This window comes from Pararge aegeria, chromosome 13, assembly GCF_905163445.1.
Source record: "Pararge aegeria chromosome 13, ilParAegt1.1, whole genome shotgun sequence".
Lineage (NCBI taxonomy): Eukaryota > Metazoa > Arthropoda > Insecta > Lepidoptera > Nymphalidae > Pararge > Pararge aegeria.
Window position 1 is genome coordinate 1,438,860 of NC_053192.1, and position 72,089 is coordinate 1,510,948.

Genomic DNA, 72,089 nt, shown 5'->3' on the forward strand with positions numbered 1-72,089 from the left:
GTAGTAATTTATTCGGGTAGATTGCTTATATTTTGAATGTAAAATAGTTAAACCTTATGTTAATTATTTTAAGAACTTTTCAAATAATTTTTAATTTAAATTGTTGAGGTCGGTATTAATTAATTTATTCCAATCTTATATTTAACATAGTTAACAGAATATTTTTAAGTACTGGTAAAAATAATTAAAAGTGTCTCCTAAATAATATTATAAATGGCACTTACCTTGTCTGCCGGCTGGAACATTTAACGCAGTTCAACAAAAACAATCAACAAAACATCAACAAAGTCACTGCGAGTCAATGTCCGGTAGTGGAGCACGGCATATAAACAAACTTACAAACAAAACTTAACCCGAGTGTTGACAAAATATTCACAAATTGAGACTAGGACGCACGGGTAGAGGAATTCCGAATTGGGAGGTGCAGTGTCCAATGAAATGGAGCGCGCGGCGAGTGGCCAATCCGTCACGCGCGCGTACGGCCACACACGTGAGGAACTTTGCGAACTTCCGCCAAACTTTCCCGAACCGTAGCCGCGCGCTACGCCGAACTCGACCGGTATGCGACAGAACCTAATAATTTTATCGTTAAAAATTTAATTGCCGCTTATTATTATTATTTATTTTAATTCGTTTTCTTTTTTTCGGAAGCGTCCACCCGTCCGGTCGGGTCCGGCCGGTCTGCAATATTAACACGAGCCGCGTCCACCTTTTGTAATGAAACGTTCACACATGCTTCCGCATTACCGTCCCGATGCCATCAATAATGAAGCCGGGCGGGAAAAAACAAAACGGGGCACCTCTCCCGTCGAGGCGCCCGCCGACACTACAGCCTCCTCGTCAAAGATCAGAATTGCATATCTGGGTTGCGTTAATGAGCGGGGGGGGTGGGTCGGTGGGGGGTCGAAAAAGTGGCACCGCTCGCGCGCGAATATAAATTCATCGCCAAAAAATCATTACGCGGGGGGTGGTATTACTGCTCTCGCTGCGCGAGTTCGTTCCTATAGTTTTTAAATCGGGCGCTCACTCGACGGCTCGGCGCCGCCGCGTTCGGCCGCACCTCTGCACCCCCGCGGGCCCGGCGCCGCACTAACCCAAACTATCTCGATCACGCATGCACTCCAAACTTCTTTTCAGCGCACATGTCCCTCACACGCCTCTCGCAAGACGCACACGTCTACGACACCAACTCCGAATGCACTTCTCGTAGCCGCTCCGATGAAATGCGAAATAATAAAAACACTACTTACTTTAGAAAAAAAGTTGTTTAGTTATTGTGAATTCGTCTTTTCAGCGACGATCACAATCAATTTGTGCGGAGGAAGGTACACTTCCGTGCAGGAGGCGCGCTCACTTGCGCGTGTGTGCGTGGGCAAATTAAATCTAATACAAAATTGCGTTTTATGTTCACGCATATGTGCGTGTGCGTGGGGCACAATGCGAACTCGCGTCGAGTACACTCGGCCTCATTATTCTATATTAGGCCTACTTATCTATTAATTAAAGTTTTTAGAATTCCTAAGATAACCAAAAAAATCTGTTGCCGATGGCAACAACGCGCGCCTAGCGATTAAGCGTTCCGTTATGTTGCAGTACAGAAAACCTAACCTAACCTAACAGGTTAGCCCGCTACCGTCTTAGACTGCATCTCTAACCACCAGATGAGATTGTAGTCAAGGGCTAAGTTGAAGTAAAAAAACAACCTTATTTTAACATAAAAGAAAAACAATGCTTGCTTAGGAAATTCCTTAACTAGATAATACATGACCTGACTTGTGTCCAGGCTTAAATTCTTGTACTCAACAGCTTGTAGAAGGGGAAGTAAAGGGGTCAGAGCACACGAAAGGTTACCGTGGACCAAATAAGGGTTGTCATAGAAGCACCACTGAACGAAAAGCAACCAAATAACTGCTACTAGTTCAGTCTGTTAAGAAGAATGAGAAGAATTGGTATCAATAAACTTAGCCGGTTGCTTACGCCCTCGTAGCTAAAGTACTTAAGTCAATTGTGAAGAAAAAAAAATCGATAGTTGAAAAAGTGATTAAAGTAGGCACGTCTTAATAATAATTGACTTCACAACTTCACCTTAATGTCGTTCTTTTAACGTGCCATGCAATAATGCATAAAAAATAAAAACATAATTATTGTTTGTATTATACAATAGAATAACTTATATTATTAACGATAAACTATATACTGTAGTAAAACATAGTACTAAAACTATATATATATATATATGTATATATATATATATATATATATATATATGTATATATATATAGGTAGTTGCGTGGGAAAGCTTCTGGATATGCGTCTACGCACGTAGTCGACGTACGTAGGCCTCTACGATCCGTTGAAATCGAAAGTGACTCAAAATGCAAGCTGAATATAAGTTACTTTATTTACCTTTCGATAACTTAAACTGTATCTTAATGATGTTCAATTATTGAAGTAATCTCGTAATTTTAAATACTTACTTTAATGTATTTTGAAAACAACGTTCGTTCTAAGTTTTTCGCTTGCTTGCTTGCTTGATCACTTGCGTTAACGGTGAAGGGAAAATGCGAAGATACCTACATTTCTAATAGTTCTCTACAATATACATTTTTGTCAACTTAGCCCAATATAACTTGACTTAAAGTCACTAAACAGTAATTAAATCAATTTATTTATTAACCAAGTAGTTCGTAATAGTTGTGTGTTTTTCAAACTAGATCAAAATTATATTGATCTAATCGTATCCTTCATATCAGTTTATAGACGTTATAATATTGTATTCCTTATGAATCTGGAATGGCTCTTGTAAGTACGCTAAAAATTGTATACGAAAATATGACTTCAAAAACTTTGCATAAAATTATTAATTCTGTCTTTGTGGTAGTCGGTAGAAATTTCAACAAAAAGAAGACATCATGCTATTATTATAATAATGCAAAAGTTTCCTTTTTGTTTTCTTCTTCTTCTTATAATTTCTGTTCATAAATAAAGGAAGAGCTAGAGAGTTCCGTAGGCTACTTTTTATTCCGGAAAAATATGTTGACTTATGCAAATGAAGTCCCAAATGCTAGTCTTAAATGGTTTTGAATTAAACAATTATTAAATTAACTTACATTTCGATGAAATTTTTTAAAAAAGTTGACATCAACGAAAATATAATGGAATTATGAATTTCGTTGAAAATCTTATCGAAATCAAAACTTGCCTACAAGCTAATTAATAATTAATTAACGATTACCTTCCTCGGCGGTGCACTAAAAGCTCTAGTCCACAAGAGACAATACCTCAACTACACATTAGCATAATGCGATCGACTGTACTTTAAAAACCCACACAAACTTAATGTTAAAAATGAATTACCAACACAGACTCCCTGCCTCCCTGCTACACTCATTTTCATTTCGATGTTTTTGGGTTTTTGCGCAGATGGGGGTGCCCTACCCCGCGGGGGGGGACCCACCCTCGCCCTATGAAAATAGGATATATTTTTATGTTTTATTTGCCGGAAGCTCGCAGCTTAGTTGCATGTTTATTAGAAGTTTTTATTAGTAGAAACAATACGGAGGTTATTTTGTACATTTTTTTCGTTTTGCCCGGGTACATTCGCCGTTGGATGATTTGCGATGACAGCCGTATCGGTTGAGTCACGGAATGTTTGTTTTTGATTAGGATTTCAGTTGTAGCATATCCGGGTTACGAGCGACTCGAAAAATTATAATAGCGACAATAGACTTTTGGAAGTTGTAGAGCTTTTTATGACAGCTCTTCCGGGGAAGTACTACCACCATGGTTATTTCTGAGGCTAAGCAGCATTGTTGCAATGCTGTGTTCCGGTGTGAAGGGCGTGGTTGCCGGTGTAATTACAGGCACATAAGGGCGCGATTGGAACCCTCGTAGCTTTAGTTTTAAGTTTACGATTGTAGTTATCGCCATCACTACTCACTGTTATGTACACATTTTGTATATAATAACACATCAAAAGTGCCATCTATGTGCCTATTTGAATAAAGAAATATTTGACTTTGACTAAGGCTTAACGCCAACGCCTCAGTTTGACGGACACAGGGCGGCACGTTCTAGGACGTGTTTCTGTTATTCTCTGTTTACAGGCAACTGTTTCCGACTTACCATCAGTCGGATCGACTGCTTGGTCCCTCATTATAACTATAAAAAGAAGTATATGACAATGTATCACCCTCTACCTACTTTTTCTCACTATTGGGCTGGCCTCCTGTCTCGTAGAGAGGATATCAAAGCTTTTGATCTTTCTAGCAATTCATTTAAGATGTTACTGTATTTGTAATCGTGCTCTAAAGAATACGAATTAGTGATAATGATTTAGACAATCTAACCATATGTCAATTTTTATATTTTTAAATCATATATCACCGTACAATCGTCGGATGTATTATTTGGGTCATATACGAGAATACTTAAAGGTCAAAAACTTACTCCATATGTGGTTTGACTTCTGTCTAGCTTATAATTAGGGCTTTGGGGTAGTATCAATAAGGGAAGAATGTGGATAAAACCAATTTCCTAACTCCTAAATATTTCGTGCGGGAAGTTTTTTTGGCAGAAGGCACGATATTTAACAATGTCTGGCCCGACTCAGGAATCGATCCCGGGTCCTAAAGTACAACGAGTCAGTAAAATATAGATTACTTTTTTGTTATTGTACTAAGCCTGGAATTGCACCAGGTGGCAAGTAATGATGAAGTTAGAGCGTAGCGGGCTAACTTGTTGGGGCAGTTATATTGAACGCAAGAAACTCAAAAATTCAAAATTCAAAATTAATTTATAAGCACATTACACGTAGTCCTAGTTTATAAGCACATTTGAAACGTCAAGTCAGTCGGCAGAGTGAATCCAGACTCTTTTCCATATTCTACAGTTTGTAATCTTTAAATTTTCTATCTTGATGTGAGCGGAGCAGCTTCCATGCAGCCTTGTGTGCTGCTGTTAAGAAACTAATTAATCGCATAGTAAACACGATTTGTTAAATGTGTTTTAACACATTGTTAATACTTATGCATTTGTGGGTTCTCAATTACCATGGGAATCATATTATAAAATTATATACTCAATCCCAAAGATATGCAGATGTCACTAACTTATGTCCATTTCGAGAAAGACGATTGGCTATTTATATCGACTTTTCGTTTATAAAGAGTAATGTTTTTTCTTAGAAATACTATAAAGTTTTAAATATATTGTTAAGCTACAGTAAGTATACCTATTTCTTAAAATCACTGAGGGATTTGCGTGATTTAAGTTCAAATATTGACCGTGCAACTCTTTTTTGCAACGCTAAATCGCTTGGCAAAACGTCTAAACCGGTAGGGTGGTCACAAGACAGAAGCGTTCCACCAGACCAGACCCGAGAAAATGGGTCCACCGCGCTTGCAATCACACCTGATGATAAGTTATAATGCAGCTGAAGGTGGAGGCCTCTTGCTTAGAAAATGCTAATTCACTCTAGATTTAAGAACCAATACCTATTATAGGTGACTGGGGAAACAAAAGTCTGACAAACATTCCAGATATTTGTGGTGCGTACTAAAAACGAGGAAGCAGAGCTTTCTGAACGTTCATAGGATGTAGACTAGGTAATTGTGCAGATCACAGGTTCTTCAACTTATTTTTCTCGTAGACCACTATAAATTTACAATGTCCGGTGGACCTACGTTGTAACATTTCAAACAGACATCTTACAACGTATTCTCAAACCCGAAATTCTTACGTAAATTGTGGTCAATAATTTTTTAACAAATTCATTAATTAACATTCATCATAAATATCATATCAACCAATTACGGACCCACTATAGGGCACGGGTCTCCTTCCAAACTGAGGTTAAGACCTTAGTCCACCACGCTGCCCAGCGAATTTGTGGACTCCACACGCCTTTGAGAACATTATGGAGAACTCTTAGGCAGCCAGGTTTCCTCACGATGTTTTCCTTGACCGTTGAAGCAAGTGATATTTTAGTTGCTTCGCACATAACTTAGAAAAGTTAATGGTGCGTGCTGGGATTCGAACTGGGCCCCCGAAAGTGGCTTCGAAGTCCTAACCGCTGGGCCACCTCTGACCGAGTTTGACGGCCGAGTGGCGCAGTGGGCAGCGACCCTGAGTCCAAGGCCGTGGGTTCGATTCCCACAACCGGAAAATGTTAGTGTGATGAACATGAATGTTTTTCAGTGTCTGGGTGTTTATCTGTATATTATAAGTATTTTTGTATATTATTCATAAAAATATTGTCACCTTAGTGCCCATAACACAAGCTACGCTTACTTTGGGGCTAGATGGCGATGTGTGTGTGTCGTAGTATATTTATTTATTATATTTATTATTAGATTAAGTTAGATCAATCGTAGTCTCGGAGAACCGATGGACGTTTGGGTCCTGAGGTGGCAAATCCGCAAGCGCGTAGTGCATAGAACATGGTTGGTAGACCCCCACGAGCTCGACAGACGACAAAAAGGAACTCGCAGGAAGTCTCTAGATACAAGCGGCATAAAACGGTTGCGAGTAAACACGTAAGTCATGTGGCTAATAATATGAATCAGTAGATTGTTTGTTTTGTGGATTAATAAAAATAAATGAAAAAGTCTTTGTAAACTACACGAGCCGACTGGACATGAGTACAAACAATCGGCTTACACAGACAAGTTTTAAAGATCTGTCTGGGAAAAATAAATAAAAATAAATAAATGTGAGATTGCAATTATCTATGGGGGGTAGTGGGGAGTGGCCTCGTTAGTCTAGTTAGCATATTCGACTACGGTTCAACAGGTCCTGGGTTTGAATCCCGGGTCGGATCAAAAAGTAATCAATTGTTGCAGATGTTGAGTTTTTCTGTTTCCCGACCGCCCGTTGTTTCAACGTTTTCGTCTCACCAATAGATCTCCAGGAATATACTCTTCAAAAAGTAAATATTTTTCTGAATCTCTCAGAGTACCTATATATATACTGTATATATACTGTACCTGTATATATATTTTTTTATGAAGTATGTATATTTTTGTATTTTATGTTTATTATTCAATTATTACTTTGTGTATACCCTGACCCTTCTTCTCAACTTCATGTGTTCAATTTAATTTCGTAGGTTGGCTGGTAGAGATCGCTTTTAAGCGATAAGGCCGCCTATTGTACCTTTTATCCTTTATTTTTTATTTGGTGTACAATAAAGTGTATTTTCATTCCATTTTCATTTCATTCATTCATATTTATTTAAAATACGAATCGCGAAATCTTGGTGCCTTTCCACGTTAAACGTTATACTATATCTACATGTCCCATATATGTACATGTCCAGCATGCAAGCTATCTCTGGGCCAAATTTCATCAGCATCAGTGCCTAGCGGTAGTAGCCTTGTGGACTTCAGCATCACTTTCGGAGGGCCGAGTTCGAATCCCAGCAACGCACCTTTAACTTTTCTAAGTTATGTGTTATTTAAGCAATCAAAATATCACTTGCGTCAACGGTAATAGTAAACATCGTGTATAAAACCTGCATGCCTGGGAGTTCTCCATAATATTCTCAAAGGCGTCTAAAGTCCACCAACTGGGGCAGCGTGGTGGAATAAGGCTTAATCTCATTGTGAGAGACCCTTGCCCAGCAATTAGCCGGTAATTAGTAGATACTGGAGGGTTGAGCCGAATATAGGTAACAAACAAACACATAAACGAACAGATACAATTACACATTATATAATAAAATATTAGTATGAATATGAATATAGAGTTACCATAAATAAATACTGTGAGAGCTGAAATCGATCACTCGATCGCTTGACTTCAAAGCAAAGTTTGTGTAACGCCATTCACGTCAAAGGCTTTCGTTCGAGTAATTCGCTGTTACTCAATTAACATGAATTATGATTTAAACAGTGTTCATTAAGAAACTATATGATATTTTGTACTCGCATTTCGATGTAATACATTTTATAATTTTATTGTTAGCTATTTTACCAGCGAATTTCAGGACTGTGTTTAGAAGTTATTAAAGTAATTTTATCTATATATATAAAAGGCAAAGGTGACTGACTCACTGACTGACTGACTGACTGACTGACTGATCTATCAACACACAGCTTTAACCACTTGACGGATCTGACTAAAATTTTGCACACAGAGAGTTATTACAACGTAGGCACCCGCTTAGAAAGGATTTTTGAAAATTTCAACCCTGAGAGGGTTAAATGGGGGATGAAACTTTGTATAAAATTACATCCATGAAAAATAGACATTTTTTTAAACCTTTGTAGTTAAAATTTACCAAATCAAAAATTGAACTTAACGTGAGCGAAGCCGCGGGCGAAAGCTAGTTTCCTTGGCGGCACGACCCTGTCGGTAGGGTGGAAACTAGGTACGGCCGAAGCCTTCCACCAGACGAAAAGTTAAATATAGACTATATTTTAATCAGGCTATCCCCATTTCAAATGTATCATGACGTGAAGGAACAAAAAATATTCACATTCTAAATATTGATAAGACTTTATGTTATTTTTTTTTTATTCCACTACAAGTTAGACCTTGACTGCAATCTCACCTGCTGGTAATTGAAGATGCAACCTCAGATGGTAGAGGTCTAACATGTTAGGAGTATAACCGTTATGTTAAACCTATACCCCAAAATCTGATTCTACGCGACATATAGATATATAGACCTATATTACAATCTAAGGGAAAAAAAATAATCTTAAGAGCGCATTTAAAAATAGACTCTTTAACTGATTGCGAACTATTTCGTCACTAACCCCCGACGAAAAAAACCCGAAGGGGTACTATAAGTTTAACGTGTCTGTTTGTGTGTATGTCTGTCTGTGGGATTGCATTTCCCGGACGGATACACTGATTTTGTTATAAATCTGCAGTGTTCTTAGCTAAGTTTGATAAAAATCGCTCGAAGATGGCAGCCACCACCAAATAATTATATTTTTTTCACAACTCGCTCAATATGGGTATCAAATGGAAGGAGTTGACTAGTAATAAATAAATACTACGACAAAACACACATTGCCATCTTGCCTCATAGTATTATGGGTACTATTAATATTTTCATGAATTATACACATAAATACTTATAATATACAGATAAACGACACGCTGCACGAGTCGCGAAGCTAAAGTGGCAATGGGCCGAGCACATAGTTCGGAGAAAAGATGGACGTTGGGGTCCCAAGGTGCTGGAATGGCAGCCCCGAACTTGTAAGTGCAGCGTTGTTCGGCCCCCAACTAGTTGGACACACGACATTAAGCGCGTCGCAGGTAGACGCTGGATCCAAGCGGCTCAGAACCGTGGAACTTGGAACTCCCTACAAAAGACCTATGTCCAGCAGTGGACGTCTATCGGTTGATGTGATGATGATGATGAGGATGATACAGATAAACACCCAGATTTGGGATCCAGTTCCAGATCCAGATCCAGATCCAGTTTTGGGAATCGAACCCACGGCCTTGGACTCAGCTTTCCACTGCGCCAATCGGCCGTCAAATAATGTACACTAAAACAAGACTTAGTAAAGACTTAATATTCACAATTCACTAGTCGTTTCAGACAATGGTCTTCTCTCGAAAAACTGAGACCAACATCTTAGGAAGCTTGGTTGTTGGATCAAGGGTCGGATACAGAAGGCAGTAGTCCTTGAATCGGCGCGTATTGTGAGGAGGTTCCTCCTCTTTTTTTATAAATTTTTAATAGTGTTGTTTTCATTACAAATAAGCATTGATAAGAATTTAAAAAATAAATGATAGTAAATAGGCACAGAGTATTGATATACGGGCTTCCCTTTCGGGGGTTCCAAGTTCGATTCCAAGCACGCACCTCTAACTTTTGTATGTTTATTTTAAGCAATTAAATATCACTAGCTTTAGTGGTGAAAGAGATCATCGTGAGGAAACCTAGATGCCTGAGAGTTCTCCATAATATTGTCAAAGGCGTGTGATGTCCACTTATCTGCACTTCACCGGCGTGGTGGACTAAACTCTTCTCATTCGGAAGGAGACCCGTGCTCGTTAGTGGTCCGGTGACATTTCCTGATCTTTCTTCACGCCCTTACTTCCTACTGGCAGAAGTTCACACGGCATGCGGTTTTCCCCGTTCAATATTGCGCCTCACTATCGACAGTGCGAAGTGATCATGGCTTATGTCACGATTCAGCGCAACACATCACACAACAACAACACAAAAGTAGCTTGTAAACTACGAGTATGTCAATATATATAGTATGACAGAGATTGGTATGATGTTTTTATTTCCTTCCATAAAGTAGCACGAACGTATGACTTTGTTAAAATTACAATAAAGTCTTAATTACAATAAAGACTAAATACTATCATTTTTTGACATAAACTTATACATCCCTATCCCTACAAATATTATAAATGTCAATGCAAGTTTGTTTGTTACGCTTTTATGCAAAAACTTCTTAACCGATCCTCATGAAACTTTGTACACATATTCTTGGAAGTGTTAGAAGTAATATAGGATACTTTTTATCCCGACATTAGCTCCGTTCCTTTGGGAGAGGGGATGAAAATGTTTGACGATTTTACACCATAACTCCGACAAATTATAACCGACTTAAATAATTATTTTTGTACTGGAGAGGTTATAATATGTGTTTAATTTTGCCCAACATTTGTGTAGATCTGAATGTGGTTAGAGGACAGAACTCCTCAGCGGACAGCAGCAAACAACTCATTTAAGGCTTAGCGATACTGAAAAATTTAATTTTTTTTAGAACTACAACTTTTTCTGCGTTTGATTTTGTTCTTTGAATGCCACATCAAAAAACAAAATCAAATGCAGACGAAGTCGCGGGCAACAGCTAGTTAGTTTATATCTAAGAATTAGGTCCAATGACTTATCTTAGGTGTTCAAAATATGGGAGATACTTTGTGTAATCTTAAGATAATGATAAAACAAATTTTCGTTATTAGGAATTAGTGGTTAAACTTAGTACCAAAATAGTTTTTGGCCTGAACCGGGAATCGAACACTAAACCTCCCGACGCCTAGTCTCCAAAATGCCAACCAACAGAACCATGAGTTGATTAAAAAAACAAAGATTACTATATATTTGAAAAAAAAAAAACTGGATTAATTTTAAATGCAAGAACTTCCTTATTGTTGTAAAAAATGGCTTAACCCTTGCTATATCCGTAATGAGTGTACCGCGGGCGGGGGGAGGGCGGGCAGGGCGGCCGCGTCCTCGGTGGGCATAATAAATTCATTTGCTAGTTTTTCCAATAATTCCCCCGATTGGTGGAAAAATGCGCTGCTTTTCATATTGAATTGGCCGGCCATCGTTTTATCTCTTTTTATCGCGGGGGCGAGAGACGCTTGTATATATTTATTGGGCCATATATTAAATTTGACGACACTTTATTTATTTTTATGCAAAAAAAAAATATATTATGTTTATTTAAATCTAATGAATAAATTTAAACATCGTCATCATATAAACTCATTATCAGAACACTATAGGAGACGGGTCTTTTCCCGAAATGACAATGGTTTTGGCTTATGCCCGTTTTCACTAAACCTAGAAGAAACGATTAAATCAGATGCCTAATCATTTGGGTGATGCATAGAGGAATAAACCTCCCTGGCGCAACGGTGAATTTAAGTAGGAGGTTAAGGGTTCGATTCCCGACAGGGGAAATTTGGGAATTTATAATTTCTGATTATTTTCTGGTCTGGTCCGGTGGGGGCTTGGCCGTGGCTAATTTCCACCCTACCGATAAAGACGTGCCGCTTAGCGATTTAGTGTTCCGGCGCGATGTCGCGTGTAAACCGATTAGGGGTATGACTACCATACTCCATAACAGGTTAGCCCGCTACCATCGTAGACTGCATCATCACTTACCACAAAGTGAGATTGCATTCAAGGGCTAACCTGTAGTAGAATAAAAAAACGTTTTACCAACTCTTACATAATGACTAAAGACGTTAGGCACCATCTAAAGCGACGACACCGATTCGACGGTGCGTAATGTTGAGGGAACTCGTAAACTGATACTTGACAGATCAAAGAAACTTTTTTTTTAATAATAAGACGACAAATGAAACATAAAATAATACAAACACAAATACCACACCTTGTGGCAAGAACCATATACCAGATAGGATGCCTAGTGAAAACGATTGGTGAAAGGTAAATGTATGCTTAGGAATCTTCTAAGACTAGACCTAATTTATAAGCACTTTTGAAACGTAAAGTCAGTCTGTTACTCATCAGTACCTAAGTAATACCCAAATTACTCATCAGTTTTACTCTCCTGCGTACTTTAGCCCGCCAATCCTCTATTTAACAGCCCGGTGATTACTTACTGAGGCATTGTGTGTTCTTGTTAGTTAAAACAGGCATTCATTATTTTATCGAAACTGGGACCTCCAATTATAAGACCACTGCGCCAAGTGGATCGCCTACGTAATAATATATTACATAATGAATTTATATTTCCCTTCTGTCTCTTCCGGTTAAATTATGCGTTATCTGACAGCGTAAGAGGTTTAATTAGTGCATTGACGATTCAGAAGTTATTAACTTAAACAGTTACTGATTGTTCATAAATAAATTTCTATGTAAAACTTACCTTTTGACAACGTTCACGTTCTCGCAAAATCTGAAACAAAAAACATCTTATAAGTATTAATCGTAATATAATTGATTTCAATACTTCTAAAACTTGTTAATGTTGTCTAAAAAATAAAAATCTTATCAAATTAGTGTGTTGTCATCGGTTCACGATATATCTACAAAGTTTGAACGAAGTCACACCGCTTGAAGAGCGTCAAAAACTAGTCCAAAGGAGTCGGTTACAAACATACATACGCGAAGCAGTAATATAAAGCGTGTAACAATAAAATTTTCTTGCTTCATATATAATTAAAGATATAGGCATATATTTTATTAAATATTTTTAATCAAAACAACCTACTGGTCCCCTTTGAGAACTTTATGAAGACCATTCTACAAGTCTCAGCTCAAGCATAAAGACGTTTTCTTAATAATAATTTATTTCATAAATTTAAAATGCATAACATATAAACATATAAACATTCTCAGAACCGATAGGAGTTGAACCTGCAGCTCTCTGGCAATCACGACCTGACCGCTTTGGCCGTTAAGCTTCGAGTACGTCTCTCCAAAGTCAAGATAGTGGTCAAAGCGCTCGGGCCGCGATTTCCAGAGAGACGCAGTTTCAAATCAACTTAGCTAAATGTTATATAGTCTCGATAAATGGGCTATCCAACACTGAAAGAAATTTTGTAGTTTCTGTGATCATTTCTTTCAAGTAAACAAACAAACTCTTCAGCTTTATGTATTAGTATAAGATTACTGTGGCTCCAATAACAATAAATGTTAACAGACAGTTAATCGTACCTATTATAGAGAATAACAGCTAATGAATAAACCGCATCTAATAGAGGTAACGTTCGACTTTTTTTTCTTCAATCTGTTAGTAAGATCCCATAATCCTGTTGTAGAATGTTAGTTAAGAGTTAATAATTAAAAAATAATGACTTCTTAAACGACATATTCTTGGCGTCCGATTCTACATCAATTTAATTGCCCAGAAGTAGGGCGCTTTTGCCAAATCACTTCTGCTTTGAAGAGCTGGAATTTGTCTGTACCCACAAAGCAATGTAAATGTATAAAAGTTTCATTTTAATCAACCTGATAAACTTCATGGTATACTTATAAGAAAGGTATAGAATCACCGGGATGTTAAATAGTGGATTGGCGGGCTAAAGTACGCAGGAGAGTAAAACTGATGAGTAATTTGGGACTTTACGTTTCAAAAGTGCTTATAAATTAGGCCTACTTGAATTAAATGAATTTTGATTTTTTTTTAAATTCAAATTACGTCCACAACTTAAATACGGGTATTTTTTCACTACAAGTTAGCCCTTAACTTCAATCTCACCTAATGGTAAGTGATGATGCAATCTAGGATGGTAACAAACTAATCTCTTAGTGGTATAGCAGTTATATTAAACCAATTCATCCAATCGGTTTCTAAGCTACATCGTCCTGGAACGCTAGATCGCATGTTTTTAGCAGTAGGGTGGTAAATAACAGACCAGACCAGCGAAAATTCAGAAACTATAAATTTCCAAGCTGCCGGGAATCAAACCCGAGCCTCCCACTTAAAACCACAGCGCTCATCGCTACCCCAGGAAGGTCGTCAAAATCCAATGAAAGAGCCAAACTAGTAGAATAATGTACATTTTATACTATTTATTATAAGTATATAGTGAATAGTGTACATTATTCTACTAGTATATACCTTTTTATTTTTTCTAATTTATTATTGCACTTTTAGAAGGAAGACAGGGGCACAATATAAATATTCACAAATACGTAGCATTTACAATAGAAAAACAAGTGTAAATTTTGTTTGTCGTATTTTCAACGGTATGTAATTGAAACAGTTTAAAGCTAAGCCAGTTCAAGATTGTTATGGATTAAAAGTATATTATTTAACATATTAAAAAAAACATTTTAGTACAAAAAAACTTTTATTAGTTGTTTATTTAATTCTACCTATTTAAAGATGTATTACGTAGCGTGGGCAACGCTTGGTCCACTCGTCGAATAATACTTTGAAATGGCTTTATGTGATATAACATAAAGCTCAAATTCCAATGCTTTAATTTGAGTCGAGTCGGTTATTAATTACAGACGCAGTTGCGGGCAGCATCTAGTCAAAATAGATAATACATTATACCATCTGAGTTGAAACAGTTGTTGTTTCTAATAAAATAACGTCTTATATTATTAAGAGACTGTATGTTTGAACAAGTGTTGTAATACCTATTTGTATTAAACTATTATAAAACTGTATTATGTACACTGTTTTGTATGTAGGATTACCTCGGTGTCTTTGACTAGGAATGCAATATGTGCTGAAAAGTTGGTACATATATATATATCAAACTAAAAAAATATATTTCCAATTCAAAATTCATTTATTGCAAGTAGGTGCTTATATCAGATAAGCACTTTTAAAGCGTCAAATATATAAATATAAATAAAATTTGGGATTTCTATACAATTGAATCAATTAAAGCACCGGAATGCAGTCTTTGACAATTGAAAGTGTACCCTGTCAAAACTTTTTGTGAAAAACTAAAATGTTGACTACAGCTAACTTCAGGGTGTCTGTTTTTTGTGACGGTGTGGTCGCGCATCGTAAAAATGAACACTTATCATTTTTCCCTAAAAGAAGTAATAGTTCAATATAGACACAAGAAGAGAAAACTTAAAAGTAGGATACAAAGGGCGGCCTTATCGCTTAGTAGCGATCTCTTCCAGGCAACCTTAGGATTAGGAAAACCAAGACAAACCTGGTGGGGTGTATTATTGTTACATACATACTTACGAATAATTACACGCTAGTACTTATTTAGTTTATTAATCTGTATCAACGTAAACTGCCATACCATATCCATTCTATATACACCATATCGTTTTACATCTTCATTTACTATGACAGTAGAATGAAGGTTAAGAGCTAATTTTCCATAATTTTTTATAAAGATGGAAGAATTTTAACTAAAGATGGTTTTATCCAACTCATTTGATATGTCCCTACTGAAGTCCTTGGTCCACCAATCTGCACTGGGCCAGCGTGGTGGACACCAGCCTTGACCATCTTTGGTGGGAGGAAACCCGTGCCTTCTTGTCGGCCAATAATATTATGGGTAATGGATTGATATGATGTCCTTGGCCAGAGATACAAAATGAATAGCCAGTTAATTATACGTCCCACTGTGCTCGGATTTCTTAACCCAAATAAACAGAAATAATAGCTAATAATTCGACTTCCGCGTATGTCCCACTCAAATGATCTTATTAAGGGAAATAATTCCACTCTTCCCGGTGTATTTTTCCATTGATCGTGCTTCCCCTAAGCATCTATACATTTTCTTATTCTTAGTTGGCAGTTGCACACATTAGCGTGCGCGTGTGTGTGTAACCCCCTAAATTATTTCGACATATGCAAATTTGTACTCACCTACAGATGTTGGCAAAGATTATGCGACGTAGAGTGCCTATTGTGATTATTTCTACCTATTCGACCGCGTTAAAGATTTCTATAGAATGGTACAACAGTCGACTTAAAAGAAATGGTCATAAATTAGTGTCATCTGTACATCGTCTGCGAAAGGTACAGCAGCAATTTGCGGGATTACGCCTTTATACGCCTAAATACGCCTAAATACGCATATGCCTTAATACGCCTTTATAATATGATTCCTAAGGTAATTTTGGACCTACCAATGCATAAGTTTAATGAATATGTTAAAACACATTCATAACGGCGAGGTTTATATTCAATTGATGAATTTCTTAACAACAAGGTTGCTTGGAAGCATTCGGCTCCATTATTTCTTCATTCTTTCATCTCTCATCAGATATAAAAATGAATGTTATAATATAAAATCTAAATAGTAGATGTTGGAAAAGAGCAACTGCTAAGTTTCTTGCCGGCTTCTTCTCGGTAGAATTTGCCTTCCGAACCGGTGGTAGGGTCACTGCAACCAGACAGACTTGAGCTTTAAAATTGCTTTTATAAGGCCTACTTAAAATAAATGAATTTTGAATTTTTGAATTTTAAAAACGCGATCTAGTGATAATACTATTTCCCAGCATTGTATTGCATGAATTTTTATGAATTTTGGCACGCATATAATTTTTATGTACCTAGGTAAAGTTTCCGAGTAACATATACAGCATAAGTAAACCCGTAACATATATAACATAAGTATATGCGTAACACAGGTGCATTCTCTTTTCCCTCGCTCTCATAGTCCGATGGGACGGCAGCTCTAAAACGACCGGGAAGGGATCAGGTGCAGAACTGACGGCTTAATGTGCTCTCCGAGGTTAATCACCCCTATTTCTCTGAGTCCAGGTCTAACATTCTGAGTAGTAATAGGAATGATGACAGTATGATTACAGTATGATTATTATGATAATACTATTTATATTCTAAGTGAGATTGGTATTCATTTTCAATTAATAAAAGTGCAAAATCTAGCGATCCGCCATGCCAGTTGAAACGCCGAATTCAAAATTCTGAGAACTATTACTAAAACGTATAACTTAGAAAAGTTAGAGGTGTGATTTGAACTCGGCCCCCCGAAAGTTAAGTCGAATTCCTAGCCACTGGGCTATCACCGCTTCAGAGATCCATGATTAAAAATTCAACGTGTACTTTGCATTTTGTTCGAAACTTAAATGGATGTTTGCATGTCTGTCACACTACTTGTTCTGCGTGAACACACCTAGCGACGCGGATCACCCAAAAAACGGAGCGGCGCAGTTGTAAAATTGTCTAACTACCCGCCACCCCTCCCGCGCGCTCATTACGGCGCGTGCGTGGGCTCACGCTACGTTGTAGGTCGCGGGATGTGTCTTAACATTTTTACCAGAAAGGAGGTTTTTTTATTACTACTAGTTAGTCTCTGACTGCAATCACACCTGTTGTGTTGCTACAGAGCTAAGCTGTTATCGGCTATTAAATCTAACCGTTAATCGGCTTCTATAAGGTGTCCTACCGGAACGCTTGACTGCACATCTTTGTCGATAGGGTAGCAACACAGAATTAAGAATATACATAAACCGCGTATACGACTATTAGTCGTTTGAAGCATCACAACACTCCACTTTAGTAGTGTTTGTCGAAGAGACGATTAGTAACTTCTTACCAGTGGCGAGCATAGAGGTTACACAGGGCATGCAGATCATATAAAATGAAAAAAATCTCCAGTACGAGTTATAAATACTTAAGAGTTAGAGTTGTAATACTTTTTATAACTCTTACAATGCCTATCCTTAAGTTTTTTGTAACTCCTACTGGAGATTTTCTTGATTTTATATCATCTCTGTCACAAAAAGGTCTATACTAATACTGTCCTATCATTTCTAGCCAAAATCCCATGAAGCGGGAACCCTATTTTTGATGCTTGGTTATCCTATGAAAATTAAGCTTAATTTGCTTTACTCTGCGAAAAGTAGGAGAATCTGTATGGTGTAATTTTTAATATCTTCAATATTTATACTCCACACCAAACAGATCTTCGGCAATGTACCCTCTACGCACGTTTCGCTCCGAACCGTAGCATCCTCAGGAGATGTTGACTTTACAATTAATAATTATTAAGTTATCCATTAGACTGGCTTTCGTGAATTCTATCCCCAAAAGATTCAGTTCAGTTAGGTTAGATTTGGTTTAAAAAATAGAGCAATATCTTCGGATTCGTCCGTCTAACTCAATCCCATTGCCGAAAAAGCCTTACGCGACTCAGATCGCGATACTAAGCGTGTTCATCTCTTTCTAGTTTTGAAAAAACCCCCGCCCGCCTCCCACCGCCCCCCACATGCCCCCCTCTCCTAATTCCTTACATATTTAAATTCCACTTTCAACGTTCGTTGGAGACTCAACATTGTCTCATATGCTTTTTGGCATTTTTTTCCATTTCAACGAACCGCCGAAAAATTAACCGACTAGATCTGTGATGCAGATGAAATATTCTGTCGGCCATTTTTCTAGATTACTTCTAGATTTGTTGACGGATGGTTTTAATAAGTATAACTCTTTGCTAATGAAGGATATGCGAATGACTATTTTCTTTTACCAATTAATAAATTATATTGATCACTGCCTCGATGGTCTGGAGGTTAGCATGTTCTGATCTGGTAGACTGCAGATAACGAGGTCCTGGATTCGATTCCAATGACAAATGAATATGTTTATGAGTAATATATATAGATACTTAACTTTCATGTTCATCACACAAACATTTTCCAGTTCTGGGAATCGAACCCAGGGCCTTGGACTCAGAAAGCAGGGTCGCTGCTCACTGCGCCAATCGACCGTCTAATGGAAAGTACATGTTTTACAGTCATTTTTACATATCTTATATATTATACTAATATATAAAGTTGAAAGTTTGTTTGTTTGTAGACTTGAACGCGATGATCTCCGAAACTACTGGTACAAATTGAAAAATTATTTCAGCGTTGGATAGCCCATTTATCGAGAAAGGCTATAACATCATCACACTAAGGCCAATATGAGCAAAGCACCAATAAAGAATGTTTCTAAATCAGGGTTTTTTTTACTTTTGAGAGCTTCTGCAGCGTGCGCTACGTAAACGGTTAAAGTTTCGATAAAATTATGTATTACTATTTTAAAGGGGACCAACTAGGTCCACTTTAAAAGTTCTAAAAAAAATTCTCGACAGCATATTCATATCTTTTAAGGTTGACTTATATACGGACGAAGTCGCGGGGGACCGCTAATATGTTAATATTCATCGTACAAATTGAAGTCCCAGATTTTCTCAGCTCTTAAATACAAACGTAATTTATGAAGTAAATTTGTAAACGTTTCGTCACAAACTGTGTGATTTCAGTACGAATTAAATTTAAAACGTCACTTATTTCAAGTACGCTTTCGCTATAAGCACTTGTGAAACGTTAAATCTATCTGCGTGTAGTGACCAACTATGATATTTTCTACTGTACCTTAAATGTTAAATACACGTTTACAGTCATGTACACGTATGTCTATAAATTATATAAATCAATATAAATATTATGAATATATTTTACATGTATGTTATATACACATACATGGGCACACCCTCACTCGTTTTTCTCCGCCTTTTGTAAACTCTAGCTCTAGCCAGGTTGCTTCTTGAATAGTTTAAAATGAAAATTTGAGATGGTGATAACAAAAAAAACAACCGGCTTAGTTTGTTGTGGGCTTCGTCTTAGACCAGGGCGCGTTTGGAACCCTCGTAGCTTTAGTTTTAAGTTGTCGGTTATTGCCATCAACTCACTTCTATGTCATATTTTACATGTAATTTAGTGTAGTATTTAGTTCAAAGTGGCATCTATGTGGCTTTAAACCTTTTTTTTGTCGTGTTTAGGATACATTGGTCATTATTGAGGAGACCAGTGCCCTGTAGTGGGTTGATGATGATGATGATGTTTTTTACCCGACTGGAAAAGAAGGAGGATACGGAGAAGAGGAAGGTTTTTCGTGTGTATGTATGTATGTATGTGTATTTCTTTAGAACGCCTTAGAGCCTAAACGGCTTATCGTGTTTTTATGTGAGTACTGTCTTTGTTCATCATTTTTTTTTATAATTCAAACCCTGGTTCAAATCCTGTCGGTTCCGCAATTTTTTATATGGATTTTAAATTAATAAAAATATGTTCATCTTAGTCGTGACGTACCAGACGTATATAAATAATTAAAGATTTTAAGCGCCAAAATTTAATCTTAAGTAATCTCAAAATATAGACAGGTTTTTCGTTTTTTTTTTTTATTAAAAATTGAGTAGATCATCATAGGAAATCTACTCAGTGATGGGCGCATCTTCAATGTTATATCTTTAAACGAGCAATTCTTTTATATATATAATTGGAATATCGGAATCGGCTCCAACGATTTTCATGAAATTTAGTATACAGGGGGTTTCGGGGGCGATAAAAGAGCAACTGCTGAGTTTCTTGACGGCTTCTTCTCGGTAGAATCTGCCTTCCGAACCGTTGGTAGAGTCAATACAAACAGACAGACTTGACGTTTCAAAAGTGCTTATATTAGGCCTACTTGAAATAAATGAATTTTGAATTTTGATAAATCGATCTAGCTAGGATTAATTTTTAGAAGTTGCACGGGTCAGCTAGTTTAATTAATGTCTCTTTGCTCGCAGGGGTTCATCTCTTACATGAGAGCGAGATATAGAGCACACAGTGGTTTGATTCTAAAGTATTAAAGCGGGACGCCATATGAAAAAGGCTCAGCAAAAAGTCCTCAGGCTTAGAACTCTTTACGACTAGGCTTCGCGAGCTTATTAAGCTAAGCTGGAAGTTACATAATGAACGTATTACTACTTTAGGGATGCGAGTTTAAAAGAGCAAGAGGGCATAATAACACGTTTAAAATGCATTCGTATGGAACGTGTGCACTTTATTAGATATTGTTTTCGTTTTTAAATAGAAATAGATGGTCTTTATAAGCAGAAAGATGGGTTTAAAAATGTTTATAATAATTTATTTATACTCTTTATTTGTTCACCACAACATTTTAAGAACAACAAAAGATGACATAGACTTAAGACTAATAATCTATCTTATATATATAAAAGAGAAAGTGTGTGGGTATGTTCCGTATAGGCTTCGAAACGGCTGAACCGATTTAAATGAAACTTTCAGGAAATCTCCAGATTGACCTGGCGAGTAATCCTGTAAAGTTTGGTGACGATCGGAGCACTCCTATTTTTGAACTGTCAAACTGGCAAATACAGCTTTTATTTACTATGATTATATTCTATTGTTGGGTGTACATGGGTGTAGATAATGATCTTCACCCGCTCGAGAAGAGAATAGAAGAGAATGAATACGGAGAGAAATAAATGATTTAATCTCTCAGGCATGCAGGTTTCCTCACGATGTTTCCTTCACCGTTGAAACAAGTGATGTTTTAATCACCTTAAACGCACATAACTTAGCAAAGTTGGAGGTGCGCGCTGGGATTCGTACTCGGCCCCCCGAAAGTGAAGTCGAGCTCCTACCCACTGTGCTATCACCGCACCCTCGTATCCCGTGGGTGTCCTGCACCCGTATTTATGCAAAATACCTATCTTGAAACGAACAACCTCTATTATAATTGAGTGAGTCAAATATTATGAAAGCTTCATAAGTGCCTGTGATAGGCCTACATGAAAAAAAGATAATTTGAATTGGAATTATTTCTTGTCTACTATTAAATAAATTAAATGAGAATTAATAAAATATCGCATATAGAACAAGATTAAGTTATAAAGTTTTATTACTTACGACAATTTCTGTAAAAATTGATTATCATGTTTGACCACGGATCAGGAGGTACCAAGTTTGATTCCTCAGTCAAATAGTTAAGTATTAGGTTTATGTGTTAAAAAATCTCAATACTAAGCCCAGCCCTACTATGAAGGAAGGGGTGGGGTCTATGCACCAGTAGGACATTATGGTGAAACGTTTTTGAAAAAAAAAACAAATGGTGGCGCAAAGTCTTATTTCTAGTAACAAACATGTGTATTTTGTCCATTGATCGAAAATACGAAGAGTAACGTTTCGTATTTTCATTTAAAGTATTTTTTATGCATTGCAAACACTTTGCGAACTCCTTTGTGGAAGATATCATAAGAATTTGGGCCAGTGATAAGAATCGCCAGGTCGGAAAGAAAATCTTGGAGGATGCTAGTAAATTAAAAAAATCCTAGAATAAGTTAAATTCAAAAGGTTTTGAAACGTCCATCGCCCTTCGTCGTAAGCCCCTCGCCCTACATACGTGCTACGGGCGACCTTGGGAAAATCATGCGTCGAAATAGATTTAAAAAATATGTCCGGATATTTTTATTTGAGCGACACGAAAAGTGAGAGTTGCAAAAATTTGAGCACTTTTTTATGCCGCGAACAAATGAATGGAAATATTTTTTAGGCAACGCATCCGTTCGCAATTTTTAGAGATCGGATCCTAAAAAAATACAAAAAAAAATCCACTCGACCGCCACTTTTTTGCTTTATTCCCCGCGTATTGAGAGTGAAAGGGATTTGGAATTTTCCCGGAGCATTTTTATTCTAAAATTCAGTTATTTTCCATCGGTGTTTGTAAACAAACATGTTCGGAAAATTCCGTGTCCATTTAATGGTGCTAACAATTTGTTTTCAAACTTGTAACAGGTAACGTTTAGGGCGTAATTGTGTGTTGTCCTTGCGTTACATTGTCAATATAGTGTGGTATTTTCATATTGAAATTCACAAATCGGTAATATCCATTTTCTACTCTGATTTTGTTTGCGTCTTCGTACGTTTGTGCAGATTACAAAGTAGCTTACGACACTTTTGACTTTTCTTTTTATAATAAATAATTGTAATTAATTTAATATATATATATATATATATATATATATATATTTGTTTTTTATCTATTATGTATTGCGATGATTGTATTTGCCTAATTTCACGTTGTTGTAATGGGTCCGAAGGAAGGTGGCGACACTCGTAACTCAAGTTACCTTAGTGCGAGTGTTTAAGCACTCCTTTGTGCACAAATCAATAGAGTCTCTGTGTCCATTAGGAGATTCTTGCTGTATTCATTTTTATATATGAAATAAATAAATTATTATTATTAAAACAAAAAAAGTGTGTGTCAGCTCCGACGTACGACTGGAGTTTACTCCTTAAGTACGATTGTCGAAACATACATAAAAAGAGTGTATTTAGCTAATTAAAGGTTAATACCATATGAAAGGGTAAATTAAAAATCCTGTGCAATTTATTCACACACGGTGCAAGTGTAACTTCTTAAAAGTAGCCTACGGGAGATTGAGGTGGATGTAGAGTATCAGAACTATTAGGATAAATATAATGTTTATTATTTAGTTTCCATGGTAACAAGAATAGGAAAAAAAATGTCCCATATTGTTTATGTGTTTGTTTCTTTACCTAGATAATATTCGGTTTCCTTGGTAACTTAAATAGGAAAAATAAGTTAATTAAACGAAAGCGACGTTGCATGTTTGCACATCACAGTTGCCGGGCATGCAACGTCGCAAAGCGAAAACTTAACGAGGTCATTCATCAATAGATTTTACTCCTCATTTTTCTCAAACCGGGCGCCTTATATATGAAAATCGATTCTTAAGGAGTAAACTCCAAAAAAAAAAAATTCATTGACCAAGCCGATGGTCCTTATAGTAAGTGGTAAACCATTGCATATAAATTGAGCAACTTTACGCGGGGCATACAAGGAATACATGCATGCAAAGTGTTGCCCTGTGTCCATTGACCTGAGGCGGTGATAAGCCTCATATGCCTGTCATTACGCCGGAAATCACGCTCCTCCAGCCGGACAGCATTGCAACAATGCTGATTAGGGGCAGAAATCAGCATGGTGAAAGTTCTTGCCCGGACGAGCAGTCACAGAAATCTTTACTACTACTTTTAGAAGGGAACAAAAAATGTATCCCTTTCTTTGTTGCTACGTGAAAGAAGCCGGGGTAGTATTGTTTACTAGCAAGCAGATATTTCCATTTATAATAGATCAGGATTTAATCATAATATTTAGTATGTATAATGGGATCGATGTTTTGATTTTTTTTTTTTATATTTCAAAAATATTACGTATTCTATAGCAACGTAATCAAAGAATTTTTTCATGTATCCTTTATTAAATTATCTTTTATTTCAACAGAGAAATTCCCATTTAAAAAAGTATATGTATACTAGCGGACCCCAGCGCCATCTGTTGGGCTGATTTGTGAATCTTAATCATCCGAGTGCCACCCAAACGCATACCAAAAACTTCACTCAAATCGGTCCAATCGTTTAGGAGGAGTTCAGTGACATACACACGCACACAAGAAATATATATATAAAGATATATTAATTTAAATATATACCGGAAAACAATTTAATGCACACATCCCACAAGTAAAACGAATCTAACGACACTTCATGAAATGTAAATCCGTGAGCCTGTTAAAAATTTGGCATACATGCATTCATACGGCCGTAGCACATTAACCTCTGGCTGGTGCTGGGGGTTTACTACTGTCATAATCATAATAATAATCATAATCATTTATTTGCAAGAAACATGTAAAATTAAAATAATAATACAGAACAATTCTATTGCCATTTTATTTAAAGGCATGCAAACAAAAACTTAAAAAAAAAAAAAAACATTCAGATTTGGTTATCGATTATAGTAGCTATACTACTAATACTTAGTTTACTATGCGATATTACAAAAACAAAGTTTTATATGACATACTTTGTTGTCCCTAAAATTATGATTATATTTTTGGAACAAAAGCATAAACAATATAGTTAGATTTGTCGATGTACCCGTTGAACTACATTTAAGAAATGTTAATTAGCCACGAAAATCTTAGTTTAAAATCTTTAAGCAAAAATATTAATAAAATAATACTGATTTAAGCGGCGGTGAGCCAACTGTTGGGTAAAAAGATGCAGAGTGAAGTGTTATTTACATTATCGCTCTAGTTGCATGACAGCTACTATAACAACCAAAAGTGCTAACTAAGATACATTTTGTATCACATTTTGACAACTCCAACGGTCTCATACGACAGGGCCGTAATAAAAATTATATGCTTCAATTTACGATGGCGTGGGAGGGGTGATGGGGGGTAGGCCAAAAAATGCCTCCCCTCCCCCTGATTGCGGGATCGAATCTCGCTAAACGAGGGAGGGTGAAAAATTTCGCGGTAGGGTGGGAGGGTGCGATACAGTTTTTTTCCCAACATTATCCGGGAGCAACTATGAGTTGGGTTGTGTAATTATTAAATTTTTATTTTCCGTGCGCTTTTGTTGCCTAGCTGCTGTTATCAACGCTTTCTTGGCTCCGTCCGCGTGATTTAGCCGTCGCGCTTAGTTGGGTCGCTTGAGCACTCGAACGCCACGATGGCGGCAAATGCACTCGATTGTGTTCTTTGTAATTACAAACACTAAGTCCTTACTTATATTCTATGTATTATCTGCATCATCATCATATCAAGCCATTACCAGCCAACAAGGCATGGGTCTCTTCCTACAATGAGAATGGGCTAAGTCAGTAGGGCCGTAGTCCACCATCCTGACCCAGTGTGGATTGGTGGACTCCACACACCTTTGAGAACATTAAATAGAACTATCAGGCATGCAGGTTTCCTCGCGATGTTTTCCTTCACCGTTGAAGCAAGTGATATTTTAATTGCTTGAAACGCACATAGCTTGGAAATGTGAGAGGTTGTTAAATGCTGGGATTTGAACTCGTTCCCCACAAGGGAAGTCGAATTCTTACCCACTGGGCTATCACCGCTATACCGCTTACTTATTAAGGGGCAATTTGGGAATTGATAATTTCTGAATTTTCTCTGGTCTGGTCTGGTGGAAGGCTTTGGCTGTGCATAGTTACAAAGACGTGCGGCTAAGCGATTTAGTGATCCGGTGCGATGTAACGTTGAAACCAATTAGGGGTATGACTACCATACTCCCTAACAGGTTAACCCGCTACCATCTTAGACTGCATCATCACTTACCACAGGAGTATCACTTGAATTTGAATTTGAATTTATTGTTAATAATGATTTTTTCCCATGATTCACACATTAGGTCTCACTAATGGGCATGAATAATTGGAGTATGGATGGAAGACGAATCTCTAATACGAAGAAAGATTTTGGCTAAAAACTACAGTTATTCTTATTTTATAATTTATATTATTTTATTTTTATATTATAATTACAACTATTTACGGTGCTGATAATAATTGATCAACAAGTATTATCAGCACCGTTGTATACTGATAATAGCTCTATTTATCTCTCTTATGAGTTCAGCGGAACATTAATAGGCTGAGAATGGTGATAAAGAAGGAGAAACTTTCGAATAAGTACCAATTTGATTAATTTTGATAACAAAGAAAAAAAATTGTGTTTTCATTACTATGTGAATACACACACGCACACTTACAAACACACACACACACACAGACACACACACATACACACACACACACACACACACACACACACACACACACACACACACACACACACACTTGGTACTTAATCAATATTGTATGCGCCAAGTTATATTAAGTTATTTAAGATTTTTATTTCGAATGAGTGGACTGTATTTTTTGCGGTAAATTGGTGTACAAAAGAAAGATACAAGGAATCAGAGCACAAGGAAGACAGCACTTACTTGACCTTATTTTTCATGGGTAGGAGCACGCCGTCCGTTGATCCAAATATTCCTCACGAAGTCCTCTCTTCTCGAACACCACCACTTATGTTATATTTCGGCACACACATAAATATAGGAATTATGCTTAAAAGGATCTCATTGAAACTTCTAAGGTATATTATGATATTTTATGGCTTATTTTCAGGCAGCCAGTAAACTCGTATTGCCCGTTACTTTTCGCAATCGGAAAGCAAGTCGTCCGCAAACGTCTTAATCGTTTGCTTCCGTTAATTTAAGTGACAGCTCTGCGTTCTAGTGTTTTTGAGGCGTATGAGGGCGCCAGTCTCTTCACGGAGAATCGTTCAGTGCTGTTTTAGGTTGGATATGGGAGAATAGGAACACCAATGAAATTTTAAATTATTATTTAAGACTTAATTATAACTTGGCGCAACCATCCACCCGCCCTTAAAGGGTCACCTTTAAGAAAAGCTCTCATAAGGTATGAGGTAGAATTGCCTCTTTTAAGAACGCGTATTGCGCATGGGCGTATTTCATATAAGTATGTGTATATTTACGAAAGTATATTAAAAAATATTAATTATTTGTAGAATTATTATAAAAGAGAATAAAGTCTTAACGTATGAGCTACTTAGTACTAAATTATGAAACTATAATTGTTACGCTTATTGCGTCGGAAGAGGGCATAAGCGAACGACCGGACGGACGTAAGTTCTCCCGGAAATTTTAACGGTCGCTACGCGTATGACGCCGTCTTTCGAGGGATGCACTTTCTCTACTACTGCTAGAGGCCAAGCCAGAGGCGGTACGTTGTCATTTATAACTACGACGACAGTTCCCGGCGTAATAGGTACGGAAGGCGTATTCCATTTCAAACGAACTTGCAATCCGTGCAAATATTCCATCCTCCAACGATTCCAAAACGATTGGACCATTTTATCTATTAACGAGTACCTGTCAACCAAGTTAATTTTGTCTGGATTGACATCAGGCGCAGGCAAGGAGAATAGAGGCGCAGTATGTAGGAAGTGACTTGGAGTAAGAGCCGAAGGTTCGGCAGGGTCAGAGCTTAGTATTGTTAGCGGACGCGAATTGAGAAGACATTCGACCTGAATGAGCACAGTGCAAAGTTCCTCATAAGAAAGGAGCTGTTGCCCTATGACCTTGAACAGGATCGTCTTAGTCACCTTGATCATACTTTCCCATGAACCTCCAAAGTGTGGGGAATTGGGACAGATGAATTTCCAAGTTATGCGATTTTCAGCGCATTCCTGCTCTAGCTTCGGGTAATATTCTTCTCTTAGAAATTTATAGAGGTCCCGAAGGTAAGAAGCAGCACCCTGGAAGTTTTTAGCATTGTCGCTATGCAGCACCTGAACAGGACCACGACGTGATAGGAATCTTTTAAACCCGGCGAGGAAACTGGGGGTGCTGAGTGAGGTAGCAACCTCAATGTGCGTAGATCTCGTAGTGAGACACGTGAACAGCACAATATAAGCTTTCTCGCTGTGTACGCCACGGCGGCGTACAGGAACGTATGGTATAGGACCTGCATAATCGCAGCCGGTGAAACTAAAGGCTTTCAACGCTGGACGTGTACGTATATCAGGAAGATCCGCCATCAGCGGAATGGTTGGACGCGGTTTAAATCTAAAGCAAGTATTGCACATATGTACTCTTTGCCTGACAATACGGCGTGCCGACAGAATCCAGTACCTCTGACGAAGCAGGGCCATTAGGAGTTCGGGTCCAGCATGTAAATGTTTAATGTGGTAATAATCAATGATTATATTTACCACGTGGCCATTGCGAGGCAATATAACCGGATGTATTTTTTCAAAGCTAAGTCCAGAGTTGGCGAGACGACCGCCAACGCGGATAAGTCCATCATCAATAAATGGTCTTAGGCGATTAAATGCCGGTGAACATGTTTTATTATTTTTAATAAGAGAATATTCTTCAGCAAAATGCTGATTTTGCAGAGCGCGAAGCATTCTATTCTCTGCGAAATTTAAGTCGTCAGCGGTAACTGCACTAGTGCCGCGACGAGGCAGTAATTTAGCAAATCTACAAATGTATACAATTATACGTAGAAGTTTGCTCCACGAAGAAAAACGGAGAGCAAGCTCGTGTAAGTCGTTCGGGAGTATAGGTTTACACACAGTGTGTATAAGAACCTTCTTCTCGGGTACGTCTTCAATAGACTCTCCCTCTAGAGTTTTGAGTGGCCACTGAGACGGATGCATTGATGCCCATGGTGGACCATGCAGCCACAGAGGGTGTGAGAGAAGCTTCTCAGGAGTTACACCTCTCGATAGAATATCAGCAGAGTTCTCAGTGCCAGGGCAATGATAAAAGTTGTCTGGTGAGATATTCTCAGTTATCTGTACAACGCGATTCGCGACAAAAGTCTGCCATCTATGCGGTGAACTTTTTATCCAATATAGGGCGACTTTGGAATCGAGAAATGCATATGTAGCCTTGATTGGGATACGCTCAGAGTAAGTGTCATGTACTGTACGAAGCAATTTCGACAGTAGGACGCCACCTAATAGTTCGAGACGAGCAATTGAATGAGGTTTCGTCGGCGAAACTTTACTTTTCGCACAAGCAAGACGCACAGTGTTACCAGTAGGGGAGCTAACGTGTAAATAAACGACAGCACCATAGGCTGCGAGACTAGCATCTGATAGTCCCAGGAGAGTGACCTCACAGTCTGTTGTCACGCCCACATGACGCGGTATGTGTAGCTTATTTAGAGCTGGCAACTCATCGCAAAACTGTCTCCACATCTTAATGATGTGTGGTGGAGCTACAGTGTCCCAATCAAGATTTAATTGCCAAAGCATTTTAATTAATATTTTGGCATACACGACTGTGGGAGCAACGAAGCCCATTATGTCCCACAGACGGGCAACAGTCGACAAGATGGAGCGCTTAGTGCATGTCACATCGTCGGGCATAGAAATTTTAAAATAGAAAGCGTCATTTCCAGTAGACCAATGCAGACCAAGTATTTTATGGTGCATGGTTTTGTCAAACTCCACTTCAGTCGGAAGTTTGTGGGACGCAGGAAGGTTATCTAAGACCTCGCGAGAATTGCTGTTCCACTTAACTAATTCCCACTGTGCACCCTTAAAAAGATCGATCATCTGCAGCGACACAGTGACTGCCTCTAGTTCGCTTGGAAGCGAGAAAGCTACGTCATCCATATAAAGCGCGGGTAGCACAATGCTATTCGCTCGTGGATATTTTGCGCCGTCGTCATTCACCAGCTGTCTTACCGTGCGCAGTGCATGGAAGGGACTGGAAGTGAGACCGAAACAGACTCGATTGAACTGGTATAGCACAAGAGGGTCTTGTGGATTAAAGCGGTATAAGAAGCATTGATAGCGACGATCAGCTTCGCGCATAACGATTTGTAGAAACTGTTCTCGGCAGTCGGCTGTCATTGCCACTGCATGCAGACGAAAATTCAAAATTATTTTAAAAAGATCTCCCTGTAAATTTTGACCGGAATGTAGCAGATGGTTCAGTGCCTTTCCAGAACTAGAACGACAAGAAGCATCGACGACTAATCTCAGTCTCGTCGAGAGTTTGTCTTCACGTAAAATCCCCGTGTGTGGCATCACGTAAATCGGAACGGGATCTTTAGAATCATATGAAGGCGCGGGAGAAATATAATCTTTCGCGAGATAACCTTTTATGACGTCATCATATGCCGACCTCAATTTATTCGAAGCTTCAAGCTTTCTTTCGAGGCAGATGAAACGTTTCTTAGCTATGTCCAAAGAATTCCCTAGGGAATATAGATCCTCTTTAAATGGCAGGCCGACAACGTATCTGCCCGTATCGGGATCTCGGACAGTAGTCGAAGTGTAGAAGTCTTCGCATTCATTATCATCAGGATTCTGAATGGAAGCGGAAGGAAGTTCTTCAAGTTCCCAGAAACGCTTGACTAAAGAGTCAATAGCAGGAGGCTCTTGAACGAAACAACATGTCAAGGCCGTATGAGTATTTATAGTAGGTATCGTAGGCGCATTGCCCATGAACACCAGACCTAACACCGTGCGCAATGCAACGGGCACCGACGGGTCGCGACGTGACGTATGGACGTCGTCGGGGAGAAGCAAATGTGGAAATAGGGAAGCTCCTATTAAAGCATCAATTTTATCAGGTACGCCGTAACTCGCATCGGCAAGCGGAATACCTTTAAGGTGTGATAGGACTGCCGTATCTATCACAGCCGTAGGTAATTTGTCTGTCACTTTATCAACAACAAGTGGCGAGATATTAAAACTAACGTTATCATCAAAACGCGAATAAAACGTCAAGTCAACCGAGCTGGATTGTACAACCTTCTCAATTCCACCGAACCCCTTCACGATAGTACGTTCTGTGAATTTAGTTTGCAAACCCAAGCGATCACAACATTCTTTTGAGAGGAAATCGGCCTGCGAAGCAGAATCCAACAATATACGTATAACTTGCCGTTCACCATTACAGTCGTAAACAGCAACTTGTGCGGTAGCCAATAAGACAGTAGTTCGCTTGTCTTCCACACGATTCATTAAATTGCTATTATACACCTGCGTAGCGCTTGTAGACGGGCTTACGCGCGTAGCGCACAGTGCTACGTCGGCGCGATCATCCGCTACGGGCGATGACGCGGTAACGGTAGGTGCGTTCGGTGGCGGCATGACGGTATTCAACTGAGGCGCGCGGGAATGTTCCTCGCGTTGGTCAAAGTGCAGCCTTTTGTTATGTTTCTGACCACACGAACAGTGCGGGGAGACTTCACATTGCCCGACTTTATGTTTTATAGACAGGCAGTTCACACAGGCATTCTTCTCCTTGACGCACTTAAAATAAGGAGACACTTGAGGAGTTAATAATTTATTAAAGTCAACACATTTATATAAATGCGCATGTGTTATATTTCTACATAGACACTTGGACGTAGGCTTATCAACCGTGCTTATATAGGCCTGATACTTCGGCGCATTGCCAGAAGTCCCGTTATTCAAATGTTTTATATTTTTATTATGACGCGTATTGGAAGGGTTTGTGACATTCGTATTCGTACGCTCAAACACCTTCGCGCGTGTTGTGATAAATTCCACAAAGTCGTCGAAAGTAGGTATATTCTTGCCGCATTTAATTTCAAACGCGCGTACACTCTCAGTATCGACCCTTTGTGTAGCTATATGTAGTATGATAAGATCAGCTAGGTTCTCTAACTTTAGGTTTTTTAAAGCGCTTACTGCGCCAGCGAACCGGTCTATGAAATCTTCAAAGTTAGTCGCAGAGGGAGTCTGAAAACCCTTATAGCGAAATAATTCATGTAGGTACGCGGAAGTCAACATACGTTTATCATCGAACCTATTGACGAGTGTTTGTAAAATGAGCTGATAATTCTCAGCACACGGAGAAATTCCAGCGATTGCGCTTTTTGCCTTCCCTGTCAGCTTCGGTAACAGATAAAATAGCTTTTCTGCATCTGTGAGTGATGGATTATTATCTACTACTGACTTAAAGGTCGTATAAAACATCTGAAAAGATTTAATGTCACCATCGAATTCTAATATCGATATGGGAGCTAGCTTCGGCTTGGCTTTTAGCAGCGCGGAGGTCGCATTATGTATTTCTGGTGTCGTATTTAAAGTTGAGCATTTTGTATGAGTTCGTTTGACCCTATTATACAAAGTCTCAAAAGCATACAGACTTTTGTAATCAGGTTTTGCATCTGAATTTAAGTTTAATAAACGTGTATTATAATCGTCTACAATAGACTCGTACTTTAAACGCAATGAATCAATTTGTGAAGATTCGTCTAGAAAATGTTCTCTTTTTTCAACGTTCGTATGAACATCGGGTTCACGAGATAAGTCAAAGACATTTTGCATGATACCGAATATAGCTTCACGTTTAGCAATTAAGATAGACAGTTTAGTATCCTGAATCTCCTTATCACTTTCGCTAGTTTTAGAATCTACTTTAGGAGGCATTTTACTAAAGTGTAAGTGAGACAATTATCTAACGATCACGAAATACCTATATTTTTATGTGAGTATGATAGGTTAATAGCCAATCATATACTGGTAAATTAAGTAGGTCGCGCGGAGTGCGGATAATATGCGCAAGCGCGCTTCGTTCGATATTACGCGTGGTCGGGTTATATCGAATGTTCGATCGACCAGAGGTTCGTATAGACAAATCTCGACCTTATATGCTAGGTCTTACGACTCTTGAGTAAATGTTTCACAACCGAAGGTACTACAATAATTAATAATTGCAAGTTTTAAGATTTGTTTTAATTGTTAATTCAATTTAAATACACTAATATTTATCGAAATATACATAAATATGTGTAGATAATTAGTATGTCTAACTGGGGAAATAGCTAGCTCAATGCTATAATGCCGCTTATGCCAGTATTACGACAAAGAAAATAGATGACGCAATGACCTATTTTATTTAAAATTATATTATTTCAATTATTAGAGCCTATAGAAGTATTCTAACAAGGAAACTAATGCTTCAATACGTTAATATGAAGGAAATGCTGTAAATATCCGTCTCGACGGAACCAAAATAAATATGTATGCGCCAAGTTATATTAAGTTATTTAAGATTTTTATTTCGAATGAGTGGACTGTATTTTTTGCGGTAAATTGGTGTACAAAAGAAAGATACAAGGAATCAGAGCACAAGGAAGACAGCACTTACTTGACCTTATTTTTCATGGGTAGGAGCACGCCGTCCGTTGATCCAAATATTCCTCACGAAGTCCTCTCTTCTCGAACACCACCACTTATGTTATATTTCGGCACACACATAAATATAGGAATTATGCTTAAAAGGATCTCATTGAAACTTCTAAGGTATATTATGATATTTTATGGCTTATTTTCAGGCAGCCAGTAAACTCGTATTGCCCGTTACTTTTCGCAATCGGAAAGCAAGTCGTCCGCAAACGTCTTAATCGTTTGCTTCCGTTAATTTAAGTGACAGCTCTGCGTTCTAGTGTTTTTGAGGCGTATGAGGGCGCCAGTCTCTTCACGGAGAATCGTTCAGTGCTGTTTTAGGTTGGATATGGGAGAATAGGAACACCAATGAAATTTTAAATTATTATTTAAGACTTAATTATAACTTGGCGCAACCAAATATTAAGGAGGGTAGTTCGCTGCCTATAGCACAGGGTTAGCTAAATTAGGTAGCAAAGACAAACAATAAGTCCTTAATTTTTGTTTTGTGTATTACTCAATCTGATAGAAAGCTCAGAGTCACTCAGCGAACTATTTTGAAAGAATCTCTACGTGATCAAATCAGAAATGAGGAGATCCGTCGAAGAAATTAGAAGAACTAGAGTTACCGACATAGCTCAGCGAGTTGCGAAGTTGGAGTGGCAATGGGCGGGGTATATAGCTCGGAGATGGACGTTGGGGTCTTAAGGTGCTGGAATGGCGACCCCGCACCGGTAAACGCAGCGAAGGTCGGCCCCCAACGAGGTGGACAGATGACATCAGGCGAGTAGTTGGGTGCCGCTGGAGGCAAGCGGCCCAGGACCGTGTATTGTGGAACTCCCTACAAAACCCCTTTTTTTTTTTCTTTTTTTACCTTAGTCCAGCAGTGGACGTCAATTGGTTGAGGTGATGATGACGATGATGGTATTACTTAATGTAATCTTTCGTTTCATTCTAATTAATAAATTAAATATAATCATCAATATTGTATTGTGACAAGGTAATTCTGCAAAACATAAATAAGTACAAGTATTTTAAGGACTGGCGATGTTTAATGCCGTATTTTTTTAGTTATGTAACAAGACATTTTCGTACGAAACTATGTATTATTATAAACGACTATAAATACACGCATAAACCACAAAGATGAACCATTTAAAAAGGCAAAACATATTGTAAACAAAAGAATATTCTAATAAGCATATCCTCTGACACCCGTATTATGGGAATTCGTATAGTCAATGGTCCTTTATCTTTCGGAGTCCGCCATATTGGAATCAGAATGAAACAAAAAAAAGTATGCAAAATTTCAACTCATTCAGTTACCGGTAACTGATTTAATATTCAGTTGCAAGATTTAATCGAAATAAACTAACATACAAAAATCGTGAGTTTAATAAAAGCTTGTAAAAATGACATAACTTTTTCTCAAGGAACGTAGACGTACGTCACAGCTATTATAAATGGATCTACGTCGTACCGTAGTACTACGGCGTAGCACGCCTACGCGATAATAAATTATTTAGAAGTAGGTACCCTCTAATTACGTACTACAAAGGCAATTCATGAAAATTTCCTTCAGGAATATTACCTTCAAAACTGAATGATTTACAATTGGATTTGAAAACAATATATAAAATCCTACTTTAATGTAAGTATTGCATTGGTTGTAAGTTGTCTGCGAGTATATCTTAAAAGAAAATACTATACTGAAATACTTTTAAATCATTTCATAAATGACGGATTTCTGAGGTAGCAAATATAAAAAAGTAAAATGGTACTAAAAGCCATGTAATTTTTTTTTTTAAATCCGTGAAGTAATTTTAAGAAGCATTTTTTTACATAAATATATTTAAGACGTCTGCGGTAGAACTAATGGACTAAAATGTGGTTGCATCTGTTTTATTTAGAAATTTAGACTGTAAACTAAACATGTGTCGTAGTCGTAAATAGGCTCAGACTCTAGCTAAATTTAAATCATATTGAGTTATCTTTAACGGTTATTCGGAAATTAACAATTGTTTGCGATATAATAAAGGCTAAAGTGATTTGAATCTGATATCATCCTAAACTCCCAATTGTTATTTTAGTATAATAATAAAAACAAAATTCAAAATTTAATCTATAAAAAAGCATGAAATCTGATTAATCTTTACTCCACTAACTCTATTGGACAATAAATTAACAATAATTTTAACAATAAATTTTATTTTATTTCATTAATTTCATTGGATAGAAGCAGGCGTTACTTTTCAGAATTGCATGACACACAATGATCATTTGCTAAAAGCAGAAGAATTTATACAGTGCAATTTTATAATTTATTTTATTCCACGAGTCCACACAAAACAGATCTTCCGAAGTGTAACAGATCTTACGACTCTATACGCACGTTTCCGACACCGAAGCGACCTCAGGAGATGTTGACTTTACAAAGATCAATTTCTAAGTAACTACCTACATACACGCAAATCTACTCTGCTCTAATCCACTTACTCAACATGCGAATTATAATTTTTTTATGTTTGACGGTATGAGTTTTAGTCTAACGGGTATGTTTTATCAGGTTTAATTTATAGTATATTAGCACTGGTTCTTAAAAAACTTAAAATCGAATTCATTAGTAAACTAATTTAGAAATAAGCCGTATAATAAAGTGCTATTAAATAATAAATTACTTATAGAACTGCGATCACAAAGGTCTGCGAACGGGGGGAGAAATCCCACAATTTTCCGACCAGCATTTGGAATTCAATGCAAACCCGCGGGCGTGTAGTTGTTCCTAACATATTCATAGTCGCCTGCTTTACATTCCGATAGAAAATAACAAAATATGGCTTCCATGTCATTGATATATTAAACTCAATATATAGATAGTAAGTGTGCGTAAGAAAAATTTTAATGCTTGCTAATATAGCCTTGCGCCCGTGGTCACGAATGCAACGAATATGCTAAATAGTGTCATCGTTTATATTCAAATACCGGACCTATCTACCTAATTTTTATAAATCAAATTGAAGTGTTATTATTAATTTGTTATTTTTAGTTTTTGATCCAGAGTTTGACAAAGGCTGCTTTTTTATACCGGAAAAATGTTCCTGGGCATGAATTTAAGGCGCCATTTTGCTATTATCTTTTAACACTGAGTTTCTTCTTGTTACTTCTTCTTGGTAGAATCTGAACTGATGGTAGAGTCACAACAAACTGATAGACTTGACGTTTTCAAAAGTGCTTATAGAATTAGCCTCATTAAAAAAAAGTGAACTTGGAATTAGTTTTTTTTATACTGAAAAGGCTGTTTTTATTTTATAAAATTTGGTATTCATGAATCCAGACCTTGGACTATATACAATTCCATAATTCCGAAAACCTTCTATTGCTACAAAAATTAGATTAGTGGGGAAGTATTGATACAATTTAAAAGGGCAACGCCGCAGCAGAACTATTTATTTAATAAAGACTTTCGTTGAGGGAATATGTCTCCTTGTGAGTTTACAAAGGTTTAACATATATAAATAATATAACCGTCAAAAATAATAGAACAAACTAAATAAAACTCAGTGAAAAATCTTAAAAAAAGAACTGCTTTCCAAAAATAAATTTGCGTGGGGGCTGCGACCTACCGGCTTGGTTTAAGAAGTTCGTAAATATTCTTTTACTGTTAGTACAAAAATTTGGAATGTTTTTTTTTTAAATAAAAAATCGCCAGCTCTTGATTGATAGCATGTAAGTAACTGAAATGTATGCTTATAATGGTTTTCTTTATTACAACATAAGCCTAATACTTTTGGGACTCTCTGTTTTTCTGTTATTCTTTGAAATATAATATCAACGTATCGACGTCATTAAATATTAACGGAAAATCAAAAATGGGGGCCGTCGCGTAGTATAGGCGCGGCTAGTGTATTTATTATGAAAATACGGAAATATTGCTTTCCATCCTTAATAAGAAATTAGGGCGTTTGTAAGTCGGTCAAGGATTTCGCGAATGTTTGCTCCGATTTAAATTTATGTATAAATGGGTGTTTTTATATATTTTTTTCCTACTCATATCTTAAGTTCACGTTTATGGAATCAAAGAGATGGATAAGGACATAATTTATTCTCTTACCTCCCTTATATTTAAGGAAACGATTAAAACATTGTTTTATAGCAAAATAATGCCTTTTTTAAATAGTTACATAAAGTTCTGACTCAGGTTTCAATTTTTTGTTGCCGTTTTATCCCTTAGTCGCGATTATTTGGGCGAGGGTTTTATTGGGTTTAGATGAAGAACCCGGAGCTGGTAAAGATCTTTAACAAAAAAAAAGTTTAATTTTTTTAATTTTGAATTGTTACCACTTTTTAAATTTTTAACTAGGTATTAACTGTTTTTCTTTTATCTTATACGTTGAAGTTGAAATAGCCCTTATGATGCCAACCTTCGTAAGGAAAGGGCAGTAAGGTAAATTACACCGCAATTGTAAATGCACTTACGTAACTGTAAAATTACGAAGGATCTTTTAACATCCAAATGAAAAAAAACTTATGACTAATGTCGCCAAGTTTCTATAGGATCTTATGAAATCAAAATCAAGAAAAGTTAACGACTAATGCCTCCGAGTTTTTATGGCTTGAGCCACCTAGGTCCTACATTAACGTAGATTGAAATGGGTTGGAAACTGCATATTATGCAGTACAGTGATTTATGCGTCTGTTCTTATGTTTTTAGAAATAGTGGTTTGGTAATTAGTATTATTTGTTTTTTGAGGATTAAAGATTGTAAATGGGCTTTAATTCCGAAATACGAAGATTACTATTCGAATTCAAAAATTCTTTGTTCATCAGGCATTTTGGATGCGTGCGTGGATTTGGATTTGGTGCATTTGGATATACGTTGCGATTATTGTGAGGTGAGGATGACAACTACATTCGTTAATTTAGAACTAAAGATAGGACGGGACTCGCCTGACGTGCGGCTTTTTTAACGTGGCATCTAAGAAGAGCCCGGTATTTTTTTCGTTATCACCATCTCATAGTCAAATAATTAGCAAAGAAGTTAAAGAAATTCTAACAAAAGCTTTTTCATCGTATATCTAATCCAATCATATCAATAATCGGATTAATCTATAGAGTTTTCTATTACAATGCTTATATTGTGAAACTGTTATAAACTCACATTCTTGTTTTACTCCGCATTATTTTATTTCTTTATAAACAATTTTAAAAGCTTCTTGCTTTTGCTATACTTACAACTTGGGGATGTGGACAAAACTCAGAAGAAGTTAAACGAAAAACATAAGAACATAGCTGATTTCACAGCAAAAACGTAAACGCTTATGATATAAAACCGACTTTTGTGTGTTATTTATGAGACTGCAAATTATTCTGTAGTAACAGAAAATTTTTACTTTTCTACTTCGAACTTGCTCTTTGAAGAGTGGGTCCGTCCGTTCAGACTCTCATCATGAAATTGAACAAATTTAAAGAAACGGTGTCAAATGAAAAAACAAAACGATATCACCTGCATTACCTGCATAATCCATTCGTGATTCTAGATCGTATTTTTCTATTTCAGGCTTTTCTACATCATTTATTACTACCACCCACCTCTGTCGAATAATTAAATCACAAAAAAATAAAATTAAGAAAGAAAAATTGAATTCGGAAATTCCAGCACATTATTTATCTTGAATTTCTTATTTTTTACTTATTTAGTTCAAGTGATCACCTTAATTATCGCAGTGAAAACCTTATTAACCTTGTGTTATTCTATTATGTTATAAATTATTATGTGCAATAACTGATACCTTCTATCAGGAATAGTTCCAAAAGCTATCACAAAATCACAAGATTTTAGCTTAGTTTTTGGTTCAACCTTTTTAAATTAATTTATTATATATCGCATCAATCACATTGATAAATAAAACTGTATTTTATATAAATTATATAAAACTAATGTTGTGGATTAAATATATTTATTATTATTATTATTTAATTAATAAATTTAATATAGAATGGAAATGGAAAGGAATAGCCCGCCTACTGGTGTTAGAGCAGTGTAATGAGTCTTAGCTCTATATCTTATCGGACTGGAGACAAGAAACCAGGCTAGTGATAACAATCATGCTGATGATGTCAAGGTCTCTTTGAAGTCAAAATAGTATCAAGCAGATTTCCTACACATAACTCACACACTCAAAACCCTCGCAGCATCTCATTACGCCGAAAAGAGAATCAAAAAACAACCCCCTGCAACAAAAGAACTTTCTAATGACAAATTTCCGTCCGAAAAATATAAAAAAAAAGTTCTAATTCACGCACGAGAGGCGCCCGCCCGCCCCCCACCCCAGCGCCGGCATGGTGGTACATATACGCAATTTTTGATCAATACTTAAAAATTAACCCAGCCTCCGGTAGTTTTTAAATTACTCTGCGCATGTCATGATTTTTAATCAGCCACCCCGTGTGACGCCTCCATGCGACATATATACTTTTGTATATGTTTAAATGTGATCAGGTTATTATACAATTGGTTTTTTACATACACCCCCCTCGCATTGGACACGGTTTTTTGCGATGAACATTTTTGGTGGGGGTGCCAATATTTATTTATATTATGTATCGCCGTATCGATTTTTCGATGCTTAATTATCTTTAATGAAGGTAGTCAGTCATACACTTTGTGTTACGTTATGTTGTATTAAGTTATTAAGAAACTGTATCGCTCATAACTTATGAATCCTTTGAACTAATTAACATCTTTCTACAGCATTTAAAGGTTTTTGTTTTAATAAACTTTGAATTTACTGAGAGACATGTTATCTTTTAGATGTAATAAAATCAAAGTTTATAATAAAAACTAAAAAAAGTATGTTTAGTAGTAAGTAAGTTTTATAATATTAAGGAATTGCTGTAAATATTAGTTTTTTAGTGACATTGTGATAACAAAGAAAAATCCCGGCTAAGTTTGTTGTGGGCTCTTCTGGCGCGTTTGGGAAAATTCCAGCTTTAGTTTTAAGTGAACTAATCACCGTTACCTCACAATAATGGAAACATATAAATATCAACGCTTCATAAGCACCTATGTCTTCTAACATTTTTGAATTTGATTATTATAAATGCGAAAATATGTTTCTCGGTTTGCCAATTTTTCCCGTACAACCGGAGAGTCAAATTGACGCAATTTTTTATATTAAGATGCTTTATTGTTCGCAGCGAAATATTTTAATATTTTTTAGTCCGGAGTTATGTATAGTAACTAAAGCGCGATTCCATTAATGCCTCTTCTGATAGAAATGATTTTTATTATTAAAATTAGAAATTATCAATGGTATTGTTATTTTAAGTCTTGGAACTCTTAAGAGTCTTCTTACCTAAAGACCTGCCTAACCTAGAAAATGACAAGAAAATAAGTTTTGCGTTATAATAACTAATCTTAAAATTATGACATAGTAGGAATGAAGACAATTTTTAGTAAAACGATGATTTAAATTAACTTGTTAGAAATAATAATATTTTGTTATTGGGTAGTCTTATAATTTTTAATGACTCGTTAAAGCTTTTGATAAGTGATAAGCTGTATAGCTAAGAAAAAATCTATATTAATATTATAAATACATAAAAGGATTCGTTTGTTTGTTTGTCCCCCTGAAACACGCTCTATCTGAGCAAACAACCGTCTTAATTTTTGGCATTGAGTTAGTTGAAAGCAGAGAGAGCGAGAAAGCGGAGAGTAATATAGGCTAATTTTGATTCTTGAAAAAAAGTGTTTACTTGAGCATTCGAATGTTTACGTCAAATATTGTCCTTTCACGTCCTAGCGTAGCAAACGAACGATTAAATACAGGGTAACACCACGGGGCGCAGTTAGTTTAATAATAATGATAAGCGGCTTCTATTTTCGTAGCTTATCTTTTCTAATCACTAGGGGAAACGCATTCAACGAAGCTTTGTTTCTTGTATAGAGAGATGCTTGATACGGATGGGCGCTGGGTATGTGAGCATTGTACGCTCTCCGCGATATCTCTTAGCTTTAGTGTAAACGTTCTTATAGTTTTATTGCATAGCTTTGACCCTGCTCACTTTTTAGTTACAACACACAAGTCTGGTGGACAGGCAGCCTTAGTGTAAATAAAATTAAAATTTCATTAATTTCAAGTAGGCCTAGTTTATAAGCACTTTTGAAACGTCAAGTCAGTCTGTTTGTAGTGACTCCTCTACCACCGAACTCAGAAGATTGCTCTTTTTCAACATCATTTTACAGTTTACAATCTTTTAAATTTTCTATCTTATGAGAGATGGGAGCGGAGCCTGCTTTCAAATAGCCTTGTTGTTAAGAAAATCATCAATCGTATAGTAACCACGAACTATTAAATGTGTTTTAACACATTGCTTAAAATTATACATTGGCATATAAATTCTTTTATATATTTATTTCCGCATTATTCATCCGTGATTATGATGGTTTTTAAAATCCTGAGTTAACATTTGTTTTCTAGAGATAAAAATCTCCTATGTTACTCTCCGTCCTTTAAACTAAGTCTATGCCGAAAATCAAGATGATTAGTTGCTCAGTTAAGGCGTAATGGAAGGACAAACAAACAAAAATATTTTAGCATTAATAATATTAGCATTGAAAAGTTTTAAGTTAGTTTCCCAAGCTTTAACACAGAAAAATAACCTTGACACAAACGAACTGACTGCAATGTAATCGTATAAAAATTTAAGTTTCAAAATAAAAATTACACTGCTCGTGTGCTTAGTTTAGATAGCCATAGAGTAAAGGGGGTTTGATACTATATATATAACATATCATTTTACTATCACGGAAAACACAACCCTACAAGATTCGTTGAATCTTGAAAATCGTATCCGATTACGTTCAACTATTCAATTAAAGGAAGACTGTAGAGTAGAGTAGGGTTGGCACAAAGCGATTAAATTTCACAAAGCATCTAAATTAACTATGATAATAACTTTCCGGTTAACTCTCTCGAGGAGAACAGGTTAGTTTTTTTTAATTAAAAAATAACCTGTCGATTTTTTTGGTTCCAACTGCAAGTTAAAGTCAAAGTCAAAAATATCTTTATTCAAGTAGGCCCATAGGTGGCACTTTTGATGCGTTCATAAGAATTACACGGTAGTGAGATGATGGCGATAACCACATTCGTAAACTTAAAACTAAAGCTACGAGGGTTCCGAACGCGTCCTGGTCTAAGAAGAAGCCCACAACAAACTTAGTCGGGTGTTTTTTTTTTTGTTATCCCCATCTCACAATGTCATTTAAAATTAAGAGAAGAGCTACATGGTTAGAGCAATAATTTACACCCAAGCTTTTTTATCGATTACGTAGTCCTTTATACTATAATAGGACTTTTCTATAAGCTTACGTTTAATACAATCTTTGAACTTTTTAAAGACATCTCCAAGATGTCAATTGGTAGTTTATTGTAGAATTGTATGCAATTTCCTGCAAACGAATTATGAATTTTATTTAACCTAGTAAATTGTCTTAGCCCTTGACTGCAATCTTACCTGTAAGAGGCAATGTACTCTAAATGGTTACCGATTAGGGGTATAGGTTTAATATAACTGCCATACCCCCAACAGGTTATCATGCTAACATCGTAGACTGCAACAATACTTACCATCAAGACAGATTGCAGTCAAGGGCTTGTAGGAAAATATTTAAAAAAAATCTTGTTTTATAACTGTCAGAAAAGTTGCACATTACCAAAAGTTGGTTTACCGTCATGATAATTTTATAGTCGCTCCTTGTATAAAGATGACTAAAAATTTACGTCACAAAATGCATTATCTTCGTATTTTTTTGATAGTAATATTTTGAGATTATTATTTAATTTAATCTATTGTTAAAAATACTTAAAAGGGGTACAAGGTTTTTGTTTTACGTATCAATATATAGATATCTAACTCTCTACGTGTATATCCACAGGAGTACGTAAAATTTGTTACTCAAATACGCCAGAACGGCATTTAACATACGTTTTTTTGCATACTGGTAGTTCAGGGGTCAGAGTACAACATTAAAATTTCCAAGCAAACGAAGTAAAAAAGAAGTTTCCGACAAAAACTAGTAATATCTACGCTACGTCGGTGTATCTACGTGTCTATTTTCTAAAAAATAATTTTATTTGTTTATTGTTTACTTTCGATAATATGTATGTTGGAACCGCCTTTTTGATGATACTCCTACCTTACATAACTTGAGTACATTCAAGGCAAGAGTCAAAAAGGCGCGCCCTAGCAAAGCCCACCCCAATCTAGATTTCCTCGGTGTTTTCCATGAGCTATGATTGTCGTGAAACGAAAGCATTTACTTATCTTGCACTGAAAATAAATTATGTTTGAAGGGTAAAAAGCTAATATTATATTTGTCCAATCTTGAGGTTTTTGATATACCTAAAGTGAATTGAAAATGTAGTGCAACTAAAGGCTTCGGTAAATTTAGTAAAATTAGATTGTAGTTCTATGAACATTGGTATGAAATAAGTGCGATGTATTTCCCAGCAGTTAATCAGTACGCCCGTTTTGTATACGCATTGAGAGTTTTGGCATGAAGCTCGCAAAATACAATCATTGATAATTAGAAAAATAAAAAGTTAGATTCTCAAAATTTTTGCCCAGTGCGTTTAAGATGCTTTTCAGTCGAATTCCGCGAAAAGAGTAGATTAGCAAATTTCCGGTATGATTGTTTTGGCGATGTTTTTTCACTAAGTCGTAACAGATTAAGACTTCCCTTTTTTATTTGAAAATTTTTACGGTTTTTCCCGTGAGAGCCGTTTGTTTCTCTTTGATTAAAATTAGCATATGTTCCTCTCCGTCTTTACAGCTAAGTAAATCAAGTTGATTTGACAAGGGCTAACTTGTAGTCAAATAAAAAAAAAAGTCTGTCGGTGTCTTTCGCACAGCATTCAAACGTCTACGTCACGGTGTATCAAACGCACGCTTGGCAGGCAATCCAGTTAGTCGGGATATCAGTCAACACGCGATGACAGCCTCAGCGATTTCTTAACAACGAGCGCTGTCACCGCACCGTCTAGAAGCTGTAGCACAAGTGAATCGGTACGTCAAAGATATTCTTTAAACCAAACGCAATGTGTGATATATGTTATTTTATCTGTAAGTTAGTAGATATAGTTTTTCATGATGTGAATGAGGATTCAGCGTATGATTCTACCCTGAAAATTGGAATCTTGGCTAAAATTATCTCTATTTTGCAGTTCAATATTTTTAACAAGAATGAACACTGAGAAATTAAGCTAAATAAAAAGTGTTGGTCGGGATGATTGGCTTCTAACGATACCATATAATATATCAAATATGTCCAGGTGTTTAGAAGTTATGGTTGAATAAAGAAACTCACATATTACATACATGAAACTTTATAACATTACAGTCTCCTTTAAGTAGACGTGTAATTATTCACCCTTCAATTTCACAATTAACTTTTTGCTGTGATTATATCATCATCATCATCATCATCTCAACCAATCGACCTCCACAGCTGGACATAGGTCTTTCGTCGGGAGTTCCACAATAAACGGTCCTGGGCCACCAGCCTCCAGCGGCTCCCAGCTACTCGCCTGATGTCATCTGTCCACCTCGTTGGGGGCCGACCTACGCTGCGTTACCGCTTTTCGTCCAAAATACCCCAGTGCCAAAATCCCGCAGTGATTATGTGTTACAAGTAAAGAAGTAAAAATTCAATCTTCAAATTGTCAAAACGTAATTTCGTGCGCTATTTAGATTTTTTTAATTCCTGCGTCTCTTCTTATTGATAAACTGAAGGGCAAGGTAATGAGTATGAAGGAACAGCAATGTCCTTTGTGCAACTGCTATCATCTATTGTGATCATCAAACCGCCTGCCGCCTGGTGATTATGGGCAGTTGACTGCTCTAGGCTTTTGTGTGATATTAGTATGAATCGATGCAGTAGAAATGTGGTGCTGGCGGCGACTGTTGCGGATCCCTTGGACAGCTTTTCGGACTAACGTGTCGATCCTGAAGGAACTAAAAGTCAAAGAGAGGTTATGGTAGGTATATTAGGTAGGTATATTAAAAGTGCAGATACGAATCCTCAAGTTCTTTGGACATATAACTAGGAATAAACACTCCATTGAACCAATGGAAAGTGGTAGGAAAACAGTCACGTCGATCACCCATGCGTTGGACAGACATCATAAAAGCTGTAATACAAACCTCCATAGTCCAATGTTCCCGAAACGCTGAAGACCGTAACAAGTGGAGGCGCATCGCGGGGGCTGCTGTAGCCAAAGGAAATGTATCATCGTCAACCACGACCAGAGTGGTCGTGGTCATGAGTGGACGACTAAGGAGGAGGAAGTATGAATTTACAATAAAGAAATTTTTAAATTCAGTAAACATATATTCCGAAAAAAGGCGCAATGAATTTCTCCATTGGTAAAAGAAAATTATTTTTCTAATCATCGCAGTTTTCATTCATCAACTTGTCCCAGTCTCGACATAAAAATGCACGAGTAAATTTCCCAAGAAATAACAAACTTTCATTTTAATAATAAAGTAGGTACAGATCATATTTGTTTGCAAAAATCAGGTGCAATATAAGTACAAATAATAATGTTTACAGATTACTGTGTAATGGCAATTACACTTAGCATTAATGAGTTGAAAATGTAAAAAAAAAAACTAATCTCATAAACAGTTCGAGATGGAATTAGAAAGCGCTCGGAGCGGGAATATTTCCGAACTAAACATCCCGACACCCGCATGTGGGGAATAATTTAAAAATACGCAAAATACGGCCACTTCTAACCGGCGGGGGTGCCGAATGCCCCACACCCCCCGTTTTGCGTATTTTTCGGTATGCGTGGCAGGTGGAGACCCCTCGCGGGGGGTTCGTTAAAAAGCGCCCGAGTACGTAGTATTATAAAAGTTGCGCCTACCGCGTGTAAGTAGTGGCGTGGGGCAGGGGGTCTGGGAGGCCCCCACCCACCTAGTTAGACAGTTAAAAGTATGCGGTATTAACGGAACGGAAATGAATATAGGAGTAGGTAGGTACGGGTTTTCGGGAGGCTGTGACGCCGCGGGTTAGATTACGGGCATACTTGTGCCTTTATTTTGTTTTTTTTTTCGTACGGGTCTTTTTGTGCCGGCTCGCGAGGGTTAGGGTTTTGTTTAGAGCTATCTACTTCGTTATGGGTTGATACGCTTCAATATGAGCGGTTGTGATTCTGAGTAATACTGCGATGTTAGAAATTATTTACATTTCGGGAAATTGAATTTGAATAAATGTAAAATTCATATTGAAATATCTTCGTTCTGACATTATAATTCTAGCTTCGGATTGTTCGATGGTGTACCTACCTATAACTAAGTACTACGCTAGTTCATATGTAGGTATTTCAATGTACATGGAAAAAAAAACATTGCACTACCGAAATATATAACTCTACCTTTTGCAGCTTGAAATAATTCATGTCAACCTCTTTATCTGGTGGCTAGTAGGCATATTCAGATTCATCAAATTCAATACACTATTAGATTCTACTACGAATCTCGAATACTGCTTTCGAATCACGAAAGTTTTGTATAAATCTACGAGTACCTAGCGGCATTGCGTGATGCCTGCACAAATACATAAGCAGGCAAACATCTTTTGGCAGTTTAAGAATAGTAGGGAGGTATACCTACTCTTAATATAAATAATACTAGCGGTCTCTCGCGACATCATCCGCATATTAGTCTAGGTTAGAAGATAGACATATGTCGTGGGTTTTTTTTTGAACTTTTAAAGTAGAACCACTTTGTCATACATTATTTTATCAAAACTTTAACCGTTTACGTAGCGCACGCAGGGGAAGCTATCACTAGGGAAAAAAACCCCGATTTTGAAATATTCTTCATAGGTGCTATGCTTTTATTAGTCTTACGTTATGACATATAGCCTAAAGCCTTCTCTTAAAAGAGAATACCCGATTAATTTTGTTGTGGGCTTCTTCTTAGATCAGGACGCGTTTGGAACCCTCGTAGCTTTAGTTTAAAGTTTACGAATTTGGTTATCGGCATCATCTCAATACCGTGTACTTATCAAACATCAAATTTCTCATGTACGCATCAACACAGCCATCTATGGGCCTACTTGAATAAAGATATTTTTGACCTTTGACTTTGACTCTAGGTGGATAAAATAATCATTAACACTCAATATAGCTTGAAATAAATAAAATTGAATTGAATTGAATTGTTAAAACTATAGTTCTTCGATGAGATAAATATAGCTGTTACTACAGTGTGCGCCGACAAGAAATTAAATTCTAGTTAATTAAAAATAAATACCGGAACTATTTTGTAAACTGTTGTTTTTTGATTGCTTAATTCTAGGTGATATCATAATTTTTTACATATTACTAACACCATGGTAAAAACGATTTAAAATCATATCATATTTTATTAAACTAAATCTTAAACTAACAACACGATTTTTGGAATCACGGCTGCTACTTATTATTAAGAAGTTATTCGAAAATAGTCAACAATCCTTTATAAAATTAAAACACTCGAACAAAATCGTTCATCCCACAATAGGTTTAAAAATTCCAACGCCTGACGTTTTTATCGACGCAACGCATTCGTCGCGCATAAAGGGATTTGCTGCGAGATTTTCTCAAGGCGTTTAGCGGTCAAGACATCGATTCGAGTCCGCCCCAGTGCCCTCGTCTTTATTGGGGTTACACATGTTACATTCACGAGTTATTCTGATGGAATTAAGACATTCTCGTCGTATAAAAGATGTTTAAAATCCACCAATACTGAGTATGTTTATGTATTTATTTATTTAAAAAAGTTGCTATTAAACCATTCTTCTAAATTTCATCTCCTTTTGTATTATTATATATACCCTTATTTTCTTTCAATTGTGTTTGTTATTGCTTTACGTATATAAGTGATTTTGATTTTTCATTTGGTTTGAATATTTCGGTTATCCAGCGTGTTAGGTATAATTATTAGTACAGGAACTGTTACAGTATCGAATACGATTTTAGATGATGTTATTTTTACTTACTGTAGTTAATGTCACATAGAATTTGACGGCCGATTGGTGCAGTGGGCAGCGACCCTGCGTTCTGAGTCTAAGGCCGTAGGTTCGATTCCCAAATCTGGATATTTATATGTATATTATAAGTATTTATGTATATTAATCATAAAATTATTCATTAGTCATCTTAGTACAAGCTACACTTACTTTGGGGCTAGTAGGCGATGTGTTTATGGTCGTAGTATATTTATTTGTTTATTAATGTCACCCAATAAAAGCCCAGCCTGAATAGAAAAACTAGAATAATGAAGATTTTCGTAATAGTGCGTTTTATTTGTACCTTATTAGATGGAACATTTGAACGGCACTCATAATAAAGCCTAGAGTCGTTTATTGCGCAAAAGAGAGAGCTGTGTGATCAAATCAGAAATTAGAAGATACTGGCATGGCCTAAAGATTTTCAAAGCTTAAGCGCATAGCTCAGAAAATGTTCGGTTTTATGGTGTGTCAGATGTTAAAAATGAATTAGTAGTAGGGTTTTTTTTGTGACAGAGCTCGTCTGGGGAAGTACTACCACAGTGTAACAGTGCTGTGGTCTGGTTGGAAAGGCGTAGTGCCGCTGTAATTACCGGCAAAAGAAGCTTACACCTACGCCTCGGTTTAGTGGACATGCTCTGCGAAGTGTTGTTCGGTTTATCGGCGACGTGCGACAATCGATATCCCTACAAAGGCATATGTCCAGAAATGGTCGTCCATCAGACCAAAATAAATACAATAATACATTTAAAGTTTTTATAGATTCCGAGGCTTATTAGCATTTAAATTTTTAACAGATCCCTAAACGGCAGAAATGGAAACGTAATATTCATAAAATAGTTTGTTTTGCCTCGACTATCAAATTCTTTGCACGCAACGTGATTTGAGAATGTAATCGACGTAGACATGAATGTTAGATATCTATCTATTTAGCTGTCTACATTTTTCTTTTTCAAGTGAAACTTCTTGGAGGGCGTTTCGATCTTTTTTTTACACACTGAGTTATAGAATAGACATGCTTGTCGCATCTTGAGATGATTTTGACTCACATCATTATATCAGCCGTTTTTCGGCTCACTATTGAGCGTCGGTCTCTTGTCACAATGAGAAGGGTTTAAGGCCGTAGTCCACCACGCTGGCACAGTGCGAATATGTTGGCTAAAAATTCCCCTCCTAATACTAAATAATATACATATTGTGACAGAGCTTGAATACACTGACCCATGTAGGAGCGGTTTGTTTGTTTATCCTTCCTTTACGCCTCAACTAATCAACTAATGAACATTATTTTTGGCATAGAGTTAGTTGAACGGACGTAGAGTAACATATTTAGGTAATTTTTATTCCCGAAATACATAATGGTTACTTCGGGATTTGTAGAAAACAGCTGCTTTCCTATAAGAGAGGCTTGGACACAGTAATTACTGATTATTGGGCAAGGTTTCTGACAAACGGACAGAAGAAGAGTAAATACCCCTAACTAAAGTCAGACTCGGCTTCGCTCGGTCGATTAGCGTAGCAAAAGAGAGCGTGCGCATAAAAATAAAAACGCTTAATATTTTCTTGTTTTACGACAGCCCCCGCTAGATCGGATAGTAAACCGAATTTACGGTCTACCCGCGACCGCCAGCGTTATCTATCCTAAATAATAAATGCGAGATTTCCTGCCACGTCTCTACAAACATCGGAGTAAAACAATTTATTACAAAATGTAAACAGGAAGAGCCGTATTTTCATTAAGAATACGAATCCAATAGCCTCCTCCTAGCCCCTCTCCACACCCCCAGGAATAGACCGAAAATACCCAGTTATGATTAATTCCGAATGCGCCGCGCATTGATCAAGGAACCGAGGCTTTTTACTCCAAACTACCCATCTCTTACCTCCCCCCTACAAGAGCAAGCGAGACTAATGCACCGTCCGCCGTCTCTGTCTAAAACAAAGATGCTAAAACTTCTTTCGCTAGTATGAAGATTTTAATTTCATATTTTTGACGAAACGGTTCTAATTTTAGAACAATGCGCAACCGAAAACCAACTCTAAGACAATAAGGATACGCTGTAAATTAATTCGAATTTGGTGCGCACTTGTTTCCATTTTCTAATTCCGAATTAGTTTTCGAAGTGAAAAGATACAGTCCCAAGACTGTGTGGGTTGATGTAATAATTTTGGACTGTAATTTCTAAATATTAGGGTTTATTTTGGTTCGCGTGGCGCTCTCAAGAAATAATTCTCGAGTCGTACCCCGAAATTAGTCGAATAAGGGGAAAGGGGTTCATACGATGGGTGGTTTTAAAAGAAGAAGGCAAAAAGGTGGGGGATAGAAAGATGCGCAAAGACTTAGTTTGCGAGGGGGGTTGGGGGGTGTTATAAAATATATAATTCTATACTTACAATACTTGTAAATACGCCACGCGGAAGTACCACGCCGGAAACGTCTTGAGCTTTGGACTTTCATACCAAGTCTCCAAGTATGTTTATTACATTTAAAGTTTACAATTATTGCATAAATATTGTGTGAAAATGCTTTTCATAAAGCTTCTTACTGACTCTGTACCTAGACTTCTCCAAATGGACAGTCTGTTCTTATCGTGATTGGTATCACATCTTACCATAGACTTAACCTGGGTCTGTTTTTATCCAAAATTATGTTGATAAGAATTCTACAACATTCTGTAAAACCCTTAAATCTATTATAATCATATCCTATTTACTATATTAGTATTTACAAAAGTAATAAAATTATTAATAATGAAATATAATATCACTGAGTGTAGGATACTGGACGGAATTTTATATTTAGACGGAACTTTAACGGTTCCAATTACCACTATCAGCTGATAATAATGATAAGTAAAGAGTTTCAGTACCTTTAGCCCTGCAAGAAGCAACGTAGTGGATCTTAGTTCTACATATATCTTTTTGTGAAAAAAATAACCCTGTAATGGGGCATTAGGCTTGTGATAATGCTTTTAAGATCATTCGAATTGGTTGATGTCTTAAACCACTTCATTTAAGAAACTTAAAGGTAGTCTCATAGATTACAATTGAACTATAATATGAGTATATGTCCTAATACATTTAATTTAATAGTCACAACATAAACGGACATTTGAATCTGCCAATGGTTGGGACCTACAAGTTGGAAATGTCGTTAAATCTGATTTATGACTTCAGTATCAAGAAGTGTCGGTCGCAGTACACCGCTACATTCGCTGATATTTAGTCGCGAAACGGGATGTATTATAAGGCGTAGTTGTTTAAAATAAGAACGGGGCGCGGCTCTGGTGGTTCAGATGCTCGACAGACGGAGGGACTGAATTCGATTCCGGGTAAAGTAAGAGGTGAGTAATAAATTGTGAACTTTAGTTGGAGATATGACAATTCTTTATGGTTAAACAGCAAGGCACTCTTAAAAAAATTATTTATTCAAAGTTTATATGTTCTCGGATATCCGTCAGGTTGCAGAAACAATTCTTTTTGCGCATTGTGTTATAAAATCACTCGTTCGCTCGTTTCAATTTTAGGCGTGTTATGGGAGCCGAGTGATTGTTTTTTCAATAGAAAGTTACTGGTTGTGCTACATAACATTACATACAGTTTTCCGTAGTTTATGTCAAACCTACATAATAACGTTTTTGGTTACTAAAACTTTATCCATCCATATAAAAAAATCCATTTTTTGATAATTAAATAATATTAGTAAGACTTACAAATCTTTAATTCCTCAGATAAACCTGTACTAATTAATTATTTTATAATTATTAATAGTTGGATCACGTGGCAAAAACATGAAATGTCAATAGTATTACGTGTGTGTTAAATCTCAAAATCCTTTCATAAATATTTCTTACAATTATGCTGTAAGGCTTCGGTCGTGGCCAGTTACCGACAAAGATGTGCCGCCAAACAATTTAGCGTTAAGGTACAATTTCGCGTAGAAAGCATATCATATCAACCCATTACTGGCCCACTACCGGGCACGGGTCTCCTCCCACAGTGAGAATGAGTTAAGGGCGAAGTCCACCACTGGCCCAGTACAGATTGGTGGACTCCACACTTCTTTGAAAACATTATAGAACTGTCAGGCATGCAGACCTCACGATTTTTTCCATCACCGTCGAAGCAAGTGATATTTCAGAAATTAAAATGCGCCTAACTAAAAGTTGGAGGTGATTCGAACTCGGCCCCCAAAAGTGAAGTCGAGCTCCTACCCACCGCGCTATCACAGCTTAACACCCACATTTAAGTCTTCAGAATAATCAACGAACTTAGAACAGTATTCTAAATTCGTTGAATCAAGAAAATATAAGTAATTAATATTATAATGTAAAATGAAGCTACCAATATTTTATTCGCTCATTTCGCGCGGTCGGTAAAAAGTTGTATAGGGGGGATGCACTAGCGCCTACGCGGCTACGGGCTACGGGCTACGGCGTAGGCTGGCAGGGCTGCCAACAACACCTACTAGCAATTAAACTATGAGTAATACCAAACTGCGCAATTTCTAATTGTAGAACTTGTTTCTTTGGAATGCCAGTAGCCATCGCATAAAGCAGTATTATTACAATATTGTTGCATTTTTGTTACCGAATTATAATCCTTATTAATAGCACATCAAGGTATGTCAAGTACACTGAAACTATAAGATAATAGTTTTTAGAGTGACTTTTGACTCTTAACTGTTGGACGACCTCAGTGTTAAGCGTTGTGGTATTGTGGTGAGTCGTACCGGGTTCTAACTTCGAATTCCCAAATTCATATTCTCTAATCAAAAGGATCGTGTCTTCTCTCACGTATAGTGCTAATAAAACACGGCTTAGACTAAAACTTGGAGTATCTAGAAATTCAGTCAGTTTTTAGACTCACTTATGCCCGAACTATGTTACTAACGTTTAACATAATTAGTGGTGAATTCGTGGCGAGTCGCTTGACACATGTCTCATGGACTTAAAAAAAGGGATTCGTCCAGCAGTGGACGTATATCGATTGAAAAATAATGATAAAAGAAAAGTCAACCATAAAGAGACATATTCTTTGAAAGTCGCTTTATCGCTAACTAGCTGAAACATTTTAAAAATTTCGATTCAATATTTCCCGCTGTAAAAAGATGGATACCAGTTCTTATTAATCTTTGGACTCAATTTTTTCAGTCCTCATCCGGCATTAAAATCTCGTAATACAAATGAAGCTTTTTATATATAAATCAGTTTATTTAAAACAATCAATAATTTATTTTGTATAATTCAGCAGCAGTTAATATGTTCCCGTTTATAAAACAAAACCACCAGAGCGAGTTGGAATCGCGCGCAAGTTTCCTTAGCTTTATATAATATAAGAACGGCAAAAAAAATCATGATTGTATGGGAGCCTCCATAAACATTTATTTTATTCTGTTTTTAGGATTTTTTTTTATAGTGGCAGTACAAAAACCCGATCTAAAGTACCCGAACTAGTAATAATTTCAACTGTCGTTCTATCGCGGTTCGTGAGATACAGCTTGGTGACGTCTGTCACCAAGCTGTATCTCACGTCACTGTGACGAAAGGTGAAGACTTAGTTATAGGGTCCCGTTTTACCCTATACGTACGCACAGTGGCATGCACTGGGTTTCTTACCAGGGTATACATACAACAGGCAAATTGCATAAAACGGCAAAAATACTCCTTATTACTGCGTTATATATAAATTATAGCATAGGCAGTGCTTTTTGCAAGTATGAATTGCACGCTACTGGGTACGGAACCCTAAAACATACATACTAAATACCCTAAGAATCTCCAACATAAATGAGACGAAAATACTTACAAACAAGAAACCTCTAAAAACCCAACGGTAACAAATTAAAATAAAAGTATATTGGCAGTTCCTAAACATTTCTAAACGTTACGAAAATACACAGTAGGTACATCTCTATAGAGGGAAGCTTTATATTAATGTCCCCTAGCTACCCTTTGAACGTCACGGCTCCTTCGGAATTAAAATAAAACCAAGAAGTCACACACACATACACACATCTATTACAGCATCTTATAAGATCACCCTAAAAACTCCAAAGTTCATTACCCCAGCCCTGGCACTATCTCCTAAGACGGGGGAGGCCGCCACCACCCTCCGGGGTAGGAAATATGAAGGGGCCCTCATTTATCAATATATGAAGACTGTTTCTTTCGCGGAATTGATTATTTTCTAAGAATTCGCGGGGGGTAGATTAGTCTTGTACGTGAGTTTTAAGAGTTACTTTTGATGGTAAAGTACGGTTCGCCAAAAACTAAGGCCCTGCGCTTAATGGAAAAACGTTCTTCCTCCTAAGGGGATTATTTTTATTTATTGTATAAGAACAGGATATGAAATTGTACGAAAGTTATCGCTTGCTGAAGAGAACTTGTAAAGATGTCTCGCAATAAGTTCAAAGTTAAAACGTAAGCTTATTGGAAAATCCTATTACAGCATAAAGGTTTACTTAAAAAAGTTATACAAAAAGCTTGGGAATTTATTGGTTTCATGATTTTAATTTTGTGTGGTAGTGCTTATGAAAATAGCAAAAGTATTACGCGGGCAAGTCTTACATTGGAGCAGCATGGTGGGTGCTCAAAAGTAGGATATTAAACATTTTTTTTTCTTTTTTTTTAATATTTAAATATACTTTGACAATACACACATCACCATTTAGCCCCAGAGTAAATGTAGCTTGTGTTATGGGTACTAAGAGAGCTGATGAATATTTTTATGAATGTTTATCACACTAACATTTTCCATTTGTGGGAATCGAAACCACGGCCTTGGTCTCACAAAGCAGGGTCGCTGCCCACCGCGCCAACCGGCTGTCAAACTGAGGCCTATAATGATCATGATGAAAAACATCACTTCTAATCATTAATTCTCCGACAAAAATTACTTTTATGCTCTATTTTAAACTAACTGAGGCCCCTGGCTTTGGGAACTCTTTCGTTTTCTTAGTCAAGAAATTGCACCTTGCAAGTTATATCTTTGAAAAATTTGGTTAAATTGTTACGAATTCTATAGGTAAGAAACAAAGTACAAAAAGTATTGTAAGTTTCCATAAGGTAAGATCTTGAAATACAAACTTGACAACGTGGAAAATGTCTATCCTTTTTATAAGGGATCAAAAGGTCTAGGGGTAAGTATGTGAAAGTTATTCAGCGGTTAGGAAAACATATTGAGGAAAACTTAAATGTACTCGCAGGCCAATAAGGGGAGTCGTCCGGAAAATAAATCCAATTTTGATGTATAAAATGTTGATGCTTTCTTTTAGTTTTCGTTACAGTTTCCTACTATTTCATTTATTACTTTGCTTTGGAATTAAGCAGTTTATTACTATATTTACATTTTACGGTGCGTTTTTAACTATTAAATTGCTCATTAAATCTCAGGAAACTTACTTGTGTATAGTAAATCAATATTAGTTTTCAAAATTAATGACAATTATTCATTAAGTTAATTATTCAAAGTTAATTTTAATCGAGGGCAGAGTGGGTTTCAATAGTAACACAATTCAATTTAAGTCAAAATTTTACTATTTTTAAAACTACTACTAATTACTCTTAAACAGTAAATTATATCGTTTTTAAAATTATTCATCATATACTTTGTGTTTTTTTTTATAATAACAATTGACGCTCCAAGTAGATGGTCTGCCAAGCATTGTGAATATGGGCTAAACCTCCCGTTCCCGTGGGTAAGTCGAGTAAAAATATACAGTGCTTGTGTAAGAAGCTGTCAAATTTAAGTCATAAAATGGTGTACATGGTTTACGAGAAAACAGATAGAGCAAAATCGTTGCCTGAGAATAAGAATATCTATCTTTGTTCAGTTTTTTTTATATTAAACATTTCGTGTTATTTGTTGATAGTCAAACTTGACAGCAGTAAATATATGATATAATAATAATAATAAATATACGACGACCGTGCACACATCGCCATCTAGCCTCAAAGTAAGCGTAACTTGTGTTATGGGTACTAAGATGACTGATGAATATTTTTATGAAAAGTATGCATATAAATACTTATAAAATACATATAAACACCCAGACACTGAAAAACATTCATGTTCATCACATAAACATTTTTCAGTAGTGGGAATCGAACCCACGGCCTTGGACCCAGAAAGCAGGGTCGCTGCCAACTGCGCCAGTCGGCCGTCAAATATATTTTTTTACAACGCTAAAAGCTTTGCAAAGTCCGTTTGCGAGTTAGTTAAGATTTGTGTTAGGACAGTCTTGATTATAAGTGTTATTTATTAACGGAAAAACAGAACTTTTTCAAAGAATAAACTGAGTTTCTCAAATTTTTTATTTATCTTAGGTAGCTAAACCTGAAGCTAAAGTCATTGTCATTGTCATTACAGCTGAAGAAACATGTTGCTTAAACACACCACGCTTATCTAATGTGGCTGGCGGGTTTTCTGACGTATCCTTTTATCTGGTCACAAAGTTGGGTTAAAAACAATTGCGTTTATTTATATATTGAAGCACCAACCGCTTGTTGATAGAAAAGGAAATGATACAAATAATGTTTCTACTCAGTGTGTTGTGTCACTTACGAGTAAAAGTGTCATAGCATTTACTACAAAATGACAGAAGATAATTATAAATTTCCTGTTTAAAAAAATATATAATCAGAGCATATATAATAGAAAAATAGTTGTTCAAAAAAAAAAACGCTTCTAGGCAAATCGGTGACTTTTCCCGATCATAACTAACATCTGCTAGTAAAGGTTACTAGGAATCAGGTTTTCTTTGAGTCACTGCTAGTTAGTCGTGCTAGTTACCGCGGAGGCGCCGGCCATCGCTGCTGGCGGTGCCGAACGGGCGCACCAAGCTACTGAAGGAGGCGCCACTGACGCGCGCACTCCGTACCCTCAATGTGATAGCAGAGAAGACGGATTTATTTTATTGCACTCTGAGTGAAAATTTACATAACATGCTGCATTGTCGTATTAGGATAACTTTTTCCTGTAATGACGAAAATGTAAGATGGGAATAAATAAATAAATAAATTTCGAATTCCTAAATGGTCCCCATTGGCGATTGAACCCAGAGCCTGCCATTTATAGGACACAAAGCTCAATGCAGCTAGGCGCAGTTGTAACGACCTCTCGTTTTCATACTTATATTCGTATTTTTGCCTTTATCATCCTCATTAAGGCCCACTGCTGGGCGTCCTCTTCAATAGGAGAGAGGAATTGAGATGGTAATCACACGACGCTGTTTCAATGCCTCAAGTATTTCATTTCTAGATGGATATGATCTTAAATAATACTAATATCTAGGTATGAAGGCTCCATAAGAAAAATAAAAATGTCTATGCTGCAAAAGCATTTTCCAATGCGGAACATAAAACGCCACAGTAAAGTGAAACTAGCACGCTCGTCACAAAAAAATCAGTCCCTAATCTTAAAAAAGTAATGGTGGACTCTAAAACAAATCTATAAAACCTGCCATCGGATACTTCATAAAACATCTGCATAGATACACACACTAACACAAATAAGCAATAAAGCAAACGGTAATATAAAACTAAGAAACATCAACATCTTGCCCCCCCCATATCCCCCTCCCACCCCCCTGGGGGGTAATTTCCCCCCGAACTTACTAAAATACTAAAAACGAAGATGCGGAGGGTGCCACCCCAACATTTTCTTATGCAAGATGGTTATATTTTAACCTAAATGTTTGGAGATTTCGAGTGTAAAAGTTACGCGATTTCTTTCGCGATTTACGCATTGCAAATGAGTATTTCAATGTTTAGTAAAGCGATTTGGACAAAATAAATAGTAGAGAGTTGAAAGAACTTTTAAATACTGGAAAATTATGTAAATTGCTGTATCTAGATACAAAGTTTTAAGTGCTACCTACTGAGAAGTTATGATAACCACAAGCATACCTCGCTGAGCCTTTTATGATTTTTTCACCAACTCCTGTACTCAGTTACTTTTCTTATAGCCATAATACAAAATGTTCCATGAGTATACAAACTGCACTGTCAAATTATTTATTTTGTATGAATTCTAACAATTGACAACTTGTCAGAAATATTAGTGAATACTGTAGTTTTAAGTTAAATAACATAAGAACAGACAGAATAATATATATGAATGTTGGAAAAGTATCTTATTAGAAACAAAGTTTAATTAAGTTCCATTTAATTATAACGAACCATCATAAAAATCAACCCATTACCGGCCCACTACAGGGCACGGCTCTCCTCCTAAATAAAGAAGGATATAGCCTCGAATTCAGTCCGAAAGGGAAGCTGAAACCCTCTAGGCTTTAATAAACACTTGTTCCAAAACTACAAAGCATGTTTCCCAACAATATTGCTAGAAAAACGTTTCAAAACAAAGTTTGTCATAAGATAAATGCAACAAAATTTATAATTTACATTTCAAAACGTATGATGTAAGGTATTCAACACGAATGTTACCACAGATTGTTACACAAATAACAGCGAAGTATTTTTTATCTGTTAACTACGGTGTACGGATAAAAGACCACTCAATTAAATTTAGAATAAAAAAACTCGCCATTCAAAAATCGAGCGGGACACGTGAAAATTGGCACAAAGCGTTCCGGTCACGATAAAAACATTCGGTCGCTAACACGTATGAAATTAAAAAAAAAATCAATAAACCTACAAAACATTGAGCGGAAAATTTCAACCGAGTTTTTTCCAATCTTTATTTGCTTTTGCGAGAACTAGTGAAAGCGAAAGCCTGAAAAAAATACGTCACTATTTCTATCGTACGGGCCGTGGAAATAAAAAAAGCAAAAAAAAGGCGAATGGCCGTCGAGAGCGAGAGTTCTATTTTCAAATTGCCCGCGCGCCGACACCGTTTATTTTTTTAAATGCGTTTTCGGACACATGCTTTGCAAAGGAAATGCGACATGTTTATTTCACGTCGTGATTTTGAATTTTCTTTTGCGTGAATGGCAGAATTATGAATGCACTGTTTAAAAATGGCATTATAACAGACGACTTTTGAATGAAGTCGCATTTGAAATGTGCCATTCTACTGTAAGAAAACATCGCTAAAAGCTCATGTTATTTTGAAACCTTTCTCATCATCTGTGTACTCCACTGCTTGACTGCTGGTAGATTAGACTGAAGGAAGGGTTTTCTACACCTCACCATCTTGGGTTGCTTATGCTTAACGGCGACTTTTTTATGTCTGTCAGTATGAGGAGGGTCCCACTTTTACGTTTTCCATTGCGGAGTCACCATACAGCATCTCCCGCAACATCCATCGTTCTCAAAAGTTACGTAATGTTATCTTTTGAGACCGATGTATTTCTTATTACACACAAAAAATAGGTTGATTAGTTCATTCTACGTAGGAAAAGAGACCAAATATATAATTCATATTCAGTGTTACAAGTATTACATCTTATATTCATAAGGAATAACACCAGACAGAAAAGATCTATAGCTTAGCCTATACCAGCAATTATAAGCATATACAATACTTGCCGTAAATTTTCAGCTGAGACCCGAAGGACAACACAGAATAAAAAAGAAAACTAATGATTAATAATATAAGAATTATTTGCATTTCAGACGGTAACCGGGTTTAATTCCATAGGAAAAAAGCAAAGGTATATCACAGCACAGCCAAGATAATCATGAATTCGCAATAACAATAATAAATATGAAGAAATAGGTGCTTAGTTGGTTGTGTTTATCCTTTCTCATAAGCTACTTAATAATCTGTAAAATGACATACTACATTTAAATATATTGAAACAAAATTAGGTCATTCATTATAGCTGTAGTAATCTGATCCTTGGAAAACCTGGTAAAAACTCTTTAGTGAATGAGAAAAGTTAACAGTTGAAATAACTTGTTTAAAATTTTTAAACCAGAAGTTTTTCTTAATGGCTTGACTATGAAAATCCGCCTAAAACGACGTGTTCTGATACACACTATAATTTACTTAACTGTGTTTTGTCTTATCAAAAATGTCAGAATTAAATCCGCTGACAACTCCCTCATTTCCTTAGCAAACAAGACTGGTCTGTCTGGTAAGAGAATGCCGAATTTGGCCCGATTTCCCGTTCGATACGTGCATGAATAAGCACCTTTTTGACCGCTACCACCTTCCATTGGCGTTTGCCTCTATTTTTAGATATTTCAACTTTCTCGTTCCACTTTCCTTGCTCACAAAATATACATCGCATACATTCACACGTTTTAGTTGTGTGCGCTTTAAGCTGTATGTTCCGATTATATTATCCTAATCACTGTCCCACAGCTGGGCTCAGGCAACTTCTATCATAGGTTAGAAGCTGTGGCGTGCATATAACTTTTGACCTAGGTACGCATAAAGAAGGAATATGACATAATGTGGAAAAATCCTAATACTATACGAGTTATATCAAAAAATTAGGGTAGGCAATACTTTTGCGCATGTATGACGCCACTGGGTAGATAGATAAACCTTAAACTCTAGCACACCGCTCTTACATCCGGGAACATTATTATTAGACGCTTTTTATATGGGTTCCCTTTTAATTTTGCTATACTAAGTATATATATATAAATATATATATATATATATATAAATATATATATATATATATATAAATATATGGTATATAATTCATGGTATTAACAGCTATTTGGCCTACTTTTTAAAATTACTTACTTTAACGGTGAAGGAAAACATCTTTAGAAAACTGTCATTATGAAGAACAATCAGGGTGTTTTCCATAATGTCCTCAAAAGTGTGTGAGGTCTACCAAACCACACTTAAACAGCGTGGACTACGGCCTAAACTCTTTGCAGTTTTGTTTTAGAACTATCTCTGTTTTTATACCCTCAAGTTATATCAAAACATACTTTCATTTTAAAATAATACTGCTTTAAGCGATGGTAGTATTCCCGCAGTACTGTAACCTTCTTATTGCGAGACCTTTATCGCTAAATCCGGGATCCTATTGCAATAAATGATTGCACATGGTCTCCCCAATTAGCACAAGATTCCTTATTGTGTTCAAAATTATGTTCTGATATGGGTAGGTATGCATCAAGAAAAGTGATCACAAAATAATAATCGTGTCATATAATTTAATGATTACATTATATCGATGACACCTGCTCATTCTGTACACCTTTAGGGAATTTTAAAAGTTTACGGCCACCTTTTTGGCGGGCGTAATATTAAGCGTCAAAATCGATTCAAAATACGCGCAAATAAAGTTTATAATTTTGTAAAACTTCTCTATTTTGCTACCACGGCAATAGTTAGAAACTATTTGTTCGAAGAACTCATAAATATTAACGTGATATTGCAGTGATATAGATATTTAAATCACAAAAGTTAAAGAAATTTCAGTAGGAATCACGCAGAATGTTTTTTGGTTTGTTTATCCTTACTTTACGCTCTAATTAAGCAATCAATCTACTTGATTTTTGGCATAGAGTTAGTTGAAAGGACCTTCAATAACAAAGGCTAGGTACCTATTATACCAGGTAAATAAACGTCTCGTAGGAGATTTGTAAAAAACCGTAATAAAAGCGACCGTATTTTTTTTTCGGATTTTTTGTATTTGATTAACCCTAATGATTTTAACAGCGTAACGCGGACTTGTTGGCGTGCCTTGGAATGGGGCTCTGCTAGGAAGAATTTGAACCCTAGGGCTCGAAGAAGCGAAGGGAACGTCGGCCTGAGGGCGCCTCATGTGAGGTCGAACCTCAGCTCAGGCGACGATTGTAGTGAAAGGGTTACGGACGGTGATTAGCCCGCACGCTTCCGAGAACGTGGTGGAAGCCCACGTCCGCCGGCGAAGACGCTGTGCGCTGTGCATTGTCTGCAGTAATCGGATCGTCAGGGTCGTGAAGGATATGTTTAGGCCTCCTCTTGTTGAGAGTGGCGCTAAGGTTGGGTGAGTAAAAAGAAGCCGCAACTATGAGAGGGTTGGGATGTCAGATAGAAAAGCAACCCGACGATAAAGAAACGTAAGGGCGAAAACTCGGGCACATCTAGTATTTCTATTTGAAGACATAATATTATGTGTATTTATAATTTAGTGTCAAATATGGCCGGTGATGATATGCTGATAGCTGAGTATGCTCGGGCGTTCCACACAAAATTGATGAAAATTTCCCTCAATCACCTATCAGTTTAATGGCATACGCGTTAAATTGACAAACACAAATCACTAGCTGCAATATGTCGTTAAAGTAATTAAACGAACTTCATAGAAGCAGCTTCCACATATTGTATACCATCAGGTGTGATTGCAGTCAAACACTAGTGTATAAACAAAAAAAAATAAAAAAATCCTACTATTGGATTGCCGCGACTTCGATGCTAAGAATTTCTGATTTCCTGATATTAAGATCTGGTTTTACAACTGTGAAAAAAGAGTAATCCCATTATACATTATCTTCGTCTAACTGTAAAGGTTTATGCAACGCACGCCAAGATACCTCCGAGATGGCAGAACTTTTCAGACTTCCTTGGACACATACCGACACACTTCGTAATCTTCTATAGATGTGTATAAAAAAGTTCAAATATTAAACCAAAAATTGTAACTACAATTACGATTAGTTGCCTTACCTGCGAATTCAATGTTTGTTTTTTTCAAACAAGCTATATTTAAATGGCGCTAAGAAATGTAACTATGTATTTTTTTTTAAACAATTAACAATATATTATGATTTAGTTACTTGATTTACGGAATGTGTTTACGATTCCCAAAACTGGAAAAATGCATAACACAAGCAACGCTTACTTTGGGGCTAGATGGCAATGTGTGTATTGTTGTAGTATATTTATTTATTCACTTCGGTACTAAACTATAGACTTTTATTATTGAACAATAAATGCTCTTCAAATGAAGACAACATGAATTTATAACAAGAAATGATAAGAACATATTAATGACAAGACATAACTTAATAAATGAAATATTTGATTTGCAAAGGGGTACGTACTCGTAGGTATAATGGAATCGGACAATACGAAAATAGATGGAAGTCATCAGCTAAAAGCAATTTATAATTGATTCCAGCGGCGTCACACAACTAAAACCGTTTTACAGTTCCAATTAACCGATCAATCAGAAAAAAGGGTAAATTAGCGTCGGCACAAACATTGCCGCCGCAAAACTATGTGAATATATAATGCCTGTCCAATATGGCGGGCAAAAAACTCGGGAGCGGGAGCTCGCTAGTTGCGGTTCGTAGGTTTGTTTTTTCACTATTATTAAGGAAACGGTTAATAAAGAAAGTAGAGTATTAGAAGAGCTTTTTGTGACAAATAAAAAGTACTATCCCCATGCTTATTTCTGCCGCATTGAAAACAGCATTGCATTATTGCAATGCTGTTTTTTTGTTGTTTTATGTTTGAAGGGCGTGGCTTTTTTTTCTACCATCAGGTAGGCCGTCGGCTAGGTCCTTCAATTATTACTTTAAAAAATGAATCAATTACACCCTGACGTGTTTTCTGTCTATATAAATAAGAACTGTTAAGACATGACAGCTCCTAGTTCATATTCTTTACTATCCTTTAAGAAGATACTTTATTTATTTTTTCATGTTTTAAAAGACATGAATATTATTATTAACGCATACGGGACTACTACCCAATTTATGAATTTCTTCTTTGCTTGGAAGCACGCCGATCCGCCCTAATATCCCGCAAGATAGAGAAATTATTGTTATATGTTGATGTAGTAAAACCGTCTTCTCAGTGGAATCTGCCTTCCGTACCGGTGGTAGGGTCACTACGAACAGATATTCTTGAGTTTTCAAAAGTGCTTATAGAGTAGGCCTACTTGATATAAATAATTTTTGATCATAATTTAAAATCCACTGTCGGTGAAGATAGGTTTAGAGTAAGAGCTGTCTTCACTTAACAAGGTCGCCAGGATTCTGACTTGAGGTGTTGTTCTTATATTCTCACCGTAAGACATGCATTCTGTAGGTATATTCAAACCTAACGTTGGCTAATCTATGTGAAGCCAGAAGAAGTAAAAGAAGATATATCATAACACTTTATGTATAAATCGTTTAGCAGACGCATTTGGAATCCTCGTTTACTCTTCGCTTTCGCTACGAAATACGAGCATCCTCAGGAGATATTGACTTTACAATGAATAACGTTATGAATTCTTAATGCGCGTAGAGGGTACATTGCCGAAGATCTGTTTGGTGTGGAGCACGAAGACTGAAGAAATTATAAATGACATCATACAGATTCTCCTGCTTTTCGCGGAGTATAGCAAATTAAGCTTAATTTTCATAATATATCTAACATATATAATATATCTTTAATATGTTATGTTTAATATGTACTATGTTTTATGTTTATTTTATGTTAATTTAGTTTAAAATCCTAATATTTCACTAATGTTTGTTGTACCCCCTACTAATTTCGTATAGCATTTTCTTGTATGCCTTTGGTTGCCTGGAAGAGATCGCTATTTAGCGATAAGGCCGCCAAATTGTACGTTCTAACTTATTGTGCTGTTGTATTTGTATCTCTGTAAATTTTCGCTGTGGTGTACAATAAAAGTGTATTCATTCATTCATATCGTGGATTTCCGCAAAGTAACGCCTGCTTCTATCCAATATGTAATCATTGATGGTCCAGGCAGAGTGTACACCTGATGCTAAGACGAAAATCATCGGCTATTAACAAAGCAAAACTTCGCAGTGCATTCAAGCATGTTCTGCTAAGTCCTGCCCTGTGTCTATCAACCTGAGATAATTAAATAAATAAATAAATATACTACGACAATACACACAACGCCATTAAGCCCCAAAGTAAGCGTAGCTTGTGTTATGGGTACTAAGATAGCTGATGAATATTTTTTTATGAATATAATACACATAAATACTTATAATATACAGATAAACACCCAGACACTGAAAATCATTCATGTTCATCACACAAACATTTTCCAGTTGTGGGAATCGAACCCACGACCTTGGAATCAGAAAGCAGGGTCGCTGCCTACTGCGCCACTCAGCCGTCAAATGTAGGATGTAGGTTTTAAGCTTATTGTGCCTATAATGCCTGTAGTTACCGGCTCTTCTCAGTGGAATCTGCCGTCCGAACCGGTGGTAGAGTCACTACAAACAGACTGACAGACTGCTTATTAATGATGCCTACTTGAAATAAATGAATTTTGAATTTGACTTTGAATTTGAGTTTGTTGGCGGCAGAAATAAGCTTGGCGGAACTTTATGTGTCTAACACTCTCAATGTGGCTTAATTTTCTCAGCATTCTTTTAAGTAAACAAAGGCTGATAATAAACATACCACGTATAAACGGACAAACAGATTCGCAAGCCGCAGTAGTGATTACGTACTCAAATGAGAGGCGGTCTATGTACCGTGCGCCGTACATAGGAGATTAAAGCAAGTACATAGAAAAAAGTAAATAGTGATAAAAAAGCCACATTTTATTATGAGCCGATCAGATGGGAAATTTCGTGTTTGTTTGTATTGGTGACGCGCTGTATATAGGGTGTTTTAGTTTATTGCGATTTTTTTTTTTATTCGTTATCTTAATTTTCAACCTATTTCCGGCTATTGACGGCCGACTAGCAACAGCGATCCTGTTTTCTGAGTCCAAGGCCGTGGGTTCGATTCCCACAACTGGAAAATGTTTGGGTCATAAGCATTTTCAGTGTCTGGGTGTATATCTATATAAGTATTTATGTATATTATTCAAAATAATATTCATTAGTCATCTAGTAAGATGACTGATGTAACTTATGTTATGGGTATATACAGTGGCGTGCACTGGGTTTCTTACCAGGGTATACATGCAGCAGGAAAATTGCATAAATGGCAAAAATCCTTATACTATACAAGTTAAAAAACCAATTTTAGGGTAAGCAGTGCTTTTGTGATGTATGAAGTGCACGCCACTGGGTATATATACTCATAACATAAGTTACGCTTACTTTGGGGCTAGATGGCAATGTTTGTATTGTCGTAGTATTTTTATTTCCAGCCCAACACAGAGCACGGGTCTCCTGTCAAAATAAGAACGGTTTTCGGCCGTTGTTCACCACTTTGGCAGACTTTATACACCTTTAAGAGCGTTATGGAGAACTCTTAAGCATGCAGGTTTCCTCACAATGTATTCTTTCACCGTTAAAGTAAACGTTAGGTATTTTAACTTCAAGCATTTTGGAGGGGAAACTATACTGGTACCCGCAATAAGGGCTGAGTGGGACAGTGCCCTTAATGTACTTTGAACTTAACATTCAGATCGATGTTAACGGAAAACTGTAGTTTCATGTAGTAAAAACGTAATGATTTGGTAACTCCATACAAATTGACGGACTCCAGCGTAACTTGAAAAGTTTCACCAGGGGTTCTGACCCTTTTGTCACGAGAATGCCTTTCGTGACGATCTGCTTTCGTTATAGCCTTGTTTTCGGGACTAACTTAATGTAACATTATTAGCTGCTTATGTTAAAATAAACGATACCCATCCAATATTTTTTTTATAATTCTAGTGGAAGACTTCGACCGTGGCTAGTTACCCTACTGATAAAGATGTGCCGCTACGCGATTAAGCGTTCCAGTACGATGTTGCGTTGAAACCTATTAGGGGTATAACTTTGATATAACTGCCATACTGCCTAACATGTTGACTACATAATGACTTCGGACCACTTGAGATTGCAGTCAAAGGAATGGAATAAAAAAAATTGTTATAATTTAGTAAAAAAAAAACTGAATTACCGAACATCCTGTATCCGCTGAACATGTGTTGGTGAATCCAAACGCATCGATTACAAACACACGCATGTCTATGTGTGAACGCACACACACATGCACACATCGAGGTCACATCGGCTTTTGTGATGCAACGTCGAAAAAATAAATTACCCGCCGACTTTGGAAAGTTTAATATCTTGATTCATTTTAGGGCCATCGAAGGCTCTTGACAATTATTCACATAATAATACAATTAGGGCTGCCGATTTTTTTTTTCATTTACCTATAATTTTTTTTTGCACTCAATTAGAGCTGGGTTAGGAAGGAAGAGGACATCGCAAAAAAAACAATTTTTTTTTAATATTTTTAAATATATACTGCCCTGATATCCTATCATTTCTTGCAGAAATATTAACATATTTACATAACAATAAAAGTAGTAATAAAATTTAGGTAGTGACTAAAAATTCTGATCGCCTTTTACTTTTATCGAATCCATTCCTAGAAGAAGCTTTTCGTTCAGTTGAAAAAACGAGGGGAATTTTACTGATATTTAAACATGGAAACGTAGAAATTACTAAAAATGTATATATAATCACTATCCTCAGTCTTCCGCAGACTTTCCAAAGTCCCATTGCTGGGCTTAGATCTCCTAAAGAATAGAAGTGAGGTATAACGAGCCTTCTGCTCGAACTCGATTATTATCACGTGTTTTGATGATAACTAGGACTAGTTAATGTGATGATAACTAGATCTCTTAAGTACTGAAGTAGAGACAACGCAAAGTCAAAGTCAAAGTCAATTAGGCCCATAGGTGGTACTTGTGATGCGTACATTACATGAGAAACTAACAATTTTAGATTTTATATTTAACCCAGAACTCATTCATTCTTATTTCAGCATTCTACAATGAGGCAGTTTGTTTTTTTGACTTGATATAGTTAAAATCATACCTACGCGTAATATAGGTTGTCAAAACACAGTCATACTGTCGACGCTGAGTGTACGAGGCAATCGTCCGTGTCCCATACATCTCGTCAATTCGTCTTGTTTAATGCCCACAACTCATGTTTGCATGCCCTACATACAGGAGCACTAAAAATTTAGGTCAAAGACTTTAAAGTGTTTATTGTTTGGCTGTTAGGTATCGTGCGATGCGCTCACTGCATGTTACTTGGTGCATTGAAGTTCTTTTTGAAGTGATTGAGAATACATTTCACCATCTCAATAACGAGGCGAGGCAACCAGGTAATAAAAAAAAAGGTCTGTATGTTACCAGCTTTTCCCTGAGACTTCTTGATATGCAAAGTACTCGTGATAAGTAATGTTTTCGCATACATTTGTTTTTACTATGACCGCGCATATTCCGGCGTTTGCTCGAGTCCTATCAAAATCAGCTATCGATTTGCAAAAAAGTTACAGATTTTTCGAATGCCGCTGATGGTTCGATAGATAAGAACTTTCAAGCAATCAAAAGTACAAACAAAAATAATCTCTCCAATTTTATTATCAAAATATATTTATTTTTTTAATTCCATACAAATCGCTCTATTCAAATGTTTTAGTGTTAGTTGTGCACGAAAATGTGCGAGTATAGGATTGAGATGTTAATTTGTACGTATGTACAAAGGTTATTTTAATTCCGCGGGAAAGTTTCGGGGGGGGTTTTTGGGAGGATAAAAAGTATACTATTCATTTCTGCTTTCTTCTAGCTATTTATGTTACAATTATAGCACATAATATGTTACCAAAAATTGGATGTCTTCAATAAGTAAATAATTAGCTTCTAACTTTTTCTTTTTGTAATATCACTACATATCTCTATAACTGTTATACTCATGTGATGGGAAGTGATGATGTCGTCTGAGATTGCCGCTGGTTAATCTGTTAGGATTATGTCAGTGATCTAAAACCCATACTCGTTATCGATTTTGATGCAGCATCGAAGAAAAGCAGGGGGGCACATCATTATCTCCAGGGTGGTAACTAGCCACGGCCGAAGCTTTCTACCAGATTATGCCAGAAAAAAAACAGAAATTATGAATTCGCAAACTGTTCCGTGACTCGAACCCAGGTCGCTCCACTTCACACACAAGTTCACTGATTTAAAAGAATTGTGGTAGCATAAAAACAAACAAACACAATTTTAATATATGCACACAGTAAAATTATGAACATAATATTGAGTATTGTAAAAAAAAATTAAATAGTCTATGGTTTAAAAAAATACCAAAGTCCGTTTCCATATCAGCCAACTTTAACTCTATTGCCAAAAATGCAGACCTTGTCGCAAATACGCATTAAAAATCACCAATCAACGTGCGTTTACACCGTAGGACCACTTTCTTGATTCTTTTTTCAACGTTGTTTAATTTTATTAGTAACTAATACACAATATTAAATTCAATGAAGTTATAAATTCTTATTTATATTAAAGTTATATAAGAATATTTAATTATAATCAATGCAAGGAACAGACAACACTATTATGGCAATATAATATGTTTGGGGTCCCACTTTAACCAATAAATAAAAAACAATGGTACTTAACAATGCCATTTGCACGAGAATTTCACAAATAATCAATATTCGTTACATAAAATTGATTGCGATGCGAGAAACCTGTTCCCTTACCCGACCTTTGTGTTTTACATGACGCCGAAACAGCGTAATTTACAAACAAAAAATATTGAACGTAGGCTCTCAACGCTCGAGGTCAAACTGATATAAATTTAATGTCACATAGATAGTGTAATAAATTTCATGTTATTTACATTTTATCTCGTAAAATAAGTACAATTTCAAAACTCGTAATTTTAACTAATCGAATTTTTTGTTTATATAGGAACTAAATAATTGATTTTGAAATGAACTAATCGTGTGCAATTTATTTCAAAGTTTGAATCTTATCTTTTTAAAGTAATAACAGATTTTACAGTAAAATCAGTTAAAACATATTTTATGGTATAACATAATGTTATCTAGCATAATTTGACAGCCGATTGGCGCAGTTTGCAGCGACCCTGCTTTCTGAGTCCAAGGCCGTGGGTTCGATTCCCACAACTGGAAAATGTTTGTGTGATGATCATGAATGTTTATCAGTGTCTGGGTGTTTATATGTATATTCTAAGTATTTATGTATATTATTCATAAAAATATTCATCATTCATTTTAGTACCCATAACACAAGCTTCGCTTACTTTGGGGCTAGGTGGCGATGTGTGTATTGTCGTAGTATATTTATTATTATTTATTTTATCTGTTTTAGAAAGTTGCGATGTTCTGATTTCTCTCTTAATGTGCTTCATGTTAATTTCATTATTTTTCAGCATTTGATTGCATTAATTAGTTTTTTAATTGTAATAGATACTCAGTGCTTATTAAGTGACCCTGATGCAATCTTTTTCCAATTTGCACCAGTCGATTTCACAAATATACGTACTTACATGTTAATTTTAATTGCGATCCATATATAGATAAGCTACCAAATTTGCAGCGAAAGAACATTGCATATAATATGTTTTTAACATTTGTATGTCATGAGAGATGACGTGCGTATTACTTTAAAAAATTACTTTGGTTTAACCGGTTATTTGGTATTCAGAGCCTTAATATTAGTGATTACTCTCAACAGAGGTCAGAAGGCTGATTAAGATTCGCAGGAAGAAAATTACGAACAAGCTTTATCAATTTTAAATATCAATTAAAGGTGAACTAAGTAGAATGTCGTTGAAAAAGTCAGTACTCTTCAAAAGACTTTAAAATTTGTTGACAATCGACATTCGGAAAAACATTTTGTTTGTGTTTCGTTTAACAAACAATTAAGATGATTATACCAAAACCGAGGGCGGAAATGTGACTTCATATCAAACAAAGTTGAATATATGAATGATGTAACGACCTTTGACTTTTTTTCACTTTGTTTCTTTGAATAGCTTTGAGGTAACAATCAACTTCTCGGTTGAGTTTCAGTTCTCGATATATAATATATATAAACTTCACGGATTTAAAAATAAATATTTCTTTTTTGTTTTATATATTAAAACTGATGCATATTTGTTTCTCATGTGGTTTTGTGAAATAACTGGAATTTATTTATTCGTTATTATAAGAACATTAACCGCTGTTTCTATTTTTCTTTCTTTTTTTCGATCACTTGCCTGCTGATTAATACGTAACGCTTAGATGAGATAATTCGCTCACAGTGAATAAAGTTAATATGTTTACTTAATAACGTTCGTTAATTGAAGGGCGATAATTTACCACGCAGAACGATGGCGTCAGCGCGATTTAATAAAAAAAGGAAGGAGTGACATGCATTAGTTATATTAAGTTACTCGCCCCATTCTTAGTGACAAAAAGTGCAAAACGCACGCCCCACGATGCGTGGTTATTTCTGCAATTGACCCAAATACGCCACATGGCCGTGCGGCTGTAACGCACATCTCCTGTAGTTTTTGTTGTGTGCGTGTAGTGTGCGATACAGGTTGTATTATTTAGTACCGTCGGCAAATCAGCGGACGCAATCTGCCGTAAAAGCTGATTAATTTTTGAGTTAATTATTTACCTATTTTTACTGATTAATATAATATAGTTTTGATTAAAATTTAAGTTACTGCTCGCTTTCTAGTAAAATGTTATAGTTTACTGACCGTGACCGTGTTTTGGTACCATATCATAAGTCATTAGGGGCAGAGTAAGGAACTTTGACAGTAGCAGTGCGCAGGTCTAAAAGGTCGGATGACCTTGGAACGTGTAGGTATTAAGTGAATCCATATCGAAC

The 72,089-nt window shown here is 36.5% G+C and overlaps 1 protein-coding gene across 1 annotated transcript; it reads right to left on the reverse strand.

Annotated features, from left to right (window-relative positions):
- Positions 1 to 27,456: 27,456 nt before the first annotated feature.
- On the reverse strand, positions 27,457 to 32,799 carry LOC120628775. Its single transcript, XM_039897394.1, has 2 exons — positions 31,272 to 32,799; positions 27,457 to 31,001 (listed from the first exon to the last, which is right to left on the reverse strand). Exons 1-2 carry the CDS (start codon positions 32,797 to 32,799, stop codon positions 27,457 to 27,459), a joined length of 5,073 nt encoding a protein of 1,690 aa, XP_039753328.1.
- Positions 32,800 to 72,089: the final 39,290 nt, after the last annotated feature.

What these genes read in the sequence shown, in the direction of transcription:
- LOC120628775 (XM_039897394.1), bottom strand. Translation starts at nt 32,799, where the DNA reads ATGCCTCCTAAAGTAGATTCTAAAACTAGCGAAAGTGATAAGGAGATT. An exon ending in TGGTGAACGGCAAGTTATAC is followed by an intron (nt 31,002 to 31,271) that starts GTATATTGTTGG and finishes CACACCTTAAAG; the next exon opens with GTATTCCGCTTGCCGATGCG.